At 40.7% G+C, this 71,422-nt stretch overlaps 5 protein-coding genes and 2 long non-coding RNA genes across 9 annotated transcripts in view; 2 read left to right on the top strand and 5 right to left on the bottom strand.

Moving 5' to 3' along the window:
* Window positions 1–26,007: 26,007 nt before the first annotated feature.
* rdh14a (retinol dehydrogenase 14a) lies at window positions 26,008–30,024 on the top strand. The gene is made up of 2 exons (XM_035609564.2): window positions 26,008–26,366; window positions 29,141–30,024. The coding sequence occupies exons 1-2, from the start codon at window positions 26,124–26,126 to the stop codon at window positions 29,756–29,758; spliced, it is 861 nt and encodes a 286-aa protein (XP_035465457.1). The 5' UTR covers window positions 26,008–26,123; the 3' UTR covers window positions 29,759–30,024.
* Window positions 30,025–38,320: 8,296 nt separating this feature from the next.
* Window positions 38,321–40,359, bottom strand: LOC118285775. Its single transcript, XR_004785254.1, has 2 exons — window positions 40,170–40,359; window positions 38,321–38,784 (listed from the first exon to the last, which is right to left on the bottom strand). It is a non-coding gene; the product is annotated as an uncharacterized LOC118285775 (long non-coding RNA).
* A 518-nt stretch (window positions 40,360–40,877) lies between these two features.
* Window positions 40,878–45,919, bottom strand: zgc:123321 (Protein YIPF5-like). The gene is made up of 6 exons (XM_035609567.2): window positions 45,796–45,919; window positions 44,007–44,129; window positions 42,658–42,803; window positions 42,129–42,274; window positions 41,812–41,993; window positions 40,878–41,390 (listed from the first exon to the last, which is right to left on the bottom strand). The coding sequence occupies exons 2-6, from the start codon at window positions 44,126–44,128 to the stop codon at window positions 41,228–41,230; spliced, it is 759 nt and encodes a 252-aa protein (XP_035465460.1). The 5' UTR covers window position 44,129; window positions 45,796–45,919; the 3' UTR covers window positions 40,878–41,227.
* A 728-nt stretch (window positions 45,920–46,647) lies between these two features.
* lamtor3 (late endosomal/lysosomal adaptor, MAPK and MTOR activator 3) lies at window positions 46,648–53,868 on the top strand. Its single transcript, XM_035609577.2, has 7 exons — window positions 46,648–46,774; window positions 47,023–47,059; window positions 48,884–48,918; window positions 49,003–49,061; window positions 49,445–49,578; window positions 49,942–50,005; window positions 53,482–53,868. The coding sequence occupies exons 2-7, from the start codon at window positions 47,051–47,053 to the stop codon at window positions 53,553–53,555; spliced, it is 375 nt and encodes a 124-aa protein (XP_035465470.1). The 5' UTR covers window positions 46,648–46,774; window positions 47,023–47,050; the 3' UTR covers window positions 53,556–53,868.
* LOC118285774 lies at window positions 46,986–49,557 on the bottom strand. The gene is made up of 3 exons (XR_004785253.1): window positions 49,203–49,557; window positions 47,284–47,393; window positions 46,986–47,118 (listed from the first exon to the last, which is right to left on the bottom strand). It is a non-coding gene; the product is annotated as an uncharacterized LOC118285774 (long non-coding RNA).
* A 487-nt stretch (window positions 53,869–54,355) lies between the features above and the next one.
* Window positions 54,356–66,307, bottom strand: dapp1 (dual adaptor of phosphotyrosine and 3-phosphoinositides). The gene is made up of 9 exons (XM_035609568.2): window positions 66,152–66,307; window positions 64,235–64,357; window positions 63,985–64,118; window positions 61,796–61,926; window positions 60,430–60,477; window positions 59,221–59,283; window positions 59,005–59,090; window positions 57,210–57,297; window positions 54,356–55,525 (listed from the first exon to the last, which is right to left on the bottom strand). The coding sequence occupies exons 1-9, from the start codon at window positions 66,199–66,201 to the stop codon at window positions 55,502–55,504; spliced, it is 747 nt and encodes a 248-aa protein (XP_035465461.1). The 5' UTR covers window positions 66,202–66,307; the 3' UTR covers window positions 54,356–55,501.
* Window positions 66,308–69,445: 3,138 nt separating this feature from the next.
* atp10d (ATPase phospholipid transporting 10D) overlaps window positions 69,446–71,422 on the bottom strand; it is a 39,045-nt gene continuing 37,068 nt past the window's right edge. For all 3 annotated transcript variants that reach the window (XM_047337526.1, XM_035609557.2, XM_047337527.1), the window contains 2 exons: window positions 70,954–71,141; window positions 69,446–70,729 (listed from right to left, as the gene is read on the bottom strand). In XM_047337526.1, coding sequence (XP_047193482.1) covers window positions 70,522–70,729; window positions 70,954–71,141 — 396 coding nt within the window. In that variant the 3' untranslated portion in view covers window positions 69,446–70,521. The remainder of the gene's footprint in view (window positions 70,730–70,953; window positions 71,142–71,422) is intronic.

The following is a 71,422-nucleotide window of genomic DNA, read 5'->3' as shown; positions in this document are numbered from 1 at the left end:
ACAGAAGTCAAGCTGTCATAGTTTGTCATCGACTTGTCTGCTTCTCAAATCTATAGTTTTTTCTTTATAGTTTGATACAGTTTTCTGCCCCTTTGTCTGGTTTACGAAATTCCATGCATAAATGCAAACGTTTTCCTTATTTGGACTTTTTTAAGCACACTGTTGTCACAGTAAGTGCTTGATGACTTAAATTGATATTCACTAAAGTTGTCAGTCTCTCAAAATGCTAACAGTCTTCACAGACATTATCTCCTACACATTATCTCCTGCCCCCCAGCAATACACAACAACCATGCATTCTGGCTTTGCACACCAGTTTGGTGGTTTTAGTCGGAGGTCATGGGAAAGCCGTCGGAGATCCTCAATCTCTCCTCACTTATAAGCCCACAATCTCCAAACTTTCACCTCAATAGCACTGACTGGCCAAGAAAACAATATTACTCAACTGGGAAGAAATAAATGATCAATGCATCACTGGCTCAAACTGTTATCAGACCATGGAAACCTAGAAAAGTGCACATCGACCCTAGAGGACAATCTGACCCTTTTCCATAACACCTGGTCTTGATTCCGACCCCAAACTGACCACACAAAATAACCCATTATATTCTTGCTCTTTTATTTTTCTCTGGTTTGGTTATGTACAAATGTGTTTCTCTTGATGATTTGTTAAAACTGTACTTGTCATCTTTACTGTAGACTGTTCAAACTTGATAAAAGTTAGATAACTACAGTATAACAGCTGCCGACATGTGATACAGGCCTATTTTTCAAACCACACCAGAGTATATACACACATGCGCTTATAAAACAGTTTAAATGTAAATACCCTGGCCATTCCAAACGTATGTTACTTACTTGTTATCTTTACAATCAAACAGCTTTTATATGGTATGTGACAGCATCACATTTATGATATAGTGTTTCTAGTTAGAACACTTCATGGTACTTAATGATGTTTGCACAAAGTGAAGCCATGTTCCCATTGAAAGGAAATATTGTGTAATTTAACAAGAATTTAGCGTGGCACATTTGGTATCTTCCCAAAGACTCACAAAATAATTTTGTATGGATGGAACCCAAGCGTAATTATGAATTTTATAGATAAAACCGGCATTCAGAATAATTTCAGGACATTGTTTTTGTAGGATTTTCAAACAGTCTTTGGGTTTCAAGTTGTTATATGACCAGTTATACATTACCCTATACCCTATATATAAATATAGTTAAACTCTTGTTGGGGTGCTTCTTGTCACCAATCCTGTTTGTGATATTCATGGAGAGGTTCACAAGGCACAGCAGTGGTGGTGGGGCAGGGGGGAGTTTGGAGCTACACAAGTCATCCCTGCTATCTGCAGACTACATGAGTCTGCTGTTGGGGATTTTTCGGGTATATTTTTGTCCATTTTGCCTTTCGTAGATAGCAACAGAGAGAGAGACGGAGAACAGGGTGAGAGTGTAGGAGAATGACATGCAGTAAAATGGTGAGGTCAGCCGCGAATCGAATCAGGGACCCACTGCTCAAAGTGAGTACATCCTGTGGTATGTGCCCTAACCATTTGGCTATCAAATTGCCTTACTGTTATGACTCTGTTGGCTTCATCAGATTGTGAACTTTGGTGAGGTTTTTAGTTTACAGGATTCGAGTCAGCACCTCAAAATCAGAGGCCATGGTTTTCTGCTTCAAAATGTTGGATTGCTCCCTGAAGGAGTTTTAAGTATCTCAGGGTCATTGTTCAAGAGTGAGGGGAGGGTGAAGCAGGAGATAAACCAGCAGGTTGATGGGAAGGCAGCAGTAATCCAGGTATTGTAAAAATCCATTGTGATGAAGAGGGGGTTGAGCAGGAAGGCAAAGAATCAAATATGGTCTTGAGCTTGGGTAGTGACAGAAAGAATGAGATACCGGAGGAGGAGGCCGTTGAGGGGGAGGATTTCTCCAGAGCACCTTTCATTAGATGTTTTACTGAAACTCATTTGCCACCAAATAAAGCAATATAGACAACAAAGAATACAGACAGTGTATTTATAGTACAAAACAAATTAACCCACACACAAATAAATAACACCATAAAAGCCATTTGAGATAGGATTAAAAGATGAAGGATGCTATGGATCCATTGCACATCTAAAAATGTTCACAAAAAAAACCAAAAGTGTAAATAGGGTGTCTGTTCCAACAGTCACACCCATGTCGTAGTGTGGAGGTGTTGAAGTAAAAGGACAGAAAACTACTTCTGTGATTTTGTGTCCATATGATATAAATAATTCAAGTCATATGTGATCCCATCCCATATGTGATCCCCCTGACGCTATATGGTGTCTTAAAATTTGGCCGTTTAGAATAGGTATATAATGCCATTAGATTTGTAAGGATGACATACTGTGGATCATTTGAGACATACTAAACTCTTTACAATTTATCAGAAGTGTTTTCTGACAGTACAGTATGTGACATTTACAAGAGCACAGGCCTCAAGGATGAGGACTTACTGTTGGTTTGGCAAATGCACTTCTCTTTAACATCACCACCTCTAATGAAGAGCAGCATCTGTGGTGTAGCATGTCTCACGCTCTTTGGTAGAGATCATTGGTCCCAAACAAGGCTTGGTTTGACCATGGCGTCTAGGAAGGTAGGAACTGTCTCAGAGCTACTTTAATTCAAAATTTAACCCAACCCAGCATGTAGTACCTATCAGATAGTAGCCACTCTCTCATCTCAGTGACCCATCTGATGTTGACACAGTGCTGCTGAGCTACCTTGTTTTTACAGTCACCTGCTGTTCAATCCATAGTAAATATACCCTATGGACCTTAGACCAATCCAGATTCTTAAAATAAAGTCCATTTCCCGCAGCTCTAGCAGCAACTCAAATAACTGCTGCACATCAGCTTCCCTGACAGCTCACAATGAAGACAGCAAATTAAACTCTCTGGACTCTTGTATTGCTATCATGCCCTGGAATGCTGTGAACAATATTTGTGAATTTGGTAAGCTTTTTGTCATGTTTCAAATTTGCTCTGCTCCTGCTCAAATCTGTGTTTTCCGTCAGGTAACTGTTGTTGCACAGATGTTTTGTGCTTCAGTTTGCAATCAAACTGCAAAACTTTGTTGTTGTTCAAAAAAATCCACAACCAGCAGAATTCCAGGAATGACATTGACCAACGAAATCCTCACTTCCTTTACTCAGTATAGCTTCCTTTATGGGTGGTAATTGTTAACTATAGGTTCAGTGGATCCCTCGCCAACATGGTTTTCCTCAACTCAAGGACCTCAACTCAAGGACCATTCAAATGAGTATTTCATTTGAATGGTGCTTTTAATTTTCACCAAGTGAACTGGAAGCGAAGATAATCGAGGATGGAATTAGGGCGGATCATGTAATGTGCCCTGTTTAAAAATATGTCCAAGCATCACCCATCAACCAGGTTTTGTGTGAAAGTAGACATTAGATGTACATTTCATATTACCAAAAAAAAAAAATTTGCGAAATGTACTAATATGTGGTGAGGTCAACATACAGTCTTAACATATAAATGACATGAAGCAATTTGTTCACATATCACATTTTTCCTTCTACACTGTGTTACAAACCCAGAGGAATTATGAGCAGCTAAATGTGTATGATCTCCAGTTATCTCACTGTAGTATTAATTTGTATTGAAATTTAACTGGAATAATATTTGTGACGAAAAGGATGTCCTTAGCTTTATTAGTAATAGACTCCTTCTGTGCATATTCAATTCAATTCAATTCAATTTTATTTGTATAGCGCCATATCACAACATACATTGTCTCAAGGCACTTAACATAGTGAGGTCAATATTACAATAATACAGGGAAAACCCAACAAATCCCACAATGAGCAAAGCACTTGGCGAGGGTGGAGAGAAAAAACTCCCTTTTAACAGGAAGAAATCTCTGACAGAACCAGACTCAGTTGTGGGCAATCATCTGTCTCGACCGGTTGGGGTGAGGAGAGAGAGGAGGAAGAGAGGAGAAGTGGGCAGAAAGAGGGTGGGAGGAGAGACAGTAGGAGAGAAGAGAGAGAGAGAGAGGACAATTGTACAACCGCCGCTTTAATCTCTACCAGACTGATACTTAACTTGTTGTTATTTTTAGTGATGATATTAATATTAATATTAATAATAACAATAATAATGACGGGTTTGGGTCCTGCAGCTCTGGGGTCAGAGATACACTAGGAGAGATAGAAAACACAAACAGGGTTAGTGACATGTACTGTAAACATATCGGGGGATAGGGGGGCTGTATAACAGTTGCTTTAATTTCTACCAGACTGATACTTATAATAAGTGAAAACTGATACTTATAAATACAATGATGTTATTAATAATAATAATAATAGTAGTAATAATAATAATGACGGGTTTGGATCCTGCAGCTCTGGGGTCAGATCTACTAGGGGAGAGAGAAAACCGAGTTAGTGACATGTAATGTAGATACATGGGGGCAGAGAGAGAGAGAGAGAGATTGAAAAAGGTGGGAGAAGGAGAGAGATATAAAGAGAGAGAAAGAGGGAGAAGGAGAGAACGGGAGAGGGAGAAAGATGCTCATGATATAAGTTCCCCCAGCAGTCTAGGGCCTATAACCGCATAATAAAGAAATGGTTAATAACCACCTGAGCAGTTCTAACTATAATCTTTATCAAAAAGGAAGGTTTTAAGTTTAACTTTAAATGTAGACAGGGTATCTGCCTCCCTGACACAAACTGGGAGCTGGTTCCAGAGGAGAGGAGCCTGGTGGCTGAAGGCTTTGCCTCCCATTCTACTTTTACAGACTCTGGGAACCATAAGTAGTCCTGCATTTACAGAGCGAAGTGATCTATTGGGATAATATGAAACTATGAGCTCTGTAAGATATGATGGAGCTTGATTATTAAGGGCTTTGTAGGCTAGGATCAGTATTTTGAATTCTATTCTAAATTTTACAGGAAGCCAATGCAGAGATTCTAACACTGGAAAAATATGATCTCTTTTTCTAGTTCCTGTCAGAACTCGAGCTGCGGCATTTTGGAGTAACTGGAGGCTTTTCACAGACTTATTGGGGCATCCTCGCAGCAATTAATTACAGTAGTCCAGTCTACATCCCATTCCAAACTCTGAAATGCGGATAACATATAGCTATGTCTCAATTCAGCGGTCGCATCCTCCTGAGGGCTCAGCTTTGTAGACCTGGTCGACGGTCAGACTCAAATGCAAACTTCAAAGTATGTGGCAACTGTGTTTGCATAATTAAGTGTAACTGGATGCAGTGCCTGTTCTAAACATCCCCGTTCGGAAAGGGCCATTTGCTCTGCTTTGTTGTTGCACAAAGAGCTGTTTGGCTTTTTATTCAAAGTTATGGTGAAGCTCATCTCTGTCCACAGAACCCTGAACTGGGGAATCAGTATGTTTACTTCAGTGCTACATTTATAACTTAAACTGGATTTATCTCCTAACTGGAGTATGCCATCAATATAATGTGTGGCATGTAGGCTATTTTGCATCGGTGTGGGACAAAGAAAACTACTAGAACCTTTTACACACTGCAACAACATTTAAAGCCATTTTCTTGGCATACATGGCTGAAAAATATGAAATGACTGAATAGGTGATGCATGGTTTAACATTACAATAACAGCAGCAGCGCAGAAACACTTGTTGGGAAGATGAAGACATTTTTAGAAAATCAGATTTAAGTGTCTACTAGTAACAGAAGCCCCGTGTAGATAATAGAAGATCATTTATTTTTGATCATGTAAGATGTTTCAAATTTGTATAATTTTACTGAGACAAAGTCTGTCATGACAAACTGCTCTGGTGCTTTCGCTACAAGTGCTCGTGCAAAGCAATTGTACTGCTGTGATAAGACATTTCCAGTGCACAGAGTAGACAGCACCATTTGGTGGGTCTCTGTCTAAAATACTCCCACAGTTGTCGTTATCGATCATGTCTCTTACATCGATGAGACCCAGCCTCTGCTGCAACAGAGCGCTGTTCGACTTCAAAATGTATTAATATTGAACATGTTGCATGTCCAAATTGCACCAAATTCATCACTGCACTTCCTTAGGCCCCCAGCAACACACCTGCCAAGGTTGAAGCAAAGTGGATGAATGGTTCTCAAGATAGGTGAATTAAAAACATACATACAGACAAGACTGGAATCAAAGTAAAATAAACACCGCAAAGACAAGCATCTTATCATAGCTGTATTAATATAAAATACGATCCATGCTGGCGAGTGGTTGGCATTAAACAAACTACAGTTAAAAAGGTACTGTAATCTCCTTTAATGCATGTTGTTTGAAGTAAAACCAGCACATCCACAATGAGCAAGTGAGCGATTTCTTTGGTCATACCTGGCATACTATTGGATGGGGGAATTTTGACAGGGTCATTTTACAAACACCCAAGAGTGAGAGCAGAAATCTGAAAGCAGAAGTTTGGCGAGCGCACCCAAGCAGCCTGCGTGTGAGGAGGAGTCAAACTGAAGCACAGAACATTTGTGCAGCAACAGTTTACTGAGTGCAGACATACAGTTTTGAGCAGGAGCAGGGCAGATTTGCCGAGGGAGAGTGAGTGCAGGGTTTTCAGGGAAAGCATTTGCAAAGTCAAAATGAAAGTTCACGCCCTTAAAATAAAGATAGGAGAGAAACTCCAAGAATTTGGGATGCTCTCACAGCATTAGACCAGAAACAGAATATCAGTCTGAAACTGAGTACATATTTAATTTATTAAGTTATCCACCTGCCACTGGACGTCAGACAGATCGATTTGCCAAAAGTAGCATTTTTCAGTGAAGAAGACATTGAGAAAGGACTGAATGCAGACCCACAATTTTTTTGGACAGGAAAGTGTTTTTCTGCATCAGTGTCCAATAACAAAGTCAAACACTGCACAGATCTTCCTACATGTGAAAAATATTCGACCATCAAAATGTTGAATTGTTACCATGGCATTTGTATGTGAGACAAAATAATGTCAACTTAGGCGGCTGTGGCTCAGGAGGTAGAGAGGGTCATCCACTAAACAGATGGTGCCGGAAGTCTTTGTGCCAAAGTGTCCTTGGGCAAGACACTTAACCTTAAATTGCCCCTGATGGCTGACGGCTGTGCTGGCAGTGTATCTATGATGTGTAATAGTAAAAGTGTTGTATATTGCAGCGCTGTGTGCATGAATGGGTGAATGTGACTTGAATGTACTGTGAAGCACTTTGGGTGGTTCATAAGACAAGAAAATCATTATATCGATACAGTCTGTTGAACATTTACAGGCGTTTTAATATTTCCGATGCTACGACGGATAAACAACGCTTAGAATTTCTCATCCATTATAAGCGGGGGTCGGAAAATTGTTGCCTTCATTTTTGCCCTGACCAGAAATATCATACAAAAATTTCTGTACCACTTTGGAGATAGTGGATTCTCTAATGCGTGAACTGCGGGAACAGCAGTCAGATAAACATGTGTTCTCTCCTCTCAAAGTCTGATGTGAAATAACAATAGTGTTCCGTTGATGTGCATCACTCCAGTCTGTCTGGCTTGTTCGTTTACCTACGAGACAGCTAGTTGACTGGGGCAGTGCAGCTCTAGGTCTGTCTGTGTTTTGCTTGCCACGCTTTGTGACTGTCAAAAGTTCGAGTGAAATACAATCATTTATTATGTTTGATGAAAACCGTTGGCCGTTGATTCTGGCCTCAGCTACAGGAGAGCGAGGCGGTGTGGAGCTTGTGGGCTGATTGGCTGATTGGCTCACTTGTGGTGAGTTGGCTCATCGGGAGCAGAAACATTTAGTTCTTGGGTGGATTTTGATTGTTCCTCCTATCAACGGGACGTAGCATTGTGTGTGTGTGTGTGTGTGTGTGTGTGTGGAGCAGGCGTAGTGAGAATGCCCGGTGTGCGTGGCTAGAGGCTTGTAGTAGCAGTTGATGTGCATGTTGCAGTCTGTGTGCAATAATAAATGCCACAACGAGGGGCAGGTCCCGGAGCAATGCAGAGTTCGGCCCTAGAAAAACTGTCTCCCTGCTCCCAGACTATGGTCCGGACGACGGGCAGGAAATTAAATGAAAAGTACTGTTCAATGTAAGGTAATATGAACATGTCACTAATTTGACCTCCTTTGTCTTATACCAGGTACAGCAAGTTGTACATGAAGAAGTCCAGGACCTGGAGGTTGTCTGCCACGGACCAGAGCACTGAGAGCAGACGATCCCGTCAACAGCTAGAGAAGCAGGTCAGCAGAGGACCAGGTGAGTCGGCTTAGGATAATGTAGGTTGAGCATGAAGTGGCAACATACTTGTGTACAAAAGCTACTTTAAAATCCATATGCCAGTGTTGTAAAAAAATTCCAAAGTGTAAACATTTATGCCAGGTGGGTTGTTTAAGTATTTTTTTTTACAGATTCTGAACCTCAGAACTACTATTAGATCCATAATCACTATTATGATCTTCAATATTTATCTAAACAAAGTCATAACACAAATATATATGAAAGAGTGGCTGGTCCACCAACAACTCACTAAATCAATTATACTTGGCTCCCACAAAAGGTGACACAGAAAACTGTTTGTCACTGCAGATAATGCTGGTGTAATGTTGTCAGCCTTTTATAGTAATGTTGATCTATTATTGTGATATTCTTTCTACAGGACCACTTCCTAAAGAGTCAACGACAGCACAGCCTGACCCATCAGCCGACAGACCTGCTTTGACACTAGAGCTAGGAAACCCTGTGCAGACAGTTTCTTCATTGTTGTACATATGTTGTTTATGCTTATATTATAATATATATTTGGTATAATGTATGATGTTCCAAAAAAACAGGTGTCATGACACATTGTGTTCTAATTATTTGTGCAGCTTGTAAAGAGGTAAATGTAATGGTTGGATTGTTTATGCTGAGATTATAAGGAGTTGCCCACAGCACTTTCTTTCCACGTCTGAGGGCAGTTCTGGCAGACACAAGTAGGTTGACCTGCAACGGGACGGCCCGGTGGAGCAGCATCTGCTGATGTGAGGTGTAGTAAGTGAAGCAGCAGGCTCGTGTCACGTCAAGCTCAGTCCTCGAGTTCTGGCCTGTAGAGTAACACATGATTAGATTAGATACATGATAAATGAGTAGATGTATGATTAGATACATTGAACAGAGTCTGGAGTAAACTCAGTCTGAGCTAACAACACTCATCGTGGAAGCTCTGACGTGCTAAACAACATGAGATGAGTCCTGTACAACGTCCACCTTCATTGTGTCACAGATAGTAACAGAAAAAAAGGTCAGAAAGCTCTGAAGGTGCTGCAGCTGTTTCATCGTCACAATATGGCTGAAATGTGGTGAAGTTTAAAAATATAAACTCAAAACAAACGTTGTCTGTGTAGAACTGCTAACCGTGTTTATGTTTTAGCTTAGCCTGTGGCAGCCTGTTGCTAACTAGCCAGCAACAAGTTACTGCATCAGAACTCCATTTTCAATGAGATTTCCCAACACTAACATGTGCCCACCGACAATAGCCAATAGTTTACGTTTATATTATGATAATGTCCGGTGTTTTCTTACTTGTGAATGAGCCAAGAGCAGTCAGTTAGCATGTTGTGCTAACTGACTGCTCGGTCTGATTCCTCCTCCGATACAGTCAGAATCAGACTGAGGCAGCGGTGCACTTTCATGTGTTGAGGGGGAGGGGCTTTGGACAGAGGTCTGAAGGAAGCGAGTCGGATTTTGCGGCAATTTTCGAAATCACCGACTCAACCTTTAAGCTGCATCCATCTTCGAAATATTTACCCTGGTTTTACTATGTCTTGTTTGAATACCTGGCGACCCATGTTGTGGAAATTGAAAGGGGGGTATGCAAATGTTTCTTCAATCTCTGAAGTCATATGGCCATCTTATGATTATGACAATAAAACTTATTATATGTATTAAGCTGGGTCCTACTTCTTTATCAAATAATGGAGCCCAGTCCTAAAATGTGTGTGGAATTCTTGTTTTAAGACATTCCTTTTAGTAATTATTTTAATTAGTCTGATACTAAAACAGATCACTGCAACAAATTGGAAAGCCTTTGTTTAAAATGCTTTTATATGTATGTCAAAACTTGTGACCTCTAGGAGAGCTATTACTGAATGTCCACCTCTACAGTCATAAATAACACTGTCATTTTTTTATCATATGCATACACAAAACTCCCGGGAAAGACACTGCATTACAAAATACCTCTCTTACTTAATGGGGAAGTGTTATCTCAGTAATGTATTGGCTTTGGTTGGTTACATTCAAATCCATCTCATCCTGTTCTCTTACCTTCAACTCCTCCTTCTTCACATCTACACAGCATTCGACTACACAGGAAGACAGCCAAGGCCAACAACCTGACAGAACCAAGCAGGAAAATGAAGCAAAACACACTTTAAAATTCAACAAGGGAGCCCGGCAGGGTCATATTTTACTTTAGTTTCTCATGAGGCACTCCAACCGGTGAAAAGTTACTGTATGTAAAATGCAGAGGCACAATTTGAAATTGTAACCTTGGGGTCTGTGGAGCAGTGTAAGTCGTCCCCCCCCCATACATCACTGACTGTATTTTGTGAGGTCTCCACACTCCACATCACTCTGCCATTTTGTCACCCTCTACTTATTATTACATCAGATATGTAAGTGCAAACGCCTGGCAGGGTAACGTGGGAAACAACAGTGAGGAAATGGTGCGTTCCAGCTCTATTAGACTGAAAGAGACCTCCATCTTAGAATCAGATAGAACTTATCTTTTAGAAATGACTTAAGTGGCTCCTTATAATGCCGTTTTTCTCTACGAATGCTTCTCTGCAAATCAGACACTGTCGACCTCTGAAGGTATTTGGCAAACTAAGTCAAAGTGTCAAAATTTGAGTCACAAGGAGTCAGCACTTCATACGAACCATCTAATACCTTGATAGTGTATCTCCCCAGGTCAAAGTCAAGGATCAACTGTTGGGAAAAGTACAGCAGCAACCTGAATGACAACCAGAAACACACAACAACAGCTACCAGTGAAACACCTAACCAAAAACCATTCACAGCGTCACCTTGGTGTCACTAGGAGTCTGGGGATTGTGGAGAAAAATCAAGGAGGTCATTGACATCTGACACCAGAGAGAGAGGATACCACCTCCCCATCATGCGACAGCATTCTACACTGAGGTCACCTGATCGGTTATGTGGGCAACATTGTAATTTGATTGATGACTTGTTTATATTTCATTCAATTATGTATTCAATTGCTCAAATAACTACTTCTTCCTGTTTGGCTGCCAACAAAATTACAAACCATTTTTGCAAACCAGCATGTGATGTCATGTTTGTTCTGCTCACAGAGCCAACCAGAAAGTAAATATGGTTTACTTATTTCCACACTCATGCTTACTTTGCTCAGTGCTTTATGAAAGTAAATAAAGTAACTCTTCTTCCAGCACCCCCACAAACACTGCACTATGCAGGTGCAGCTTTAAACAAGAGTACTTTATTCTGAACACCTGTAAACTAGCTTTTTGGTGCAATTATCCAGTGGCAACAGTACAATACATGAAGGGTGATAATAAACAATGTATTTGTATATAAATACATGTAAACTTATTACACATTTATAACCTGCTTTGTCAACAGCAATTTTTTTCTAGGAGGCTGACCTTAACCTGCCTTGATCCATTGACCTGCCGGTTATGGGTTAGACCCACGCATCACTATTAAGAACTGGTGGTGAAGCACTATAAAGACATCCTGGAGATCAACGCAGTCATCGGGGAAGAGGCATATTGCACAACTGTAGGTCTGAAAGACAGATGCTGTGAAGTCCAAAGAATAGCACTGATTACATGACGAATGACCACTGGTCAATAATGACATGAATGAATTTCACCTATAGAGGTTTTTGTTACTGAACTTCATTACAGTAGGACTGATGGACTAAACTGTGAATGAACTATGAATTTGGATTATTTGATCACTGATCGTCACAACAACAGATTCAATCCTCTTTGTCCCGCTGTTCCTCTGATCCTGACGGCAGCGGCAATTACTTTTTCTCAAAGAGGTGAGGCTTCCAGTGAACTCACATGGTTAGCTTATCAACACTGAAAGCAAGGTGCTTGTCTTAGTGGCAGCACTCCACTCAACAAACAATGTTATCTCGTGTTGCCCATTGATTGTGCAACACAGTGAATGACTGACTGCCTGTCCTTCTGCCATTACCTCCCCTGCTATGCTGTGTTCATTTAAAACCCATGTGACAAGCGGAGGAGAGCAGGTGTGTGCACGCCCGTGCAAAGTGAACCGGGCGACTCCACCGGTACATCGCGTATCAAATGAAGTCAAGCTGCAAAAACACAAGATGTTGAACTTAGGAGGAAGGGCAACAGTAAAATTGCGGCTGTATAGCATGATGTCATGGTGATGCATTGAAGGCGGCAGAGTACGATATGCGGAGGTGTTATTTTAACGGTAGGCTCATATAATGTGCACAGTCTGCTAAATTAACTTTAAATTGTCACATCAATATAGCTAGCTATTGGCTGTATGCCTTTCCCACAGCTAGTTGTCAGGTTTGCTGTTATGATACCATTGAATTGCTACTAATTCTTTTTTAAAGATACAGTTAATAAGGTTTTTATTGGCCCACAGCTCTAAATGAGCATTATATATCTGCTGAGGTTGATGGGGCTGTTAATCAATGGCGATGACTCATCTATTACTTGGCCGGTTGCTGACACTCCCCACCCACTGGAATTTCAACACACTTTCAATTCCCCAAGTTCCTCCTGGTATTTTCTAGCTGCTGCAGCCATGGAGGACAGCGGAATGAGCGAGGCAGCTGCGTTGCAACACTTCTCGTGCTAAAAAAAGCCTTGTTCTCCAGCCAAGAGAGCAAAACAGAACAGCAGGATAAATCCACTGCTGCCTGGAAGCATGCATGTATAGTTCCTAGGTTGCTGATAGACTATTGATTGATAAAAGTCAAATTTTATTCAAATCACATCTTAGAATAATGAGGGTATATACTTTGGGTATCCATGTCTCCAGTGAAAATCAGACCTTTGACCCAACACTTTCTGCGCCATGTCTTTGCATGTAGAGTGGTGATGTTAAAAAACAAGCCATGAAATGACTCCTCTGAGAAAAATAAATCAGTTCAACTGAACACTGTTTTGATTTGGTTTCACTCCAAATTTAATAAGATATGCTTATAAAATACTCTGGGCGTCCAATTTTGGAGGAATATATCTCTAAAGCTACTGAAGCCATCAGACGTGATATAAACGACATATCGCTAAAAATATTTCACAGCTCATTGTAATCCAAACATTACTGTTAAAGCCTCACATTCAATCTGTTTCCAAAACCTTTGTAAAAGACGGAAAAATGCATCAAAATATTTGTTATTGCTGGACATTATATATAAGAGCAGAACACCCACAACCCACTTTTGTCTGACCATTGTTTATGCACAATCATCTTTACATTAATGCTTTACACAGCATTCCTTTACAGTTGGTGTCTTACTGATAATGCTGTAACCAACTTTCACCATCTGTCAATAAAATGAATGGCAGCTATCTCAACCTCATGCCCTCACAGGTTGATGCCAAAACGTCCAATCATTCATCATTGATAGATGAAAATCACGGATGTTTGTTGACATCCAGGCTTGAACATTTGCGCATGGATTTGAGAATATGTCATGATCTTCATAGTTTTAGTCAATAGTTACTTAGTTTTACAATTTGCTTTCAGTATTGGCTGGCTTCAGAGTGTTTGACCAATCGGAAGAAAATGGGCTTTGAATAATAACAATTATACTATTACTAATGCTGATAGTAACATTGCCTTCATCAGTCAGAGGCTCAATAAAGGGGCTTGTGAAAAAAAATGACTTTTAATGAACTTTGAATCCTGCAAAGCTGCCTTTGTGAGGCCCCAGAATAAAACATTTAGAGCTGGAAATGAGCTTGACAGATCGCCGTTAACAAGAATGCTGTCATTGCCGAACTGATGGATGAAGATCTGATACACAGAAAGAAAAAATCCTACTCTCTTGTCGGGTCAAAGTGACATTTATTTGTGTTCAGTCCTGTAATAAGTGGTGGTATGTGATAGCAACCTGATGGGTATCATTTAGGTTGCAGGTGGAGAATGTCAAAGTTTGACGGCAGCACTAGTGAATGAGGGAGAGAGAGAGAGTTCAAAAAGTAGTGTGTGAGCTCCGGAGAGAAAATATAGGAAATTATAATTCATTGCTTAAACCACTGGCTGTGCCAAAACAACCAAGCTTAGAGGGGCTATAAACAGAGCTGGGCATAGCAGCGCCGAGGGAGTCGACACAGAGTTCAGGGGAGCCAGCCAGCATCCCAATATTTTACCAATCACTCTTTCATCCAACCACAGAGCTGTGAATCACGATGAAATCTACTCGCTAAGTGAATGTGTAAACTTCCATGAACTACCACAGAGTCTGCACTTTCCTGGAGCTCTCTCCCTCCTTTCCCCATTTCTCTCCCTGGCCTATTTACCTGATTAACATCAGAACCAACAGTGAGCATGGGGGTCAGAGTGTTAATGCAGAAAATGCCTACCACACTTTCCAGTGCATTGCACTTACCTCACACTGAGTTGAATGAGAAGAAGGGAGGGCGGGGGATCGCAGAGTCCATTGGGGGTGGGTTCAAGCGGACCATGGCCCCCGTGCATTGCATGGAAAAACAGTCAAGCACAATCAGTCATCCCACACAGTACAGGAACATGCCCGCCGTTAAGTTGTTTACATATCCCCGAAATGACTCTGGAGTGGGTAATAAGTGCAAATCAATGAGTAGAGAGGGAGAGATCTGGGTGAATGCTGCAGCCCCTGATGTAGCCCAGGCTGACAGTACATACCCACATGATGGATTAGTGCAGCTGGGAAATTACATCTCTCTAATTGTGCAATGCAAAGTGCATTTCAATGTATCACTCTTGCTTTAATCTCAGGCAAACACAGCGGTGATGTTTGATGGAGGAAAACAAAAGGTGGACACATCACAGGGCGTCAGAATCAATTCCTTATTCAATTAAAGTTAAGTGTAAAGTACAGTTAGACAGACTGTAATCAGAGATATTTCCAGCTCGTCACAACTCGCCTTGTATTTTTGTCATCATGACATTGTATTTACCAGCTCAAACTTATATGGATGAGAAGACAAAGGCAAACAGTCAAATTATTACCGAAACTGTCCTTCACTGTAGATCCACTTCCTGCTTCAACTTTAAACACACTCACAGTTTAGTATTCCTAAAACAACGTACATTGTGCAAAGTGTGCCAATGAAATGTGGGGGATAAGGGTACACTCTTTAATACAGCGTCTTATTCATGGTGCTACACTTGGGCAGGCACAAAAAACAAAGTAGGCAAAGTAGAAGAAAAGTTTTTTTGATGCTCAAAAAAGCACTAATTTGAAGACATAAAGAAACTTGTATTAAATCTGTTATATATAATTATTGTATAAAATATATTATTATGTCTCTACTGATTGAAATATAACTTGATCAGCTTGTGTTTCTTATACTGTCTGACTTGCTTGTAGCTATCTTATCAACTACTTTTATATAAACCACTTTAAGTATAAAACAAATAAAGAGTGCATATTTTCTCTAATAGATATATAAAAAAAATAAATATGAATCAAGTCGTGAACCACAATTTTTCCTTAAGGTGAGGCTTTTGCTGATTGGCAACTACATTCAGCCACAAGTGACATTTATGTTTCGGGGATGCTACTTTCCGAAGAGGTGACTTAGATCATTTATTTCAAGAAGACTTTGGGGTGCCTCCTTGACAAAACATAAGCCATGGACAATGCTTAAGGAAGATGGTGGGCAGCAGGTGGTCCATCAGGCAGGTCAGCTGTTGGCTCGAAGCTTGGCAGTCCATCAGAGCTGTAGTAGGCCTCACACAGGAGAGTGGTTCAGCACTCAGGCTGGTGAAACGCTCAGGACGCAGGTTGTCGAAGAAACATGGACGATCGGACACAGGTCTGAGGGTGTAGTAAGTTTAGTTTGGTTGCCCATGGAACCACAGAATGTGGAGGGGTGAGCTGAAGTCAGGCTCACACAAGATGGAGAGAGACTCTGGGTCTTTGCTGTTATTTACAGTTCAGTGTCAAGCAGAACCTTGGGACCAACAGAGCGCAGGTTTAAGAAGTGACAGCGAGTCTTTGCTGTTTCACTCCTCCATCTCCACTCACTCTGTTCAAATGGAGACAAGACGAGAGAGAAAAGCATATGAGCATGGCTTTACCACTATAGTTTGGGAGTAAAAGGACAATGACCAGGGATGTGTGAACTTAACACAACCTTATTAACATATACAGTACATATCCTGTGGTAACCGGTAAATTTGAGAGTAGGTTTAAGTGGCAATAAATACGTTTTCTGCTTTAACCTATCATTGTGAAAGTGAAAGTGAAAGTTAACTGATTCATGTAAAATTGAGAAAACATCTGCATTTATATCGGTTCCCTAAGTCTTGCGTTCACTTTGGACTATGTCTGCCACCAGGGACAAGTGTAAAAATTAGAGCCTGTCCTCCAACTCATACGACGATCTATGAAGCAGCATATTATGACGTATGTGGTCGTTTTAAAGACAGCAGACTGCTAGCGTTTCTTATGTATACGGCCAGTAGCTGTCAGCAGTGGACCTGGTAGATCTGTCAAGTTGCAAAGTAATCATGCTAATTCTCTGCCACGTCACCCTAACCATCACCCTTACATTTACAAGCTCATAAACCACGCATTTGTAAAGTCCACGATGCTCTGAAGTGAAAAAAGTATTTGTGGCATATATACCTTCTGTCATCGGTAGAGGCGCTATTTTAGGAAACGGTCTTTATGTTTGTTGGCTCAATTTACAGCACAAAGGAAGTGAGCTGCCTCTGTGCAACCAAACAGATGTAGAAGATACTGTTTTACTGCTACCTCTATCAGCCATAAACAAATATCTATTGATTGATTTATTGTTTCATGATTTAAACATTTCCGGTGGTGGCATGTCTTTCCAATGAGCCGTGGTGACAACATGTTGGTCTGTTATGATCAGTGAGTTGATAAGACGGAAAGGAACTATTAAAATTGCCATTTTAATTGACACCAAATTTAACAGGTCTAGATCATTGCAAATGGTATCCTAACATTATAACTACTGATATTATCAATAGGCAAAATAATAACAATACACAAAAAATGTTTGCCGATCTTGGATTTGAGACTATATAGCAGTTGGTTGATGACTGAAGGCATCATCCATAAAAAAATGTGTGTAATGTTGTTGTCCTCCTCTTCACTCATACAGTCTAGTTTTAAGGTGAGCAGGGAGAAACAGCCTGTGTACACTGCGTCAGGGGGGCGTTAATAGCTTCTCCTCCATTCGTAGTTCCACTTTCCATTTTTAAGAAGAGGAATGTATCATAAATTCTTCAACTTTATAAAGTCGCTCTTCGACAACTAAAGAGTTCAAAATGTAAATAAAACAGAAGACAGGGAAGATTCTGATGCATCATGTTTGATAAGAATCACTTAGTGAACTCTCAGATTTACTTTTTACAATAATCCACATAAAAGTCAACGCCTCCGAAAAACAATCCAAAACCACAACATCCAGGGTGCTCTCAGGTTCCTTGGGCCTCTTCCTACCACATGGTAATCACAGGCGGGGTCAGTCCAGGTCAGGCCTGTCAGTGTGGCTCCCAGGAGAAGCTCTGAAGGGCCAAAAATCCAAACTATTTTTGCATTCTACTGGGGACTGAGCCTGAGACCAATTTGAGAATGACTGTAGCACAGGAAACTAATCAGCTAAATGCATGTAGGTGGAATTTCTGCTCTTTCAGAGTTTGGTATAAGTACTTCACATCAAGAGGTTTATGAACAGCGTAGCTCTCTGTTGTCTGATGTGAACAAGTGAACACAAACACAGTGTATGTGTTATGGTGTTGGAAGGGTGGTACTGCCTGTGGATGGACTACGCATGTAAACAATTATGTATGTGGGGGAAAGAAGTTTTGGTTTGACTATAACGTCTCATAAGCTATGGTACATGCTGACACATTAGTCCAAGTAATTTACTATATCATTATGTCTCTAAAGCTATTGCAGTTTTTTTACTTAATTAGATTGTCTTGTGGGAACATTTAACTGTAAATAAAAAATATAAAAATGTAAATAAAATATACAATTCTATTTTATTGATAAGATGTTAATTAAATATTATATTATTGTATTATTTCATTTATGGAATCTAAATATTCTATTTAGTTTAGATCAAGATGAAAAAACAACAAAGAAAACTGATAACAAAGGGGTGTGGCATTTTTATGTTGTTATGGGTTTTCCTGTGGCAGTGACAAAACCCAGACCAATGTCGTTTGTGGTTCACTAATGAAACAGTGATTCTGAAATATAAGACAAGTAATGTTACATACATGATTTTTTATTAATCCCTCTTTTCTCTTCCCTTTTTCAGGATTAATCAAAGGGTCCGGTGTCAAGAATTTGGGGAAATCTAAAGGCAGATAATAACAATCACCAGTAGATAATACCAAAGAAAAAGGCTAACTCTACAATGTGATCCTAATTTTGGTCCTGGCAGATGTGACAGCACCTGTGGGAAGTAAAAATTCATGAAATATTTCACTCAATTAAAGCTACTGTTTATTTAAAGAGCATCCAGTCAACTAAAAGAGCAAAATGCGAAACTTAAAATTACAAAATGAGAGACCTACCCCTCCATGAAACATCATACGTTTAGCTGGGGCCCAAGCCCGTCACCTGGAAAGCATGGTGGGTCACAGTGTTCAGGGCTGTGTGCAGACAGGAGCACCCTGAGAGTGCTCAGCTGTAAGTGTTGAGCTCCACAGTTAAGACAGACCTACCCCTAGTTTTTCACCTCCACATCAAGCACCGACCTTCATTTATCAAAGCCAAGTCCTGGCCTGGACTTTTGACACACTGGGACTGCACTTGTCATCGAGACCATATATTATGTCAGTTAAAGCTGTTTTTTATTAGCTGGATGACAGATAGTTCTTTAATTGTTTTGTTATTTTTTTTCTCCTTATGTGAGAAAACATGAGCTTGAACATGGGAATGTGTGGACTTCGCTGTTGCTATGTTTGGATAGAAAAATGGGAAAGTCTTGCAGAGCATGTGTGAGGATTGCTAATGTGGCAATATATAGAAAGCTGACAGCACAATGACGTGTATCCAGTGTGTATCCAGTTCTTGGGACATGGTTTTAGTTAAACATATAACAGAGGAGGTTTCATGATAAATAAACAACTTAATCAGTGTGTGATTTTGAATCTCTTGGGACCGAGTGCCATCTCTGATTTTAGGTGAGAAGACCTCAGTTAATTACCAGTTTATTTCAAAACATATTAATCTAATACAGCAGCAGCTAATCTTTTTTTCTTTTGACCACTTATAATGAATTAATGTCTACGTGTGACCTGACATCCTCCTTGAGGTATGATCAGATTAACTAAAGTGCAGGAATGAAATTATTTGATTATGAAACCAATTATTTTTCAAGAAAAACTGCTGTTACCAGCAGATGTTTAGCAAAGTGTGAAGATGTGAACAAAAGTGTGAAGATTCGGTCCTTTAGTCTATTTTATTTTAATGTGTCTTGAAAGAACACTATAGGTTAATAAAGATAGCTTTGTTCATTTCAAGTTTCTGAGTAAGCCATGACTGTGTGACAGTGAGTGAGCATCTGAAGCAGCTAAATGGAATTCAGACGTCATCCCCGTGTTATTTCCTCCTGTGCATTTCCCATGTCAGTTCATGAGAAGACATTCTCACAATATGGACTTACTAAGGAATAGTTAAATAATCATTCAAGTTTAATAGAACTTTTCTGCTGGTTCATTCTTAATCTAAAATATGAGCAATCCACACTGTGCTTCTTCAATTTTTCAACTATCGATCTGAATGAGCTCTGCATTTCTATGTTTTTTATTTTAAAATCCAAGGGAATTCAAATATGTCTCCACTTTTCTTTGCTTATGTGGGGTGAGGTTGAAGTGCCAGCAGGCTAAACAGGGTATTCCAGATGTCCCTCCCCATAGCAATGTTTTCCAGCTTCTTCTGGGAGATCCCGAGGTGTTCCCTGGCCAGATGGAATATGTAATCCCTCCAGCGAGTTCTGGATCTGCCCTGGGGTCTCCTCCCAGTTGGAGATGCCCAGAAAAGCTCCAAAGGAAGGCAGCCCATGAGGCATTCTAATTCGATGCCCAAACCACCTCAACTGGCTCCTTTCAATGCAAAGTAGCATGTACTCAAATCTGTGAGATCAGATAAAACCTATGGAGGTAACTGATTTTGGCAGCAATCCAATTCTTTCCTTCATGACCACATTTGAGGGTTGGAATGTAAATCAACTAGTAAAGCAAAAGCTTTGCCTTCCAGCTCAGCTGCCCCTTCTTTATAACGAACGCGCACTTTCCTGCTGACCATGAACATCCTCCTGTCATACTCATCAGCTCCTACTTTGGTTATATAAGGACCATGTTTGCAGTGACCCTGGTACCCCATACTCCCATTGTACCTTGCCTGTAGAGGTTGCAACCCAAGAATACACTGGTGGATATGATCAGTGATGGAAGCAATCAATGTATAGAAGGAGGCCATTTGTGTTGGCTCTGGAGCCTCTTGAAGCAGTAGACAGGTAGAAGGAAGCCAGAAGGGTTGTCACCTAGAGCATGGGAGGAGTCCAGAGAGGCTTTCCTCCAGGGAGTCCTGGTAAATGATATGATGACTCTGGGAGGGAACGAAGGGTTTGGCTCCGGCTGTATTCAGTCGGGGAGTTGCTGATTCAGACTGGGGTTATTGTAGAGTGGTTGAAAGAGCATTTTGAGGAGCTCATGAACTCGAACAACATGTCCTCTGTGGAGGAGGCTGAATCTGAAGACTAGGGGGAATCTTCACAAAAATCCCTGACATCGGTTGCTGAGGTAGTCAAGATGCTCCTCTGCAGCAAGGTGCATGGTATGAATGAGATTCACCCTGAGATGATGAAGGCTCTGGGACATTGGTGGTCTGTCTTACTGGACACGCCGCTGCAATGTCACGTGGATGACAAGGACAGTACCTGTGGAGTGGCAGACCTGGGTTTTGGTTCCCCTTTACAAAAAGTTGGACCAGAGGATTGTGCTCAGCCTATCCGGAAAAAATAAAAGTTGAGAGTTAAAAAGTTTAAAATTTTGTTGATGCTTAATACAGTCAAATGGGATAGATTTTGACTTTATGAGGACAACAGGTGTCATTATGTGCTACCATGTTTTTGCACTATCATGAAATGAATTATGAGGCTTAGAATACCTTTCATCAAAGCTATGTGTCTAACAGTCGTCACAGGTCAGTTTTGAGGTGTCTCCTAAGTGTTAGAAGGCGGAACATTCCAGAGAATTGACAAATTAATAAAAAAAATACATCAGAGATTGGCTGGAGATGTATAAATAAGCATTTCATTTTAAAACAGTTCCTTGACTAAACATTCACTCTGGGATAATCGATCAGCATGTGTTCCTCTGACCTTAACTTAAGTCAAATAACTTTGGAAATGAGGTCTAATGATCATACATTCCAAAAAGAGGTGTAAGATTGATGGTAATGAGTTGGAATGAAGTTGGCAAAATGCAGAATTGACACTTTATACTTCATGCTTTAAAAAAACCAGACCAGGACAAAAGTCACATGGCTGTACCAGTTTAACGTGTTTCTACCGCGCTAACACCCTATCCCTCATCCAAGTTTTAATGCAAATCTGTTCAGTACTCCTTGCATAGTCCTGCTGAAATATAAACAAACAAATAATAATGACCTTCTTCTCAGCATTAAAAAATGCAGTAACATGAGTAATTCTACAGTCTCGCGTTACTCACAATCTCATTGATTCATCACAATTCATATCATTCTATATTTGTATTCACATTTTTTTCCTCCTGTCTTTGTGCTACGTAATGCCATATCCTAGATCTGACATGTCAAGGACATGCAGCATTGACCCTCTCACCTAACTGGCTTTGATGAACATCTGTATTTTGGGAGTGCTCCTATAAGCTCCCATTAGCTGCTTTTTTCAGGTCTTAATTCAGTTTCCTTTCCTTTTCTCTGTGCAGCCATAAACATGTTCGTTTTCCCATCATAGTTTGTTTAAGGGTATATAAATGTTTTTATTTTTTTTATTTTTCTCTGTAGGCAGTGCTGCAACAGCTTCTGGTGTGATGGGGAGCTGCAGAGTGGATCAGGGACACTGCAGCTGCCGCAGAACTGAAGCAGAGACCGGACCCGGGCTTATTTGTCGTTTACAAGCTCAGCTTTAACTCTGATGATTTCCAGATGTTACAGATGTTATTACCACATTATTGCTGCTGGTAGAGCCCCAACTGTGAAACCAACCACAACAGGCCCAGCCTCAGTACTAGCGGTGGAAGTAGAAAAGTTTGACTCTGTGTTGTTTCTTTTGGCTACAGGCCACTGGGGCCTCTAAAGGCTTTAACTGATGTATTTAGGAAATTTGAGGCTCCAGCAAAGAAATCATGAGGTTTTCAGTAGAATGTTCAAGGTGCAGAGACTCAGATACATAATAATGTATATACACCCAGTTTTCAGTTTATTCAGGAACACAAAGCTATAACCAATGTGGTCTAATGCAAAAGGTCTGTTTTGACGTCAAATGGTTTCAAAAGACGTTCCGATTCAACTGTATGATCAGTTTTTGAGGCTGTAGTCTTCCGTTCTGATGAACTGCACTTCATTATGTTCCTGTTATATTGTCTATTGCAATTAAATCAGTGACACTTAGTATAATGTTACACAGTTAAACAACAAAAAATTCTCATCACAAGTTCCACAATCTTCTTATTTCTGAGACTTTCAGCCACATGTCATGGCTTTTATGGCAAGTTATTGCTGACATGCTTTTGTTGATATGTGTGTTTTGGTCACGCAACAACAGGTGATCCACATGGCTATCTGGGAACACCAGAATTAAACCAAACCAGCTGCCACTGGGAAAAGGTCAACAGTTATTGACCAGAGGTTCAGAGGATGACATTTAGAGACTAGGGTAATTACTTCCTTCTATAGAACTTAGTGTTATCGTGTAACTGAAAATATGTATTTTGGTCACATGATGACAACTTAACAGCATCCTGTATGATGCAGTGAGATGCTCGTTAAAAAGCAAAGAAGTGGACCTTGAAAAAGTAACTACAATATTGTTTTGTCACACCACTATTCATTAGTGTCAAGAATAGACATTCACTGACATCGTAAAATAAAAATCAATCGTTGTTTCTGCTCAGTCAAATGTGAAACACTTTGTGTACGGAGAAGAGCAGTTAATGGTAGATAACAATATTGAAAATTTCTATCATTAGAAAATGTTCCATTCATGAAACTGTTAGTCCCCGACCAAGCTATTATACAACCAGAAATATGCAAAGAAACAAATGAAGATTGTTTCTCTCAACTTTCATGTACTCTCCTCCACTCTTGCGTTTGCTGAACTCAAATTTGTTATTAGCAGGATTTGACATTTGTGTTGTATCAAGAACACAGTCATTCCATCCTTATCATATCATCACACAACTGAAAGGTTTTGCTACGTTCTATAAAATAATATCTACCATTAAAATCTTACAATTGATGGTACACAGTCCTTTAATTTGTACAAATTCAGTTATAATTTATTTAATCTAATAAAATAGTAACATGTGCAGCTGCATAGTCTCTACAGGTGAACAGGAAAAGGCAAAAGAATAACTAATAGATATCACCATGAAACTTCCCAATTTGATTACTAATACTAAGATAATTATGTCCTCTATCACAAGTTCTCTAAAAACTTTGCATTAAGATATGTAAATGATTTATTATCTAATTCCACAAGGGTCAAAATAGATTTACTCATTCATCAATTTTCGCTAACTAATCAGAGCCAAAAGTTTTTTACAGAGGGGATATCTGTATTTATTGCACCATAAATCAGAAAACAGTCAACAACCATAAAAAGAAGGTTTTTAGGAATAAAATGTTCTATAAATCCGGCTTTGAATGAAAGCCGAGTGAAAACCCTAATTTTCATTTTCATTTTTTCTTTATTTCGAACAAAAAAAGCAAGTGTGACAATGCATACAAACAAAAAACAAACAAACAACATGTTTATAAAGTGTCATAAACAATATTTACAAATAAATAAATCGTATATGTCCAAAAAGGAGCAGGAGGAAGCCAAAGCGTATTAATTCCCATCCCTTATTCAATGGCTCATAATTAACAGTACACATTTCGGAAGCTATAAACACCTATTTCCAACAAATTACACCAAATAAGTTAAATTGAAACCCTAATCAAATATTTATGAAGCCATACAAAAAGAAAGAGAGAGAGAGAGGGAGAAACAACAATGCAGAAAAAACCCTCATACTATACAGTATCTCTTAGTTATATATATAACCTATCACCCTATACTACTTCAGAAGGAAAATAGTATAAAAATGTTAAGAAAGTTAATTAATATGTTTAGCCACATATCACATGAAAAAAATGTGTTTATCTGTTATACAATCTAACCTTGAATAAAAGTAGCAGAAGTCAGTGGTTGGATTTTGATTTCAAAGGTGGGGGGGACACAGTTACAGTACTAGGGCTTTAGTTTGTCAGATACCCCTACCCGAAAATGGATGGTTATAACAAAAGTATTTTCTCCCCCCAAAACAATAAAAAAGTGATGATCTTTGGCTTATTCAATTCAATTCAATTCAATTTTATTTTATTTGTATAGTGCCATATCACAACATACATTGTCTCAAGGCACTTTACATAGTGAGGTCAATATTACAATATTACAGGGAAAACCCAACAAATCCCACAATGAGCAAAGCACTTGGCGACGGTGGAGAGAAAAAACTCCCTTTTAACAGGAAGAAATCTCTGACAGAACCAGACTCAGTTGTGGGCGGAGCTTCTGTCTCGACCGGTTGGGGTGAGGAGAGAGAGGAGGAAGAGAGGAGAGGTGGGCAGAAAGAGGGTGGGAGGAGAGACAGTAGGAGAGAAGAGAGAGAGAGGACAGTTGTACAACCGCCGCATTAATCTCTACCAGATTGATACTTATAATTTAAAAAAAATACAATTATGTTGTTGTTATTATTAGTAATGATATTAATATTAATAATAATAATAACAATAATAATGACGGGTTTGGGTCCTGCAGCTCTGTGGTCAGAGATACACTAGGAGAGATAGAAAACACAAACAGGGTTAATGACATGTACTGTAAACATATCGCAGGAAAGGGGGGTTGTGTAACAGTTACTTTAATTTCTACCAGACTGATACTTATAATTAGTGAAAACTGACACTTATAAATACAATGATGTTATTAATAATAATAATAGCAATAATAATAATAAATGTTTTTGTAGGCCTTGGTGATCAGGGGGGGAAATCATTGTAGCCTAAAACCCCCCCAAAATGGTATTAGTTGTCGTTAAAATTGTCTAAAAAATTGCTGGACCTTCGTTACACATTTTGCTGGATTGTGTATTTAGATTATTGCCAAATGTTTCCAACGTACAAAAATCAGAGGAATCTCTCATTTTGTTCCAGCTTACAGTCCATTACCTTTCACAAAGCTTTCACAAAGGATGTTGAGACACTATAGTAGGTAGGATTGTAAAAAGTGGGGGGGTCCAATACTGCTTTCTGAAAAAGTGCGGAGGGGGGGGGGCATGTCCCCTGTGTCCCCCTGCAAATTACGCCCTTGGCAGAAATGCATATTAGAATATCTAAATGTAATGAATCATCTAATAAATAAACACGATGACGTGATCGTTATTCATTGGCGGCACAGAGGATAATAACAAAACATCTTCATGCACAATTACGTTGTTACACGACTGACCAAAGTCCTTTGGAGGGTCGAGTGCTCGTTTTTTCGAGCTTCCGCAAAGGGACCCGCCGCCCGCTGTGAACTCTGGGTAATGGCGTTTCTGCTGTTGTTGATGCTTGAAACGCAACACAGCGGCAGCTGTGCGGCAGAAGGCGAACGTGACAAAAATGATGGATGGAAAGACCGTGATAGTGACCGGCGCCAACAGCGGGATAGGCAAGGCCACGGCAGCGGGCGTCGCGAAGCTGCGGGGCCGCGTGGTCATGGCCTGCCGGGACCTGAGCAGGGCCGAGGAGGCAGCCCGGGAGATCCGACAGGAGACCGGTGCGGACAGCACACAGCTGGTCGTCAGACAGCTGGACCTGGCCTCGCTCGCGTCTGTGCGCGCGTTCTGTCGAGACATAATAAAGGTAGCGAGATTATACATTGACGTAACTAGGCAACGTTCGCTATCCAAGACAGCCCGCGTAACTTCCGTGCCCCGCGTAAACAGAAAGTAAAACTAGACGCCCTTCAAAAAATGTGTTTTTTAACATAAGTGGACCCCTTTTATTCCTATAATTTCCACCAACAAATAAGTTTAGTTAGTTTTCTCCCCAACCAAATACCACTCTTTAATTCGGCATACATTCGATGCCACAAATGTCACGTGTTCACTCACATATTCAAATGTATAAGTCTGCCGTTCCTGTCTAATCCCTGTTAACCCTGATAACTGCGACAACATCTGCATCAGGTGCTACTTAGTGGATTATTGAAATGCCGAGTGGAAGAACATCACGCATGGATTTACAACACTACCTTATACTTACATGTATTTGTTTCGTTTGTTTTGTTATTAATATGTCTAATAGGTCTTCCTTTGTCAATTGTAATCTCATAGCTCAGGAGCATTTGTAATGGTAAATAGAATGCCATCCCGGTGATATAATATATATGCCTTTGTTTATGACCAAGATATGTGTTCTAAAATGAAGCCCTTTAATGTTTGTGGGCGTGCAGCCAGGAAGAGAAAGGCAGATATGTGTGTTGTTATCACTCTCATTATCATTAGTAGTAGTATTTGTATTATTACTAATATTATTAGCAGCTTTCAGTACTTAAATGATAGTGCCTTTTAACCTGAATCTCTGCCGTCAGGTTTTTTTTTCCAATTTACAGATTTTAGCACGGGCTGCACGGTGGTGTAGTGGTTAGCACTTTAGCCTCAGAGCAAGAAGGTTCCAACCAGGGCCTTTCTGTGTGGAGTTTGCATGTTCTCCCCGTGTGTGCGTGGGTTCTCTCCGGGTTCTCCAGCTTCCTCCCACAGTCCAAACACATGCAGAATGGGGTCTTGTTCATTGGAGACTCTAAATTGACCGTAGGTGTGAATGTGAGAGTGAATGGTTGTTTGTCTTGACCCTTAAATGGATAAAGCGGTAGACGATGGATAGAGATTTTAGCACCACTTTTTCAGACCCCTCCAAAGGAAACTAATTGACCTCTTTGCTCATCAGAATTTTATTTCAGGACATTGCTCCACTTCCCCTTTGCCAAAAAACATCCTCGTTATTGAAATCGGAGCCATGACCAGCCTAGATGTCAGCTGATTCATCCCCTCCTGGAGCCCTGTTGGCTCATGGCCTGCTCCAATTTAACATCTCTAGCTTCTGACAGCGTTGATTCATTAGAGGGCACTAATATGCCGTGCTTCCAGCTTCAGCAGGTCTGTGAGACTTATGGCTATACACTGAACAGCTTATAGCCTGTAGTCAAACGTCCTGTCACTTTGATTTAACAGTGGGTCTGACTGCAAACATATTGGAGCTGTTCATGCTGGAGTGTGGACTGCTACTGCCAACCGATTATTTCCTTCGTCTTGCTCCTTCACATGCAAGCTCTTATTGTGAAGCAGCCAACAGAAATACAATCAATTTTGCCTGGGACAGTTTGTACAGGTATTGATAAGTATTGATATTCTTGATATTTTGGACAGTTTTAATAGGCGTACTAGTTTGGATGATGACAGGGACAAATGTTAGAAGAGGAAACGCTGCGAGGCTGTTTCATGGAAAACTAATTCTGCTGCGTGTGCAGCAGGAGATATGATCTCACTCAGCTCAGGTGTCCGAGGAAAAACCTTGCATGCTAGAATCAATCCTTCACTAATAGATCCATTCCTGAAACAGTTATAGCTATTTTCAATAGAACGTATTTCTGCCAATAGTGACTTTGCCTTCCGGAATCGCACCTGTTGCAAGCATGTCACGTCTCCTGACGTTTTAAGCAAGAATGTGGAATGAAAGCTGTCCAAAGGTAGAACCGTTTTCCCATCGCCTAAGGGTTATTGAAGAAACCCTGTCCTCCTTCAGCGACATTAGGCATCCTCCATTTATAACTGGCATTAAGATGTGTTAAGGGGAGATCCGATCACAATCAGATGGAGCTTGACTGCATGAAAGTACAGGTGTAAATGCACCAAGAGACGCGTAGAGGACGGATTGTCAGAGGCCGTCAGGGACACATCACACACAGGTGTAAATGCAACTGTGTTGACAACGTAAAATTCATCATTGTGTGCGACTTTCCGTCACCAGTGAGGCGGCAGCAGCAGATACAATCTGGACACAAAACGCATTTTAATACCTGGTGTAAATGGAGTCTAAACGCCCTTGAAATCAGTTTCTGTCAGAATAAAATAAGAATTGTGACCTGAGCAGCATAATGTGTGTTATCAGTTGTCAGCGGCTCAGTCAGTACAACCAGTTGAGTGAGAGAAACAGGAGAAGAAACAAATGAGCAATGAGTGTGGGGTGGAAGGTGTGGTGGCTCCCTGACTGTTGTCAATCTAAATTTACTGAAGTATAAATTATTGAATGCTTTTTTTAATCAGCCTACTTAAACCTATTTTGATATCAGGTGCAGTTTGATGGATGTCAAAGTCTGCCTCCTATCGCTTTAGCTTAACTGCCATTATTAAAGCGGACGCTTTATTAATGAAGCTGATGCTTTTTGCTTTGGACAAAATCCCTCATCTAAAAGACTGAAAAAAAAGACATGTTTACCATACAGTATAGCTTTTGAATATTACATAGAACTGACACTATTGCATGTCCTCAAATGCAGGTTACAGCTTGTATAGTCAAAGTAAAAGCCCACATCTTATCTATAGAAATCTCATGACCTCTTCTGTGCTGCTGAACAGGAGGAGCCTCGGTTAGACGTGCTGGTCAACAATGCTGGGGTCTACCAGTGTCCGTACACCAGAACAGAGGACGGCTTTGAGATGCAGTTTGGGGTCAACCACCTGGGCCACTTCCTGCTCACCCACCTGCTCCTGGATCTCCTGAAACGATCGGCCCCCAGCCGCATCGTGGTGGTCTCCTCCAAACTCTACAAGCACGGCCACATTAACTTCGAGGACCTGAACAGTGAGCACGGCTACAACAAGGCCTTCGCCTACAGTCGAAGCAAACTAGCCAACCTCCTGTTTACCTGTGAGCTGGCCCATCGACTGGAGGGCAGCAGAGTGACGGTGAACGCTCTGACTCCAGGCATAGTGAGGACTAATCTGGGGAGGCACGTTCATGTCCCAGTGTTGGCTAAACCCGTATTTAACCTCCTCTCGTGGGGCTTGTTTAAGAGCCCCGAAGAAGGAGCTGGGACTCCTGTGCATTTGGCCTGCAGCCCAGATGTGGATGGTGTGCAAGGAAAGTGCTTTGCAGATTGTCGTCCTCAGGTTTTGCTGGACAAGGCCACTGACCGGGAAGTAGCCACTAAACTGTGGGACATTAGTGAAGTCATGGTGGGCATAACCACATGAGTGCTGAAATAAATTTACATTACAGAGAGAAGTGAATTATCTGAAATCATTGAAGCAGATCAAAAATATGTGTTTTGCTCTAAATGGAACTGAGTAGCAGTTCAATATCAATATCAATATCTTTTTTTTTACTGCTTTGCTTTGAAGAGTACCAACGTTTTTCCACAAAGCCTTGTTTTTATTTGAGAGAATAGATGCTCTTGAGAATTAGATACATTTGTGAATGAATACCAAAATTGATTTGAATAAAAAAGAAATATATAACATCTACTGTATATGTTCATCATATCACTATCATGACTTGCCAATTACTGACACATTTCTAGATATTTTAGATTGCAGGTCTTTTATAGTACCGTCTGACAGTGACAGACAAGTCAATGGTTTTGTATGTGTGAATGAGAGAGAGAGAGAGAGAAAAAGCACTGCATACAGCTCTACAATGAAGCAAATTGTGCAAAGCACTGAAGTTAGAGATACTTTATGTCATGTGAAAAAAAATGTAATCATTAAAATGTGGCGGGTCAAATATAGTGTAATTAGTGTACTGTATATATAGTAGCCTATAAACAACAGCTGCTCACAGGGTATTAACCCACCCCCCTTTCACTGTCATTAAAATTTAAATAATTTCAAACTAAGCAAACTGAATTTCTATGTTGCCATGACTGAGACATTTTGGAATCAGCAGTGGAGGAGTAGGAAAGATGCAGTGGTGCTGTGAAAGAACCAACATCGTGATTTCGGTGCTCACCTGAATCCTGAGATTGCATACAAAGTTAATGCAACAACGAAAAGACGCGTAATTTGCGTCATTCATTAAACAAAATTCCTGTGGCTAAACTCTTATCCCTACAATTGCTGATCTATTTATTTCCCCTTCTATAGTAAAGATTCAGCGTTAACACTACATTTGATTGTACATGTCCGAACTGGAGAATAAGAACACACTTTGCACTATAAATCCTCAATTCAATTCAATTTTATTTGAAAAGGGCCAAATCATCTCAACGCATGTTACAAATTACAATAGTACAGAGAAACCCAACAGTTCCCACAAAGAGCAAGCCACAATTCCGTTATATATTAATCATTTCTAAGTAATTGTAAGAGTCAATTAAATTGCTTCCATAAAAAGAGCGATCACAACAACTTAAAACATTAGTATATATTTTGGTTTTGAAAGCAAACATGCAGCTGTTTATCCACATTGAAACAATAGATAACATTACATGTTACATCCAATAGTAACTGTAGTTTTTAGTCCCAGGAACTTTTTTTCGAGAAACTAATAGGTTCTTTCAGACTGCTGTTCGCCTGCATTTCCACCAGGGATTTCATACCAGTTGGTGGTAGGAGACTCTGACGATGATGCTATGAATCCAGCAACACTGCATGTAAACATGGAAGAGATTCAAATGGTGCTGCTATTGATCAGAAAAGAGACGCGCACCAGGATCAAAGTGTATTTAAACCACCTGAAATGCTTGACATAAATGTTCAGCACTGCCAGTCCCACCCGAAAGGTTCCTGAACTTTTGCCAAAAAGGCTACTACCCTCTGAGCAGGGACTTTTTTGCGGGGTAAAAAAGTTCCCCTGAAACTGAACTTAAACCCTTGGCCCCTGCGGTTGGAAATGTACAGGGTTCCTGCAAAGGTTCCTAGTTGCCCGGGAAAATTCCCGCGGCGTAGACTCCGCTTTAGTTGCGAGTTTCTACTCAGATGTTACTGAGACAGGATCCAGAATCCTTACTCTCGTGGAATTGTGTCTATCCTCCCCTGAGAAACTGTTAAGACGAGTCTTCTCAGGCACCAAGCAAGGTCACCCTGTCTGTGGCAAGCCACAACAATCATCGAGCAGCTGAAGTCTCTCTCGAGGTGTCATAGTCGCAGGGAGATGACAACATTACCCTAAACTAAATACACCACAGAGACCGGGAACATGCAGATTGTCTTGGGGTGCCATACACTGACCACCTTGTTGATCTGTGTAAACGAACCAGATATCTCCTCGATATATATTGAGCTCTCACAATAAATACTTCTGCTTAAGACATCCACGGTTTCCGTCTCCTTTAATCAGCATCCACTCCTTCAATTATTCCTTTTCACTTACATGTATTGTAACTCCTCGACAAGGTCCTCTTTTGAAGCTCTTCCTTGGATAGACCTTCCTATGATAAGTAGGCACTTACAGTAAAATGATCACTGCACACATCATCCAGAAAACAGTTGGATTACAACCAGCCACTGAGCCCCTGAATTAAATTAAGTTTCTTCATGGGTTAGTTAAGCTTCAATCAGCCATGCTGGTTGCTCTGAGAGTGGTCATTAGCTGGCTGTATTTTCTCTCCTTGTCACCCACAAATAAAAGCACTTCTCCCTACATGGAGTGGTAGTGAAACCCCCAGGATACATAATGATTTTCCCACCTGCATTCTTCATTAGGACATTTTCTGGATCATTTATAGAGTGCTGGAAAACAAGGTGGAAACACAGAGGCAGCCACTTTATCATATCCATCTAGCACAAAATGCTCCCGGGGCATTTTAATGGCAGCTCCATACTATTTATTTTACAAATAACTCCCAATTAGCGCAATTACAGAATTTAATGTTCTTAATCGGTGCAGTAATATTGATAGGTACTCCGGCGCTAATATAGATGTGAGGCCCTCGCTCAAGCTGCTTATGCTTCAAGGTCCAACACATGATGGTTCAATTAAAAGTGCATTAAGTCTGTCTTTTCCTCGGCTTCTGTTGGACTTTGCTCACTGTGTTCAGGCCTCCAGCATAATCACCTCATACATCAAAACCAGCAGCAAATGTATTACTACTCCTCCTTATCAGGCAAGAGAGAGTGTATTACAGATACATTCATGCTCCCCATAGGATCAGTTGACTTGATCTTAATTTGCCAAACACTTTTTGGTGAACGACCAAATGCCTGGACAAATCCAGGAGATTACAGATTTGCTAATGCCTGAGTTCTGTGAATCTGTGTACTTTACGTGTCAGATCGTCATCAACCACGGGTGTGACCTGAATTTTTTTTCTTAAAATTATTTTATTGTTTATACTTTCACTTGAATATGGAACTTAATGCACACGTAGCATGCGGCAGCCATAAAGGAGAGCATCTGGCTCCTATCAGTAGGATTTGGCTTCACTTTTCTGAGTTACCATGTCCTCCAGTTTTATATACTGTCTGTGGTACCAATCTACTGCCCGGATCCCTCTTGGGACATCCCTATTTTTTAGATATTTCTGCATTAGAAAAAAAAATCTATCTTAAGAAGTTGTCTTGAACAGCCAAATGCCGTTTGACCTTCCGACCAGCAGTTCTTATGGTGTATCCAGGCAGTTTAACATGTGATTTTGAGAATATTCGGCTGATAATTGTGACATACATACTGATTGATAACCTGTATCAGCCTTGGAAATTATTATACATATGCATTAGCATGCACATGTACACAGCATAATGGATATTGTGAGTTTCAGATTAACAAAACACAGGCATTCAAAATCCGCGATGAGTGTTCATTGGTTTGCGGTAAATCCTTTCTGTAGTTTGGGGTGAAGTTACCCTGCAAAGCCTTCACTGTGGAAATAACATGCACCCAGAGACCCCAGCTCATGAGGCTGCTGCAAAGCATTCTTCTCCCCAATGACACAAGCTGGGATAACCTTACACCACACTTGACGTTAGACATGATGGTGCAACCGAGGCCACAACAGTCCACGGCAACACAATTAGGGAGGGTGATGAAAATCTTGAAAGAACATGTGGAAAGATTATAGTTTTACACTTTGGGGGTTAATAGTTTCATGCTAAAAGCCCCATGTGTCCCTCAGATAGAGCCGCAGCACTGCAGAAGTACAGACCGCAAGAGAGCAGCTGTGATTAAGATGTAAGGAGCTGCAGTTGAACAGCGTGACAGGAAATAAATGTTCATAGTTTAAATGTAGCCTCAGGAACACAGAATATCTACAGGAGATATGCATATGTATGTCAGATACAGACTTTCAAAATCAGTTTTGAGCAGGTCTTAAATTACTATAACAGATTCTACCATGTAGAAAAAAGCACATTTGCTGTTACTCAGGAGAGAGAGCGGGTTGTCCACTTACCAGAAGGCCGATTGTTCGATCCTCCAGTTGGTATGACCAACTGGCAACCCACCGTGACGTCACCCTTTGGTTTGTGAACTGCCGTTTTTTAATCCATTTCGGCCAGCGCAGTCTTGGTTTTTTGAAAACAGAAGTTACCATATTTAGAGGAGCGGGGCGTGGGACTGACTTAGAGCCCATTCATTGAACGTCTACCTACACCTGCAACCATGCACCTATTGGACGGTACTAGCAGTCAATCACGCTGTATCCACGCGCCAATGCATATCCTGCTTTCTTGTCTACTCTACTTTGAATGGGACCATAATTTACAAAATGAACATTACTCTGTATTGAAAAAGACTTGAAACTAGCAATTGATAGCATAAACTCCACAGGAAATGTTTACTGAGGTAATCTATTTTCTCATAGACTTCTATAGAAACAGACTTTTTTTGGAACCAGTGAGTCTTCATCTACTGGTGATTCCAGAGAATTCAGGCTTCAGGCACTTCCGCGTTTGCTTCACATTCTGTACCAGGTGACAATGTCCATTTTTATATACAGTCTATGAGCAAGACACTGTGCCGACAGTGTATCGATGATGTGTGAAAGACAAAGCACTCTGTTGTGCTCTATGAATGTGCGTATGAATAGGTGAATGTCAATTTTACTGTAAAGCACTTTGGGTGGTCAATAAAACCAGAAAAGCACCACGCATATTTACCCATCACACCCCAGTACAATGAAAACGAAATATAAAATTAATTTGAAACTTTGAAACATTAAGCACAGTCATCCTCGTGTCTTTTTTGCTTGTTTACAGTCAACAACATACATCACTATGGATACAGAGCATATCTGTAAAATGCACTGTTACTAGGTTGATTTAAACTTAGAAAATATACGTAATGGTAAGCCATGGTTTCAATTATTATTTAAATTTCCGATAACACGCAGCAGCCCTGGTGTGACCTGTTAAATCACTGAGTAGTAATAACCATGTTGTTTGTGCTGAATATCATTTTTACTATAAATTTAGTCTAGCCATATACACTATTTTGCTGGGTTTTGGCTTAACCGTGGTAAGGAAAAATGAATCATATCGGTAATAAAACAATCGATTATGCAAATGTTAAATTGTCAAGTCCCACTGAGAGCAAGTCTGACATGTCAGTAAAATATGAAGTGTGATGTATAAATATCAAAATACTGGAAAGAGCTGTGTTACGCTAACTAAAGCGCAGCTCTGGTAAACATCACGGGACTGGCGGTGAAAGTGAGTGACGGGCTGCTGGCAGCTGGATGATGTTTCTGTCTTTAGCAGCCTGTCTTTTTTTTTTTTATGGCTCTACATGTGGTCTTAAATCTCAGGTGCAATTTGGACAGAAGATTCAAGACTCAATTCTTTATTGCCATTTCAGTGTAGCTGTCAGGAATTTGGTTTGGTAAGCTCCACGCCGCTCGTACACTACTCGTAGTGTAAAAGCGTTTTGAGTGCTCGTAAAGACTAGAAAAGCACTACACTTAAATCCAGTCCAGTTGCCATAATACAAAACAGAAACCTCAGGGTAACACATCAACACACCGCGTACACACAACAAGTGGGAAAAACACAGAATGACCATAGTCAAACAATAAAAACTGAAAAGCATAATGAAATAAAATAAATACATAAAAACAGCAATAGCACAGGAATGCTATCAGCATCATAAACTAATAATTATGCACAGGAAACCATTACTGTTTCCTGTGGACAAGTATAATAACAACCACTCTTGTGTGAAGGAGTTGGGGAGGTTGGGTGGTGGTGACCTACAGGTAAGAAGCAGGGTTGTGACTGAGAGATTACTCACTCCCTGGAGCAGGGCCATTCATAATGAATTTCATAAAATAAGGCTGGGTTTTGCTCTCCATCTCTAACACTGTGGATCACTTAATGAGGCATGATTACAGCGACCGGTAACTCCCTCAACCTTCTCATGACGCAATGCAAAAACAGGAATAAATCCAAACCCATCATGAAAATGATCAGGTCATTCAGTTGCTACGCTGTGGGTGTGAGTTTTTGGAGTGCGGCCTCCTATCGTTTCTACTTTCACCAGGAATTCTTTATCTATGTCTTTTACCTTCTTTCTCAAAACCGGCCGGAGCAGCACCAAGCCTGCGCCAGGCTGAATGAAAACAGCCTGAATATTTGGTTTGGCCCAAGTCTCTGCACACCCTAATGTGTTCTGTGCTGCTGTGGCCTGAGACCACCAAGCTGAACTTTTCAACTCTCCCTGTAACACACTACTGTAATCTGTCCTGCCTTGTTTTTTCTATTGCATATTTATTACAAAGTTGACATTCTGAGGCATTTGAAGTGATTGGTGAGTGGTAATGTAGCCCATGGATTTACACAAAGAGACATGATTTTGGTTTACTGACGGTGCACTTACGCAGAAGATGTTAATCAGTCTACATCCTCTTTATTAGTCAGGCTTCCACACTTCACATGCAGTCATGAGATCAATGACTATCTAAAGAGTGTACCTCAAAACTGAAGCCACACCATCTGTATAATATAATAAATTAAATCAAATAAATGTAGAATATTTTTTTTCCACCGATGTCTTCTGCCATTTTGGGTAGTTCTTATAACACTTTGTTTGTTTTTCAGCGGGATCACACAAAAACTACTGGATGGATTTCCATGAAACTTCGGCACAGATCCAGACAAAGGGGAGGATTTCTGTATTCTTTTTTCACCTTCTTTAACATTGCGTTTTGTCATATTTTCAGAGGGAATAATACATGGATCTTGTAAAACAAATCAAGTATATTTAGGGGACTGATATCAAAAAAAAATCACGATCTTCGGGATTTAAATGTGGTTTCAGTAAACCCATCGGATTCATCTCAGCATTGAAACAGCAGGAATTCAACTTCTTCCGAGTACTACAACTAAATAAATGCTTCCTCCTTGGGAAAGCAACATGAAGAATTTATCAAACTGCTGTAGGGAACATACAGTTTAAAGCAGATCAAGCAGGTCGAACGTGCAGCCCATTGTGGTGGTTGTCATGTGGAGTGCACTGGTTAATGGCGAGCCTCAGTGCGCTGAGCGGAGAGCCCCCGTCAGCCCGCGCTCTGGTGAGTGAAAGGTGAGCGGCCGCGAGTCTCCGAGAGGAGAGAGAGCCCATAAATCATCTGGAAGAGTTTAGTGTAAAGTAGCAGGAGAGTTCCGCGGGGCCCAGGGAGCGCTTGTCTTCAGCCTACTGCTTGGCCAGAGGGATTTGTTTGCTTTAACCAATCCAGTCAGGAGAAGAGAGACATGGGCCTGCTCTTCTCAGGCCCACCGTGGGACTGTCCCTCCCTTTCCCTCCTCTTTCTGTCAAACACATACATACACACATACATACACACATGTTCTCTCACATGGTTTCTCTCTGCAGGAGGGTGTACATTCACTAATACACAGTAATATAAAATATGTAAAAAGGGGGGTGTACTGGAGCAATTGTGGCATGTGCAAGTTAACTCTGACTACGCCAGGCTACTTTGAAGCCACATGCCAAAAATAACTATTTAATATCTATCTCTGGACTGTGGATAGAATCATGCATGTTTCCTCTGTTACGAGGCCTTAAGCAAGGTTAACCAATGGATGTGTGTGCTGTGGTTTGCTTATGGTTGGCCATCGATTCCAATGGTCAGTCTTTTATCTTTGGTTCTTCGGTGATGAACGGTCCTGTGATGGACCCACAGGTCTTTCTGCATGTGGGACATGTACTGTTCATGTGTTGGTAGTGGTCTCAGCAGCTGTGGGTGTGTTGTGTTCCTCCTCTAGCATATGGGTCCCACCCAGGCAAAGCTGCCTCCAGGTGCCACAGTCACAGCAGCAGCATCGTCCACGTCATCAGGTCTGATTTTGCACTTCCCAAACATATGGTCCTTGGAGCACTTCCTCTGCCGTCCAGCAGAGTGTCCTCCCCTCAGCCGACTTGGGGGCGTCCTCCTCACCACATGCCCCAGTCATGCTACCTTTTTGCTGTTTATGCCCCAGGCTCACCATTGTATGTATCACTTATATTTCAGAAACTGAGCACTTCATATTAAGTGTTGAGGGGCGGCTTTGTGTTACTTTGTATCTGCTGAATGTTGTTCCTTGCCATTCTGTACTGTATGTCATCCAATGAAACTTCCTTTTCCTCCTTTTGCAGTCTTTATTCTACTATCTTCCTGCTCAGTGATTTAAATGTCCGAGTTCTGCAGAAATTTGGTATGACTAAAAAATAATAGCTAATTTGCATATTGATACTGACTTCAATATTTCCTAACTGGTGTGTGACCAATTCCTTCTTCATGTCTTTGTTTATTTACTTACAGTCTTTGTTTCTTTAACAAAGAAGATTTAAAACCATATATATATATATATATATATATATATATATTAAGATAAGAAAAGAAAAGATAAGCCTTTATTGTCATTGCACAGAGACCAATACAATGAAATTGTGAGTGACCACAACTGACGGTGCATTAGAGATAAGAACAAGGAACATAAGAACAAGGATACAGGATAAGTAGATAAAAACAAGAATAAATTAAATAATTATACACTTTGGACAGGACAGGTAAAATATTGCACATGATGAATGTTATTGTAACATGTTGCAGATGTTGTGTGATAATGAAGGCAAGGTAACGGTTCGTGTGTGTTGAGTGTTCAGATTTTTTAAGTCTGTTCCTCTTTCCAGAGGGAAGCAGGCTGAGCAGGTGGGGACCCTCTCCACACAGTCACCATTGATACGAAGAGGGGCATGGTCAGCCTTGTCTCTTCTGAAATCCATGACCACCTCCTTGTTTGTTTTGGTGTTGAGAGTCAGGTGGTTTCTAGCATACCACTCTGCCAGTCGCTGTACCTCGTCCCTGTAGGTCATAATTGTCTGTAAGTTGTACAGGATTTCATCTCAGCTCTGCTCTTCAATGTGTGGTCCGTTTATGTTACTCTTCTATTAATCTTTGATTTAAAAAAAGTTATAATAAACAAAAAGTTTGACTTAAAACAATAGTTATATGATATACTTTTACATGCGAGGCAAATTTAAAAATGGACAGCTTGAACACAAGCAAATACAAATGGCAAAAGTTAACGTAGTTGCTGGGTTAACAACATGAACAGCAGACTTTCACTCACCTGCCTTTGTGATACACACATGTACACAATTTACCTACACCATGTCTGCTTACCTGCCAGCACACACACACACACACACACACACACACACACACACACCATTACATTGTTGTTGACCAATAGACTGTATATAAAACACAGTCTATGGTCCTTTACTTTCTGAAGCAGTGCTCTCTAAACTGAAGTGGCTTAGGAGGTAGAGAGGGACCTCACATAACCAGAGGGTCGATGGTTCAATCGAGCAGTTTGCATGTCCAGAGGTCCTTGGGCAAGACGCTTAACCCTAAAATTGCCTCCAACAGTTGTGCAGACAGATAGAAGGAGAGATGTGTGAATGAGACTTGTAATTTCAAGTGCTTTGGGGGATCGATAAGCTCTTGATGATACAATAACTATTGGTAAATAAGAAATTCTACAAAACAGAAAAGTGACAAAGTAAACAATACAGAAATGATCTCACAGAATTTCACCGTCCTCACAGACAGAGGCGGCACACCATTTCGTGTGAGGGTCGAACCGAAAGCCGTCTGCACTACTGCAGGAAGAAGAGTGGGTCGCAGTGGAAGCAGGAAGTGGCTCTGTAAACTCTGATGAACATTTACAGCACACATCATTTTAACTTGCACCTTTGTTTGAACACTCGTTTCCAACCTGTCTGATTAATGGTCTGTGGCCAACACACCGATCAGCTAGAGATGGTGAGTTCTTGGTTTCTCTTAGGGGAAATGATATGAAAAAAACAAAAAACTGTAACCATCCTTCATCGCAGCGTCCTTAGTAAATGAGCAGTGCTCTGGGTTTTCCGTCAGAGCTGTTGCCGTCATCTCTCACGCAGAGCAGCGAGAGATCGTGGCCTTGGTATTTGTTCCCCTCACAAGTCGACCCCTGTCAACTCGGGCAGCACCTGGGGGACTGGATCCACCCAACTGATTGGACCAGCACCCTTAGAAGTTAGCCGTTGTTAGTATCACAGCAGACTTAGTTGACACCCCCCACCCCCACCTTGCTCACCCTCCCCTCTCAAAACAAGTTGTCTGCAGAACATCATCGACTCTGCAGTTGTCAGAGTCCGCTCAGACTCCCATACATCATGAAAGCTGTGTGAAAAAAGGAGTACCTTGTATTTATTCGCTCAGTGTTCCACAGCTCTGTGCTTGACGTCCTCTCTTCAGTTGGTTCCCCTCTCAATACTTTTTGAATCTCACAATGAAGATCCGGCAACAAGCAAAATGAAAAAGCAGTGTTTTGAAAGGGAACATGCAAGACGAGAGCTGCCACCACACAACAAATGTACCGTACATGCATTCTCTCAGTTCATGTTGTTACTAAACATGTGGGTTGTGTGCAGTCAATCAGCCAATGAGAATAGTTTCACATTCCAAGCTGTGATGTTGTGGCTCCCTCTACTGTCACAAGAGGGAATGGCTACTAGGATACCAATGTCATATCAACTCTGAGTGAACTTCTCATAATTATGACACTGACAAAAGAGAATAAAAAATAGGGTCAATAGGGACATCACTCTGCCATCCACAGCATATCTGTATGGTGCCATCGGTGTGTCATTTAATCATCCTTCTGAATTGTAAGGATCATAATCTGGCCAATTTTGGTGAGCCTTGTGATTCAGTATAAAAAACTTGCTGGTGAACAACATGGCTCTGTGTACAGTGACCACAGCAGGTCGCGAGTTAGTCACTTACTAATGGAAAGAAAATCAAAAAATCAAAATTCTTGTTGGACTGATAGGCCGATAAAGGAAGCATTGTGTGAATATGATCAAATTGTGGCACATTTTCAATTTGTGCTTAAAAAAAGGATTGGGAACTTTGGATATTCTTTATTCATCACAATCCTTGCAGACAGAATACATAACATACAGTCACCACCATGTATACATGTAGCATCATGAATCAATAAAACAAACATCTAAATAGAGAAAAGAGGAAATCAAACTATACAGAACATGAAGATAAAGGATAAACTTTTCTGCTCCATAAAAACACAGAGGTAAGTTTGGAGCTGAGGCTCTGTAACATGCAGTCATCCACCAAATGTATTGTTTGCTTTATACCCCCTGCTGTTTTTCTAAACGGACAAATAGCAGCCTCCCTTTAACCTTTTTGGTAATATAATACTATTAATCATACTCCTCTGGAGTGTAACTGGTGACAGTTAAAATACAGCGAGCAGTACAAAGATTCCGTAGAGCAGGGCACATGGGTAGGCCACCAGCAGCTGCTGGCCCTCCATAGCGTGGGTAGAGATGAAGATCTTTGAGGCGGAGAAACTAGACCAACAGATCACTAGCAAGGCCAGAAGGGTACCCAATATGCCTCTGTGGAAAAAAAAAAGAGGGATCAGAAGCATGATAACTGTGATAGTCAACCTGCATTGGTCTGTTTTCTTTAGTCAGTCTAAACTACAACTGACCTTTAAAATGCATCAGTGTCAAGAGCAGGTGTGCGAAAGGTTTAGCTAACATAATTGCGTTTGTGTGTGTGTGTGTGTGTGTGGGTGTGTGTGTGTGTATGTGTGTATGAGATGATTGCTGGATTTGGGCTTATTTTGTTGGACGATGATGACGTGATTGATGAGGATGTCAGATGTAGATCGTCAAGGACACTCTGACATTATTTTGTGTAACTTTTACTCTCAACGTCACAAATGAGCTTTCATGCTCAACTTTTGAGGGTTTAACATCCAACAAGTCAAAAAATAGGAACAGAAATGACGCACAACTACTGAGCGTGACTTACTGCAAAGAGTAGAAGACAGCAAATGCAGAGAGGGCCACGATTGGCAGGAGGCAGTAGCCCAGGACACTGGCCACGCAGCCATAAGACACTGTCACGGTACTCATCAGACCCAGCAGAATGTACATCCCAATACAGGCTGTAGCACTGATCCCATATATATAACCAAAGTGGGCTTTACCTGCCTGAATTTATACAAGAATGAAGAAATACACACACATTGTAAATATTACATATGTTTCCCTCTTATGCATAAATGGGTGGTGAATAGGGTTATAAGTACTGGATGGGCTAAAGGCAGTACCATGCCAGTGACTCACCATCATTAAAGAGACCCCCAGTGTGAAGCAGAAGACGATAGGCCCTGTCACATCGGTCTCGTTCATGATGCTGCCATCTGCAGGCTTGAAGGGGTTCAACACTGTCAGCGTCTTCTGCCAGATGTGATCGAAACTGATGCCAAGTTCTGGACGATGAACAGAAAGCATTGTGGGGGGGGGGGGGGTTGCTCAGATGACAGAAAACAAATATTTAAAAATCCGATCTTTGTACTGTGTTTGCATGCAATGCAACAAAGGGGTCCTCTTGATCATCCAGTAACTCTTTGTGATTGTTACGTTCCACTTCCATGTGGCTTTTATTTGGAGTTTGAATAGAGGAATGTTGGTTTTCACTGATGAGTTAGCTCTCCAGCTGTTTCCAGTGGTAAACACATCCGACCTCTGTATGAACTGATCATTGCTAGCTAGACGTCAGCCGGTCCACATGGGTAGTTATGATGACCCACCCAAAAATTAGTTTTTCAAGCATATAGGTCATGTGGAAACAAATAGAGCCTCTTTTGTTTACCCTCGAGAAGGGGCGGCTCCTCTTCAGGAGAATCTGTTCCTGTGCTTCCCACAGCACCAGGGGACATTGCAGGTTGGTAGAACTGTCCAGTGTACTGCGGTTCCGTGGAAGGATCCAGAGCTTCTGGCATGAAAGCCTGTTCTCCACTGAAAACAACAAGTGGAATAAAAAATGATTCATACAAAGCATGTTTTGTACATGAGAACATGCCTTTCCAAAGCCTGTCACATTTTACAGCAACTTTTGCAACACACCTCCCCTGTCACAGAAAAGGCACAACAACACCCCTATACTTCCTGAGGAAAACTGAGGCGAGTCAACAACTTTTACTGATGCACAGTGGAGGAGCGTCCTGAAGTTCTGCATCACAGTGTGGTATGTCCACTGCACATGGAAGGAGCAGAAAGCTCAGCAGAGGGTCACCGACAACGGCCCAAACGCATCACTGGTACACAGCCGTCAGCAGTGAAAACTATCCGTCAGGGCCTCAAACATCATTCTCACCCTGCCAGTCCTTCCTCTCCAAACCTCTCTCCTCAGGTAGGAGATACAGGACAACACATGCACACACCACAGTGTGCTATAAAACTGTTAAAATCTCCCTTGCCCCACCAACCCGCCCCCACTAACTCACACCATGACACACACAAACGCACAAATACCATCTGCCCCCTCCCTCCACTGACAGAACTCTCCATCGCACAATCATGCAATCACTTAACTAGGCTGCTACTGTAGTATTAATATGCTGCTGATTATTTATTGTACATTGCAACACTGCATGTCCACTCAATTAGGCTTTATGTCATGTATGTACAGTATACGTTTCATTTTAAAATTTGACATCTCTATACTTTCTATGTTTTAACATTTGTATATATTTTTATAGTGATGTCTTCATTTTATTTTTATTTTTTTTGCGAGGCATCGCAATTTCATTGTGTTGTCGTCTGCAGCAGTGCAATTAAAAATAAAGAATTTGAATCTTGAATTTTGAATCTTTCTAAAACCAACAATCCGACAATTGTGTCCACATTACATTTGCTCATTTTCATCTTCACACAACTGCTTCAGTCACTTTTCATTACTACAACAACTGAGTGCAGCACACTTGGCAAAAAGACTGAAAGATTTTTGTACGAGTCTGTACAGTCTTCACATATACGGAAGACACTGGTGTTTCCTCACTGTGTGTAACCACCACCTGTCAAACAGCTGCATAGTTTGAAAACAACAAAAACAGGGACACAGTGAATATATTGCTCTATAGGGAAGCTTTGTGAATGAAAGGAGATACTAATACATGAAAGGCACAATGGATGGCTATCCTCAAAAGTCTGAATACTTACTCGTCATTATAATCAGGGCTTGTGGAATCGTATATATCGTAATAGGCCACAGCCTGGCCCTGGTCGTCTGTGTAATATCTTGTCTGGTAGAAGTCCTGCTCAAACTGCTGGAAGTCCCCCATGCTAATCAGAGTCAAGACAAAACATAACATGATACAACTGTTCAGCAGACACAGATCATGAAGTAAAGACTGTTTGTTTTGAGAGGAAAACACAGAGACCTTCGTCAGTTGATCAGCTCAGTGACCGTGTCATTTAATGTTAACTATCCAAGCCATGGCTTAGTTGTGTCTGCCTTTGAATAACCAGTGCAATGAAGGGGGAACTGTATGTTTTAATTTTCGCACATGGTTGCTATTAGATTCTTTTGTGCAAATGTTCGTCAAACTTTCCCAAACTGTCACAGTTTCGGACACACAAGAGACATGGTGCCCCTGCTGTACATTAGAGAAAATACCAGATACATTTTAGTGTTGCGTCCATCAGGTCGGGTGACTCTTTGCCACATATAACTTGTCAGGTATTATCCCTGAAAGTAACCTATGAGGCTGCCACTGAGATGCTATTTATATATTTCATTTTACTGGTTACAAAAATAAGTCCACGCTCAACTACAGTTTATACTGACGCATTCATTTAGTAAAGGTAAACAAACACATCACAGACGTGACCGGTTACTAGAAATGAATTAAAACTTGCCAAACTATCAGATCGACAATGCTCACCGGCCCGTGGTATAATGACAGTGAACATGAAAACACAATAGGCTTCTTCATATTTTAGTTTTCACAGATGAGCATCAGCAGTTTTTCTTTTGTTCCGTCACACATCTGTCCATCACGTACCAATCCTTTGGGCTGTGGTGATATGCTTATTACCCAATTCAATACTATCACAATACTTAGGCACCGATTCAATATGTACTGTATTGCAATTCGATATTAGGATTATTGTAATTTTTGTTTATTTTTTGACACTAGATAATTGGTGGAAAGAATTATACACTTCTAGAGATTCTGTGTACCACGAGTCATTTCCAAAAACAATGCACATCACGTGTTAGTCTGTCATTCTGAGTTTTGTTCCAACAGCGTCAGTGCTGTAGACACCTTGGCTCTGTCTCGAAGGCCATAATGATAAAAATAATATGTCATCAGGGTAAACACTAAAGAGGTCAAAGGTGAAACGAGGCCTACAACTACATAACTGCCACTGTGACCTTTGTATTTTATGTAAGCGTCTTTCAGTCTTTTGTTTTCTATATTTATGAGTTATTTGTTTGTTTTGTTTTTTGTTTTGTTGTCTTGTAAAGCGTCTTTGAGTATCGCTTAACGCGCTATATAAAACATATATTATTATTATTATTATTATTATTGTTGTGCTCCTTTACCGTCTTCATGTGACAAATGAATAAATAAAAAAGAAGTGGAGCACAGTGAAGCTTGACACAGTGAGCCAACATCAGTGCGCATCTGCTGCACAAAGCCACAGGGTGGTCAGAGAAATGCAGTACAACATATATTTCGTTCGCACATTTTGAGTAATGAGTTCCCACATTTTGATTAATCTGTGTGCACAAGATAAGTGTATGTCCAGCACTGTGGTACAGCAGCTGCCCCTAGATTTGGAATATTCTGGCCTTCATGGTAACGTCTTTTTTCTTCCTAGCAAATTTCATTACACAAAATGTTTATAAATTTGATATGAAGTCTTTCTGAATGATTGACACAGTTTTCTTAAATATAGCAGCATAGGCCTACTGGCCACACATCAAACTCCATGAACTCACCTGCTTGAGTCTACAGGACACAGCCACACTGTGTAGACGGTTTCCTTCAAGCCACGTCAACAGAGTTGTTTGGTGTCAGGGCAAAGAACATGTGAAGCCCAGTCTGTGAGGATATTCTATTAATAGTTGGTTATATTTAGACGTGGTCTCAGGAATATGACAACTGCCCAGACGCTCTTTATTCTGTTCATGCAAACTGAAACTGCAAGATAGCTGTCTGAAAGTTGTTTCTTTATAATTCAAGATAATGTACAAACAGTATGGTCTAATATAACTCTCTAACACAATTCAGTTACAAAGATATTTTTTTCTATTATTTGTGAAGAAAAGCATCCCTATAGTCCACAATTTCACAATCAAAGTTTCTACAGCCGGAAATGACCAAAAAAGGAAGTAGATACATCAAGAACTATCAAGTAAAGAATATGGAAACTGTATTTCTATCGTTCACTGTCCACTCTCTGTAACTACAAGTTAGAGCGCTTGGTGTGAGATTAATGAACAAACAAATAAGGACAAATAAACTGCAGAAAAATGTACTGCATATAATCCTTTCTTAATAAAAGGATCACAGACTTTAGCCGTGTTTCAACCTGATACAATGACATGAGTCCCACCAACTAAAAGGTTCCCACTAATCATGTTGAATAAGTAGTTCAAGACACTTCATTTGATTGAAATTTTACTGAATAGGCAAATGAACAAATGGCATGAACCACTTTTTTTCTTAGTTTTCTAAGAGAAATAAGCCCTGTGTTCCATATTGAATATTTTTTGTATAAATAAAAACGAATTCTGAGCTGTCAGTAGTGTATGCGTCATGTCGCGCAGCACTGACGTTCCCCAACATTTTTTTTTCCCCCTCAAGAGCCGGAAACAAAACAAAGTATGTCATGTGACTCCGGCTCGTACGACGTTTCGTCTTCCGAGTATGTAGCTGTTGTTGGTGAAGTCAGTTTTAAAACAGGACTCAAATAAGGTATGTGGAAATATATACGACTTTGTATTTGTTTTGTTATTTCATTTTTAGCTGTATGTATTTCACGTCGAGGTGAACTCAAGCAGCCAGCGGTTGAATTATAACCGGAAGTAGCTAAGTGTCACCGGCTGCTATTTAGCACGTTACTTAACACGTTAGCATGCTTTAACTCTCTTCCGATTAACGGACAGTCTGCGTTACATTCCGCTGACGAGAACGTGTCATGTTGGCTGTTTCCTCTCCTACAGTTGCTGACACGAGAAAACACGGGCCGCCATGGCTGATGTGAGTACGGACTCTCCGTCCTTCTTCCTGTTTGCTGTTTCCACAGTCTCTGCCCTTCTCTGACACGGAGGGGAAAGAGACACAAACATCACATGCTGCTCTTTACAAAAGTGACATCACCCTGGCTCGTATGTGAGCCACTTTATTCTGCCATGAGTAGGCCCGTCATGATAATTGCGTTATCGACACATATGGGAATATGAAATTAAAAAATTGTTGTTTACCTCAATAACAGCCATTGTGTGACTTAATGTCATCAGCAGTCCAGCAAAGTCTCGCTGCATCTGTCCTCCCATCTGTTCACGTCGTACGATTAATAAATCACTGGTTTGGTCTATAAAATGTCAGAAAATATGGATTTTTAAAAATATTTTCCTTAAGGCACCACGTCTTCAAATTGCCCGATTTGTCTGGGCCTAAACAATAGTCTAAACTTTGGATAACATTTCTCTGACCAATAGGCCTATACTGCAAGCTCACATGATTCTTAAAAATCACAATAATATTGTTCATCGCAATAACTTGTGGGACAATATATCATGCAACTAAAAGTAGTTATCGTGAACGTCCTAGTCATGAGGCGTCAATGAGAGCCCAAAATAATCAAGATGGAATTAAACCGGCAGATTTTCAGTTGAGGTTTGGACAGGTGTTTGGTCCACACGACGGGACGTCAACTTTTACCTTGATAAGCCACCTCACTGAAACCTACTCACTTGCGCCCCTGACCATGTTCAGACCTGTTATTAACGTCTGGTCTGAGTGATCTGAAAACAAGGGGACAGCTCTTCAGTTACGCTGTGAGCGAGCAGACCCACGAAGATCCGATTCAGTCAGACACATTTCGAGGTGGTCTGGGGAAGGGTGTGGCCACATTCTTTTAGCAGTGTGAACGCAACTGTGTCCCGGGCCCACATATTAAGGACCGCCTATTCAGCTGACATCATCTGATGTAACAACATTGATTTGCTCAGCCCCTCCTGGCTCTGTTTTCTCCATCTCTTCTTCCCACCCTGATACACACAGGTACAATGACAACAGACACATTTATACAGTCAGACTGGTTAAAAACTACTTAAATTGTGTTATTGTGAACACAAATGACATAAATCTTCTCACACATTTACACAAACAAAAGGATCCATCTTTTCCTCTATTCTCTAAATGAAAAATACTTACTATCTGTAACAAACATTCTGCAAATAAGTATTCATTATTTTATCTACAAGGTCAAATATCAGGGCCACACCCTACCAGATCATTTCCAACAATATTTCCATGTCAACTAGAACATTGGTTCCCAACCTTTTTCTTGAGGGACCCATATTTTTACTATAGTATACATTGTTCTTTTTTCTTCTTTATTTAAATTTCCTCCCTTTGTTTGAACGTCCTGATTTCTCATTTTTTTATAATTATCTATTTATTTTTCATTAAATGGAGTTATAATTGAGTTTTAGTGACCTGGTGAAATTTTACTATAGCCAACCCGGGTTTCTGACCTCTCCAGCACGCACTCTTTTCTCTTTCCACGTAAAAGATATATTTAATGTGTTTTATGGTGTATTGTTTTGTATTTGAATGAATGTGCAAATCAATAAATCATCAAATAAAATCATGGAGTGTGGAAATGAGATCTAATCACAAGTGGTCACAGGGGAAAGGGCGCATTCTAATGTCAGGTATGAACTGATAGAGCTGTCAACTTGTGTTCTGATCCGTCAGGACCAATGTTGACACCAGGTCTGAACATGGCCTCTGTCAGTGACACTCTTGCCTAACTTGGTCATTTTATTCCTCTATTGTATTTTTTTTTCTTTACAGGATTTGAAGAGATACCTGTACAAACAGCTGCAGAGGTGAGTCTAGTTTAAGTCACACAAGGTTACAGGTATATCACTGTTGTCAGTGTGTAGTGTAAAAATCTGCTGTCTCTCCCTCAGCGTTGACGGTCTTCATGCTATTGTAGTGACAGACAGGGATGGTGTCCCAGTTATCAAAGGTAAGAAACCATTTTTTTACTCATTTTGCTTCATCTGTCTGTTGAAGTCATAGAGTTCTTTCTTGGAACGGGTCCAATCCTTCCATTGGTCAGTAGTTTTTTTTTTCGTGTAATTCTGCTGACAAACAAACAAACACTCACCAGACTCACCACTGGAAAGCCATACAAACCCGTGTCTGCCCAGGTACAATGACTGAATATGAATCCAGAACATAGGTTTATAATTTGCCTTAAAGGGAAGTAAAAGAAAACATCATGCATACAGTATATAATGCATATTTTATAACACAATATGTGACTCGTATGGTGTGGGCAGAACAAAGGCAGAGCAGCCAATCACTGTGCAGAGAGTATTTGTTAACATTTTTGCTGTGTCCCTGCAGTTGCCAATGACAACGCCCCAGTCCACGCTCTGAGGCCGGCCTTCCTGTCCACTTTTGCCTTGGCCACAGACCAGGGAAGCAAGCTGGGCCTCTCCAAGAACAAGAGCATCATCTGCTACTACAACACCTACCAGGTCAGACGGCAGCTCCGCACGATGATTCAATGTGTCAAAGATAAAGATTTGTCGGGTTAATTAATGGACCTTTCAGGTTCAAGTCAGGTTTCAAAATTCACATCATGTATTATTTTGTAACTTTTACAAATTGATTTACACCTGGAAAATACTCTGAACATTGTTTATGAGGCCTTTCACTCAGAATGAGTTCTGTCATTTACATACACTGACACACGACAACAATAATCAACTGTTTGATGTTGTCAGGTGGTTATAATACAATCATTTCCTGTTTTGTGAGAAAACAAACAAACAAAAAAAAGGAGATCCTCTTTTGCCAGTTTTGTACCTTAACATGTTTGCTGTGTCTCTGTCGAACAGATTGTGCAGTTCAACCGGTTACCACTGGTCATCAGCTTCATTGCCAGCAGCAGCGCCAACACAGGTAAACTCTCTTTCATAAGTCACCCTACATTGTTTCACTTCAGTCCACTGCAACAGTGGACGCTTTCGAACGTCTTCCCAAACCAATATGTACTTAGGACAGTGAAGCACAGACCCCCATTAGGAATACATGGGGTCAGTTCCATTGGATCCTTGGATTTGATTCTGACTCAGTGAAATGCCTGCATTCATTATTCTCTGGGCCCAACGAATCCATTATCAAGTCTTTTACTCACAATTCCCCGTAGGATCATCTCCTGTGCATCTGTCTGACACTATTCAATTCAATTCAATTTATTTGTTTAGTGGCCAATCACAACATGCATTGTCTCAAGGCACTTTAGATAGTAAGGTCAATATTACCATATTACAGAGAAAACCCAACAGTTCCAACTTAAATCGGCCTGCAACGCAATTATCCACATTTTCGGCCAGTTTAACTGTATTACTGATAAATCCTTTGGTAATGAATAGACAACTTACATTTGCTGTTCTATTTTAAGTTGACAATGTCACAATTACATTGAATTGATGAGGAAAAAGGGTCCATGGTCAGTTTAGCCATTATCAAGTGAGACGTTGGCAGGGATTAAAGCAAAATTTGAATCTGTTTTAGGGCCCCTTTTTCTCCGGTTCTCTCAGTTTTCATGTAAATATATTGGATAGTGTGTACGCACCTTTGACCCTCAATGCCTGCTTAATTAGTAAATCATAGCGACTGAGAACTTTTATTCCTGCGTAGACGCAAAGAGGCACCGACGAGTGTAGTTGTCTGATCACTCCCGGACTCTTCCCCCTCTCTCACACATTGGCCTACACTGGCGGCCTCGCTCTCTCATTTAAAAAAATGAATACAAATCTGCACATTTGCAGGTCGCACGTGGTGATGCCATGTGGAGGCAGAGTCTGCTCAGTCTTGATCATGGAGTAGAGCTGTGGAATCAAGCTCCTGCCATTACACCAGCCTGACCAATGGCCAGTCAATGTATTTGATTTATATTTTATGAATAATGAAGTAGCATTAATATTGTTATACCTCTGCAGCTGTAGCACAGCCCACCAGTGAGGAGCAAATGCCGTTTCCCCTCAAGGCAAAAGGGAAAAAAAGTCAAGGCTGACTTAATGAATGTAACAGAGAGGTGACAAAATATTTAGTTCGAAGCTCCAAACTCTCGCATCACAGTCCGACCAAGTCTCTGTGGTTTCAGTATGAGTCTCAGTTAAGCAAAAACAATTCAGATGATTATTTCAACCAAACAATGTCTTCATCCACCACAAAACACATGACCCCGAGGGATTTAGTAAGGGAATCGCAAGGATTTAGATTCGATAAATGGATTGAGATTTGCTAAAATGGTGTCACAGCCCCATCCTTAGAAATGAACCAACATTAGGGCTGGATGGTGTGTCCGTATTTACTAAAATTACTGAAGTTGACACACGCGTCTCTGGTTTGACAGCCTCACATTGGCAGAACAGTAAGTAGCCAGACAGCGCCAATGAGGCTAAAAAAGGTGATTTCATTAAAAAGAAAGCTCTGTGTCCCTTTGTCAATCAAAGTTCATCTGTCTCTCATTTAATCGGCTTATGATGCGGAAATATGTCCACTGTCGTGTCTTAAGCTGGGCATACACTATGGGATTTTAGAAAAATGCTGTTGTTAAACTCAAACTCACACTGTCCGAGTAAATTGTCTGCATTTTGAAGCCAAAGCTCAGGAATGATATGCTCATGCTGTACAGTCCGACCGTCAGCCGCCAGTTGAGTGCTCACACTGTGAGTGTGAAATACCCGTCGGCTCCTGCGGAAAGCTCCTCTGAGGCAGAGAAGTTTGTGTTTACCATAGAATAAGAATGCTGACAAGACAGAAACATGCGTAATCCGTGTGCTGAAAGCTCAAAAAGCGGGGTGCCGGACTCAGGCACGCTCTACATGCCCAATAAGCCTTATAATTTATGATATTAAAAACGATAACAGCACCAGACCCAACTATAAGTTCTATTCTAACTCAGTGCATAAAATAGGACGTCTCTGCACGCAATGTTTTTCATGTCAGCAGCAAATCTGTAGAATTATTCATTTATTTATTTATGGGCTGTATTGAAAAGCGGAGGCGATGTGCAGGTGGGGAACACTATCAGAAACTATTGAAACATTTAAAAGATAAAAACTGAAAAGTTTTTTTCAAAACGTTCCTAAAGTAACTCATCATAATCTTGTCATTAGTTTAATGTGAATTTATTTTAGTTGGAAAATAATCTCACCACAAGTACCCCAAGAAAATGTTATGGACCTTTCAGTGGAATCATGTGATTTTGATGATTGATGAAGTTTGTTTATTGGACTGCAGAATTAACAACAGTACACAGTATTTTCTAAGACAGATCAACAGGATCATAAACTGCTGTCGGAATTAAATCCCCAAAATACTTCCCTTAAAAGGTGAACAAACTATAGCACATGCTCATGTTCTGTTCATGACAGTCCAGAACAGTCCCAGTGGCTCCGCCAGATGTTTTTCACAGGGGTGGCACACCTAAACCAAAAGCCACAATTGAATTTTAGGAAATTCTATTATGCCGTCGTAGTATATTTTGGAGTTTTGGATTTGAGTTTTTGTAGAGTTGGATTTTGTTTAGATTACTTTAGTTATTAAATGCTTACCTTCAATTGAGTCCTGATCCTTCAAACCTGTGACACTTAGACCAAACTATACTATTCAACTATTATAAAACATATACTTTATTGGTTTAAATGCATAGTACCTAATGTAAAATATCAGATAAAAGCAGAATTGACCATAATTCTGCTGCTCTTGTATATATCAAATACAATAATTCAGGGCACCTACAGCTTCTGGGCAGGCTGTATTTGTGGTTTATTATTGTACTTTGACCTAACTATACTATTTAACTTCCATAAAAAATATTCCTTATTGATTTATTTAGAATATCTTATTCACAGCAATTAAATATATTGTCCATAACTGTGTTCAAAATGTATAATCACCTTCAACAAAGAACCGATGTGTAAGTTGCCATGTTTGCTACGTCGTGTTGAATATGGTTGTTGCACAAAACGGAGAAATACGTCGCATTCGCGTTTAATCTTCAGTGCTGTCGGAAACTGGAAATGGAACAAAAGGTGCGCCCCCAAAAAGTGTCCCCTTTCGGTTGCTCAGTTGGTTGCGGTTTGCAACTTTACCGCCAGGGGGGGCCACTGTACAGTCTACTAGTCCTGTTGTATCTACTCAACTGTGTCAGTTATATTTTTATGTACAGTATTACAGTCGCTGAGAGTCTGGCCACGAGATGGCTTGTGTGCAGAGCTGGCATGTAGTGCTGCTGGTGTCATCAGAGGAGGGGTCAGGGGTCGTCGCAACACGCCGGGCTGTTTCTCCAACTTGTCCTCCTGTTGTCTGTCGAGCCTCCTGTTGACCGGTGAGATAACAGCAGTCCACTCTGTGTGTGTCCTCAGGCATCATCATGAGCGTGGAGAAGGAGCTGGCTCCACTAATAGAGGAACTGAGGCAGGTGGTGGAAGTGACATAAACTCCCACAGAACGGACGACCCTGAACGAGGTCACCTGCCCGCATCCCATCCTGCTCACTGGATCTCCCCCATCTCTAATGGTGCATTCATGTCCTGTGGGAAAAACCTGTCTGAAGGTTGTTGGTTTTTTTTTTTACAGATCAAAGAAATGGCTTTTGAATTGTTGACATCTTCAGACCTGACTGTACCATGTTTACTTTACTTCCTGCTGTTTTCTGTAGAGTTTATCCTCATCAGCATCTTTACTGCTATGAGAGTTTGTGTCGAATCAAGTCAAGTCAAGAATAAATGTTTAAGTTTGTAGCACCTAAACTGGTTTCCCCACCCTTTTTCCCTCGTGACAGTTTTGATGTCAAATACATATTACTCATATCCTCCATATTTCATTCACAAATGCAGTTTAGTCATTATTTGTCCGAGGGTTTGCCTGTAGCCGTGATCAACATGATGCCTCTCATGGTAGCAGACAGATGTAAGTTTAATTAGATACTTATCTATGTTATATAGTTGAGGCATGAGTTTTTTAATAACTTGATGTAGTTACATGTATGTAAATTGCAGTTTCAAAAGGAGTTACTGCAACCTGAACGATTTGATTGCAATCCCACAGTTGTTTTTGTTATTTTCTATACTATATTCATCAATCTAAAGCAAGTTCTGATTCAGTACTCCCCACTCAGCTGTGACAGCATCGTGTATTTGCTACAGGTAAACACACACAACTCCAGCTGACTTGGTGTTGCATTCAAAGACGGTCGGTAGTGAAAGTGGCAAGGATGGAGCGGCATGGAGGCGTTGATTTTCCAGGTAAAAAATTATTTATTCAGACAGGACACAAAAACTATTTCATTAAGTTCATCACTTAGGCAGGTTATAGGGAGATAAAGTCCCCACACAGAAAACCCCCGTGTGATCAGGATGAGTGGACAAGTTTCTCTAACACAATAAACTCATAAATGTTGATCAGATGACAGGAGGAATATGCACCTTCCTCTGAGCACACAGGCGACAGATTGGGAATGGAGGAAGTTGGCTCCACGACACTAGGTCTTTTGTTTATAGTTTCTACTGGTAACATATTGCAATTACCTGTTTTATTTTATTTTGTAATGTAATAAATTGTAATTTTTACATGAATTACAACACATCTAAATACTGCAGTACTATTACTAAACTGTCTTTTCTTGGTCAGGAGTGAACCAAGAATCAAAGCTGGAAATATTCAAAAAATGTTTCCTCAAAAAACAATGTGCAGATCTATAGCAATGATAAATCACCCACCATCCTGTTGCAAGAAATAAACTCTAAAGTGCCAGATGTGGATTAATCTGCGACTGAAAATAAGACCCAACAGATGCACAGATTTCTACAAAGCTAAATCCTAAAAATGCAGAGCCTTTAGGGGAAAAAATTTAACTGCATGCAGTATTAGTGAAGATTGTTTTCTCTTCAATAAGAACCGGTGGTGTCGGGGCCTTGCAACAGACTGGACGGGGTATTCAGGAGGTGTTGAGAGACAAACTGACCCCAAACAACAAACCCTACATTGTTAGTTTTAGTCTTATAGAAGAATCCTACACAATAATCCAGTTCTTAAAATATCTGATAATGTTAATGTTCATGTTCAACATACAGCAGTAGGAACAGCCATACTCTGGAGAATTTTTTTAAAAAGCAGCCAAGTAAAACCACTAACGAAGACGCATGAGAAACGAAGCATCTCCGTGCGCAAAATAAATACGTCTTAAAGCAAAATGGAATCGCGTCGATCCAAGTTGTTAGCCTCCGGTCAGCACACTTCGGGAAATGCATCCAAGTGTTGATTTTTGGTCAGGTGTCCTCCTCAGTCCTGAACAGGTGTTCTTCACTGGTCACCCAACTGATGTGACATCCTTTCATGAAGGTGGGACTTCCATCCATCTCCTGTGTCTCCACTCATGGCAGGTCATCTGCCTTTTCTTAACTGGGACTGCAGATAAGAAAGAGAGTGTCACAAAAAAATCAAGTCAGCCTTGCACTTTTTTGGTTAATTAAGATTTAGTCCAGGCAAAATTGCTGCCTCCTTCTAAACAAATGTTGAGTTGAACAAAAATTCCCACTGAGGGTTCACTAAACACATCAAATTACTTTATTCAAGTCTTCAATAATCAGTTCAATAATAAACTTCCCAGCGTGCACATTAGGCTGATTCTCATGATGAATTGATGTCTGCCTTTTAAGGCATAGACCTTACATGAGTCCTTTCTCTGAAAAAAATATCTATCTTCTTACTGTTTATTCTACAATGCAGAACTATAATAGAGTGAGTCTTTTTCATTGGGACATGATTGGGGAGCATGGATTACTAAATGAGTCTCATTCACGCTGTGCAGATGAAATATTGCCTTGCTCCATTGCAGGCACAGGACCGGCATCTATTATTACATGGAACTTATGACTTATTTTGGTTTCCATGTCTTGGGTGTTGTACCATAACAGTAGCAAAAAGCCAAAAGTGGAGACAACTGCGGATTCAAAATTATTCATCAGACAATTATTACCACAAACACTGAGACAATGACTATTAGGGGCTTGATATCGTCCAAACTGTAGCAGTGAGACTTGCCCAATGCGACAGGCAGTAGGAAAGTGTGCATATAGACTAAAATGCGTCTGACAGAGTCAAGTAAACGGGGGTTGCAGTCAACTGCTGGCCCATCTCAAGAGAGAGCACATCCGGTCTTGTACGACACAACTCAACGGGCAGAAGAGGGTGAGTGGCTGTGGCTATGACCCAGTTCTCAAAAGAGAATCAGTAGAAAAAACAATGCTTGCCCGTATTGTTTTTTTTTTTGCAGTAGCATTTTTCTGTGACTGAGCACCTGCCAAATGAACTTGACAAAGTCCACTGAACTGTGCTGTTCCCTGTAGCTATGAGCAAAGTATAAAAAATGAATGCAGCGTTAGGTTCAACATTTAGCTCTGAAATAGTTGTATCATTCTATTTTTTTCATGCTCACAAAGATTCAAGTTCCTCTCCTGACATAGATTAAATCCATTTAAACAAATATGTGTTCCTCAAATTTGCTTATCTATACGTCTTTATCCCTTGTGTGTGTGTGTGTGGGGGGGGGGGGGGGGGGGGCACATACAGAGACAAACAACCATTCACTCCCACATTCACACCTATGGTCAATTTAGAGTCTCCAATGAACCTATATGTGCCTACTAGTTATTAGTACTATTAGCGTACTATTACTATTAACCTATCAGTTCTCTTTTATACGGCACAATAGTGTGTTTTTTAAACAGCAGAGGACCAGTTGTTTAAGAAACATGGTATTTTTCAATAATAAGGAAGTGGTTAAACATATTACACAAGCCGATTGCTAAAATTCAATTTGTTTGTATTGCTTAAATCAAAAGTCCACTGCACTATAGTGAGTAATAGGGTGTTGTAATTAGCCGCTCCCCCTCAACCTGCCTCGTCTTCTACTGCACCTCAATCGGGGGTTTCCTTGTTGCCATAATGCCTTCCAAAAATGAAAATTAGAAACTTGCACATTAGCAATATCTGTTTAAGCCTTTTTTTTGTCCTCTATCATACGATGATATGGAGTGGAGAGGGGAGCCCCTGCAGCTGTTTGAGTTACTGGTAAAAACATCCAACTCACCAATTTCCACTGTAGAATCTTGATCCACTCGTCTGCCTCCACAGCCGTCTTTGCACAGAGATAGAATGTCCTCTCAGGAAACACCAGGCTGCAGACACACAAAAGGGAAAGGAAGAGGGATTACAATATTAAGCACTTTTTACACACAAAAGTTATGTGCAAACAATAGGTTCACGATTTTCAAGCTCTGTTTTAAAACAATACCTAATAATTTCTTGTTCATTCTGCCCATTAAGTGATGCCATTCAGCTGAGAAGATGCACTCTTATAAAAATGGATCTATATCCATGTATGGGTTCAGGTTGTCACACCCTGCATGGGATTTTTTCGTGGTTAATTTAAGCGACCTTGAGTTAGGATTATTTTCCTTTACTACCTCACAACACAAATTGAGCACAACCACTGTGGAATTTGAATAGATACAATGCTCAGAATTAGCAAGGGTGGATTATGAAGTGGCCAGCGTGGGAAAAGCAAAGGCTTGCATTATTACACTATCCTGTGGCACCATAATTTGGTGCTATTCAAATAAAATAAAATTGAATTGTCGCTTTACTTTTATAATTAAATTTGTGTCATGTATTCCTAAAACAGGTCAATCTGGCTGTATCCGCTGCTCCCCACAAAACCAAAATGTTTCGTCAGGCACAATGTCAATAGCATATTAAGTGTATAGTTTATTTCATTCAAAATAAAGCCAGATAGTTCTCCATAATGGTAAAAAATGCTTTCACTCCTTAAATGCATAGCTATGAGGAAAAAGTCCATCAGAGCCAAATAATGGATCCATCATAAAATATTCAAGGCACTTTGCTGCCGCAATCATTGCCGAGTTGGCAAATCTTAGCTTCACCCTTTGCTCATGGCACGTGACACCGAACACATGAGAAAAGAACGGCGATTATAAAGCAGTAAGCTTGTTGAAGTGAAAATAAGAAAAAGAGAAGAACAAAATCAAAACCAAAATCATTTGGCAGTTTTTTGACATTGTATACAGTGGGGTCAGTGGCTGTAGGCTTTGTAAAGCCACTGCTCCCTTTCAGCTCATGTGCACTTCTCCTTCCCTCCCCCTGTTTCCTTCTGTTATTTGACGGTTCATACTTCCCCTTTTTTGAACAAATGTCAGATTTTGCTGCCATGGGGAAGTACAGCCCAGAAAAAAAGTAAGCCCCTGTGGCCCCAGAGTGGAGGGCAGCTGCTCATCTCAAATACATGCTGTGTTTTGTTTTCGTTCTGGTGCCCATGTTCCATCCAGATTATGCCATCTCTCTGTTATCTCCATTTCATCATTTACACAAATTCCCTTTTTGTTCGGTTGTGGAAATTGTGTTGTTAGAATTATACATTTTTTTAAAGATATGGGAATTCCGTCTATTATCAATTGGTCTGTAAATTTACGTTTTTGATCAATAGATTATTTTCTAAAGCCTATATACTGACTGACCAGCTGTCCAAATCCACAAAACGATTCATGTTACAATCCGGGAAGACTGAAGAATCAGCAAATATTTCATATGTTCAATTATTCAGTGCAATTTGAATCTCTAGCTTAGTCTTTTGGATATAAAAGGGTGTAACATGAGCATCTCTCAGAACTGTCCTTTAAATACATTCTTTATTAGGAGTAATCAATGCCATGGTGTGTGGGCCTAAGCCATTACTTTGCCTCTACAAGTTTAGCTAAAGAAAGTAATTAAAGGCACATGTTAATCCATTTTAAATGGCTCCTGTTGAATGATGAAACACCCACGTGTGGTCGAGTTTGGCACGTGTTCTCAGACTGACCATCACTTACCAGAAGCAGTTGACTCTGTCCTGAGAGTAGTCAAACTGTACTGCAGAGCAGGCTCTCAGATCCAGGGTGCGAATGGGCTCCTCACACTGCAGCGGAGACAGAGTAGTAGCAACTGAAACCTGGTACAGTAGCTTTAGCCACTTACTGTGATCACAAATCCAAAACTGCAATCGTTAACAAGCACATTGAGAAGACAATGTCCCCAAAGAGACTCACCATTTTGTCTTTGAAGTATTTCAATTTGTATCTGTTGAGCGTGAACCACCTCTGTTTCCAGTTCTGCAAAAACATTTAAAAGTCCCCCCCCACGAGTCAGTGGACTGTGTTCAAACACAGTTTTGGCAGCAAGAAAAAGTAAGTGAACCTTTTGGAAATATCTGTAATGATGTTTAAATTAGTCTTCGAATAGGGTCAGATCTTCATCTAAGTTACAATAATGAATAGACACAATCAATTTGAACTAATAATACCCAAACATTGCATTGTTATGCATCCTTCATGCTCTGTCCTAATGGCATCAACAAAAGCTATGGTTGTATTGAGCAAAGACAGTGTGTGCCTGAAGGCTCTTGGGAAATTGTTTTGCGTACTGATGAAACCAAGTTTGACTTGTTTGAGAGATGGTGCAAAAAAGGGCACTGCAAAATGAAATCATCATCCCAGTGGTGAAGGAATGTGAAGGGAGCGTCATGATTTGGGTTAGGGTCATGGCCTGACCTGAAACAGTTTGCCAATTAACAAGGTGAAGATGAATTCCTAAGTTTATCAAGGTATTTTACTTTAAATTGTCAGGGTGGCTGTCTGCCATCTGAAGTTCGGTACAAGTTGAGTGATGCAGCAGGACAATGAGCCCAAACAATGACCTAAGTCCGCTGCAGAATGACTAAAGACAAAATGGCCGAGTTGGAGTCCAAACCTCAGCCCAATAGATATTCTGTGGAAAGACCTCACAGCAGATGTTCACACTAGACATCCTGTAGTATCTGGCTGAACGGAAGCTGTCCTGTGAGGAAGAATTGTCCAAAGTTCCCCTGAACATTGTGCAAGTCCGATCGGCGGCTTCTGATGCCAAAGCCGGTATTACCAGATATTAAATCGAATGGTTCCACCACTGAAAGGAGTATTGAAGCACATTTTTGTTTGTCTATACTTGTGATGTTCAGACCCGGCATTTGAATTCGTCTCCACATGTGTCTTGAGTGACCACGCAAAGATGGATATTAATGACAGGACTGAACAGGGCACATCAGCGCATATTTCATTAACGATTTATGCAGAGAGTAAGTTATTTTCCAATGGGTTCACATACTCTCTATTTCCACTCCAGAACATTTACAAGTCTACAGTCACAGGAAACAGCTGAAAACAGATGATTTGTGTTCAGACACAATGCGGCAAAGTCCTTCACACTTCCACGGGTCTCACCTTCACAAATACTCCTTGTTTGACCAGATATCCTTCCTTTGTGCCCAGCTGAAAAGACATGCAAGTTAAAATGATTACTACTAAAAATGAAGGTTTGACTTTCAAGGATAATTCTGGTTTATCACAACTTGCCACCGTTTTCCAGAAATTGACCAGGTGCTTCAGAAGATTATTATTCTTTGATTAAGAGAAAGTCCTCAAACGACTCATAGACACAACTCACCAGTATTGTCCTTAACGTCAAGGAGGGAAAAGTAAACACTCCATACTTTCAGGAAGAAAAAGCTCTTGTTTCTTGTTTGGGCTAAGTACATGCCAAATCATTTTGCTCCATAGGTGGTCACTGACATTTTATGTAGTTCTTATCAAACTGATGCATGTTCAAGTGTCCATGAGCTGTTTATCAGGCATAACTTATTATTTTGGCTTCATTTTTGTACAACATAAGGAAGTCCATCTTTATCTACAGTCTATTGTTGTGACAGTGGAGAGTTGAGTGACAGTGTCTGCTATGGTCTGCACAAGTCCATTTCCCAAAAAACAAAAGAAGTGAGTAACAAACAAGCGTGTTTACATTTCAGTAATTACTTACTCAACTGCCAAAAGTAGTGTCATTACATTACTCCAAACACTGGTTGGAACACAGCTTCAGTAGTTATTAGACAAGTGAGCCATAACACTCTATTCAGTGGTCAAGACTGAAAGATGTGACCAGATCTTCAGCTTGTACCGATCAGAGGTCACTTGGTTAAGTACCAAGTAACTGCAACAGGCTGATGGACCCTGGTTGTACTGTATTTCATACCTTTCTCTTTTCCCTATAGTTCCACTCTGTGCTGAAAATTGTAATAAAGATTTTTTTTTTAAAAGCTCCAGTGGACTAATTTTGAAATATGAACCCTGTGAATTGTTCTTAAATACAGTTTGTATTGACGGCGGCATGAATGATATAATGCTCGAAGACTAAACTACATATAGCAGGCAAAGGGTTATCACCTTCAACGGTTGTTTATCAATGAGATGGATGTGGAAATGAATGGGCAATATTTTTGGTGAGTTGAGCTAGATTATGTAATTAAATACTGTAATGAAAGAGACATCTCATTGCAAACTTGAAACTAGTCATGTCATGACATGCAAAGTTTGACAAGGCCTTCTGTGGTTAGTTATTGTTGCTAAGCAATGGGTAGGACAACTTCTTATGATGTGGTGTATTGAAACATTTGGTTAGTACACTATTTTCATGAATTAGAAATGTGGCCAAAACTTATTATAGTTATATCTAATTAATAATCATCTTTATTTTTATATTTTTTTGATATCATGTGCTTTCAGGCGTGTTTGTGAAATGGGCATCATAGCTTACCGATGTTGCATTCGCCACAAGGTCATTTTCTGTGCGGCCCGTCTGTATGGCCGTGTGAACTCGCACCGACTCGTAGATGGACGGCTCCTCCACGCGCCACGGGTACGGACATTTCAGCACAATCAGGGTTCCTGGTTGAGAAGCAGAGGGGTGGTTAAAGGCGTGGAAACCTGATGTTAAAACTCAGAGGAAAAGACATCATCCAACAATTTTTTTTTATCTTGTTACATAGGAAATAATTACACACTTCGTACCTCAGGCAAATTGTTTTCAACTTGTGCAAAGTTAGCATTGGACCAAGAAGTGATTAGACCCTAGTTGTTGGAATGTCACTCAATCATCCTTCAGTTTCCCTCAGTCTCTCCCTCTCAGCATGTTTCTGTTGTATTTCCTCTTCTGAATACTCCAGCTCATACAGGTACAGTTCTACGACCTCAGCAATCTCTTCTTGTGTGTCAAATATCATAATCATAACTGCTGCATGACTTTATACCAGACTTCAGTCCAAAGTCAAGAGGTTGTGATATGTAGCACAGGGGGAACTCTATTCCACTGACTGTTAAAGTGATCAGCATTTCTAAATCTTTCATAATGAAGAAACTCGTCACCCATCAATCGTCTAGTTCTGGGGCGACAATATAGCTGTAGGGCACAGACGGGTAAGCTATATCAGGTTTGGACACAGACAGTAAGTACTTGGTGTTGATAGGCTCACCAGGCTCATCATAGCCTTAGCCATACAGTACGTTGGCATGTTGCATCCCTAAAAAGGCCAAGATGTCAGGAACAAGAAGTGGTGTGTACATCTAAAGGTTGGCAGACCCTGAGCCCAGCCATGGCTCTAATCTAAACCCATAGCCACAGAGCAAGAAATGATCTGCAGATGCCAAGTTACTCCCCTTCTCTGTGTACTGAGTAAAGTATTCCTATTCGTCCTGTTTCCAGCTGTGCTGTGGGTGATCACTTTGATTTGAGGAAAAAATGAACACAAGAGTAACTGGCTGCAGACAAAATGGCAGACATCCACAAGAGGCATCTCCGCAGTTGACAGGAAATCATGTGACCTCATCAGTGGAAGTTCTTCTTGACGTTTCTTCCCCCCGTGAAGTAGAACAAAGAGTTTATTCGTTGGGATAATTCCGGCATTTCAGGAATAAACTGAACATTTTTAATGTAATGGCAGTAATTGGCTGGCTCAGTGATCGACCTTACAGCAGATTCACTTGAGGTCACCATAGAGAAGCGAACCAAGGGCCAAACTAAAAACAGTCCTGTATTTTGAAGGCCCCCCATTACATAGTGTTTTTAATGGGCTCAGATGCTCAGTGAGCGACTAGTGATGCCCCGGTGCTCTATTGAACGACTCAGGGGGTCTTTTGTTCCAGCAGCGATCAGATGTGGCCTGGATCCATGGAACCTTTCAGCTGTAAATCTGGTCTCAAATGGCTTTTTATTGTGTTATTTATTTGTGTGTGGGTGAATTTGTTTTGTATTACCAATGCAATGTCTGTATTGTTTGTTGTCTGTATGGCGTGGTTTCGGGATTCATAAAGCTCTCTAATCTAATCAAATGTTTTAAATACATGCACTTAGAGCTATAACGTGTGGTGAGTTTTTAGATCATTTTATAGATTTTACATGTAACTCAAAAGACTTTCTATGGTCGGGGTCCGGTGTGTGTGTGTGTGTGTGAGTGTGTGTGTGTGTGTGTGTGTGTGTGTGTGTGTGTGTTTATCCTGATACGGTTTTATTCTTATATGCTTCTTCTTCTAATCTAATGTATGGGTGGAGTGATTAACACACATGACTTTAGTTGTCTAAACACACCCCTGATTATTTTGACATTTTTACTGTTCACCCTGTTTTACTGTAAAGCAATTTGTTATCACAATAATTTATCAGACATCCCGACTCATTCCTTTACTTTTGACATTTTCAAACTACTGCCTGTTTCTTCTTGAGCTGTATCTTTAGAACAGACTTGTGCTGGAAGAAGTGAGTTCTAGTTCAGCTTTAAATAGACTCAAGGAAACCGTCCCCATTGCTATGAAACCACTGACGCAGAGAATTTGCAAATTCTAAACTATGCAACGGCTGAAGAGAGCCGAAAAAGAGCAACATGCTGTTTTATTTCATAAGCTGGATACACGCAATAAGCTTTGTTCGTGAAGATGTGAAATTCTTCTTACCTGCATCACTGCCCAGCAGAGGTTGGTTGGCAAAGTGGCTGACAAAGTCATGAAGGGTCGCAAACTCATTGAAGCCAAAAGCGTAGCTTTTGTCTTTTCGCGTCACATGAAAATGTTTGACTGAATCCTTCGCCCTGACATAAAAAACAAAAAAACATTTATTGTTGCACTGTCAAAGGTCATATACCTACAAAGCTCTAGTCTGAACCCGTGAATCCATATTGGAAAATCTAGCTAGAAAAGAACTGACCTGACAGACAGGGCAAAGCAGCCTGGTCCCTCGTTGCTGTTCCTCAGGAGGTAACTTCCATCGGTGCCATTGGACAAGAGCAGGGCCTCTGTAGCATGGCGGGACAGGTCATAGTGGTACCACCTTCAACAAAGCAAATGCGAAATAACCTACACCTCAATTCTGTGGTGAGTGGAGGGGCTGTTGTATTGCTTGGGGAAGGAGCTTTTCACCTAAGTTAGTCAGGACAGACTATGGGGAAATATTTCACTGCGTATGACAAATTTAACTTTTTAACAAAGCTCTCCAAATGTAAAAATGAACAAATAAAACAAATAGACTCATTCTTGACTTGGTAGTTTGATATTTCCAGAGTTCATAGTCTTCTTCAGTGAATGGGTTCCACTGCCGAAGATGATGAAACATAGTTGAATAAAAACAGCAACATTTAATTACTGTGAGCTCAGAAATATTAATTTGGACTAAATCATTTTGTATAATGATAATGGCAAATGCTTGTTTTGTGGCAGTCATGTGTGTATTTTCGCCATACATGCAGCACCTGGGTGCTACCTGCACGCACATTGCAGCCTAAAATAATGTGGAAGAATACACGTACAAAAGCCTTTCACAGGAAATGGGGATGATTGCTGTTGTTACATAAACCTCAGACTGTAGGACGGATGCAAAGGAAACCAGTGAAGGGATATGAAATTTTATCATTTGCATTATGAGTTAGTGAGAATGTGTCGAGAAAAACAAACAGAAATGACAAAGGAAGCATCAGTAAAAATGATTGTCTGAATACTTTTAATTTCATATTTTGAAAGCAGCATTAGATCTATCAGGTAGCACACACCACACTCAACGTGAAAACCTGTGGGTCACCTTTGGAATCCAAGTTGGAGTGTTTCTGTGTTAAAAAAAGAAAGAAGATTTTCATAGAACATTGAGGATTATATGGAGAAAAGAACAACTGTGAGGACGTGGTGTGTTTTTTGTGAAGCTGAGGTTTTTATGTTCACCGATCGAATCGATGTTTAAATCAAGCCCATGCTCCTCGTGCAGCATCTGCACATTCGACATCACAGATCACTAGAACACCTCTGCCCCTACAATGACCCAGGCCATAGAGATAGTCATTCAGCGAGGTTGAGGTTAGTGTTTCCTATTGTGCTGTTGAGAGGAAAGTTAAGGGGGATGTTTTGTTGTGTTTTATTTATGTATTTTAATTTAACAAGTCAACATACAGTATTAGTGTTTTGCAGTCTAGACCCACTCTGATCCAATTTAGAGAATCGGTTGCTCAGTAAGTTTCCCTCCATTTCAGTGTAGAATAGACCTAAAATTAGCTTCATACGGGCATTGGTAATTCTTTACCCTGAGCTTATCAGATCAAAACAGCTCCACAATAAACCAGTTTAACCTCCTCTCTGAGAGAACTTTGAATGAACTTTGCCGATAAATGCTGTGTGTCTGAGAGAGAGAACATAAAACACAGACAAAGTTACAAATAATTTATTTATGATATTCTAACGCCAAGGAAGACTGAAGTAGTCTTCTGGTTTACTCTCAAGCTGGTGAATGTTTATGGTAAAACATTGAAATTAGTCATGCATTTCCATTTTTGTGACACTGCCTTTATCTTTAACCTCATACGCTACTGCCTTTTCCATCACCTGTCTGACTGACTATGGTTGTATCGCGTCTACAGTTACATTGGCCAGGGGGGCCCTAAGCAGCCTCTTAGCTGGCTTATGCCTCGGCCCAATGTTCTAAGTGGTATATATATTCGTGGATAAGTGAGAATACCAGACCTGGTACAATATATCAAGTGGAGCTGGTTGACCCGTTTTGCTGCTCGCAGGCAGCTCATCATTTTCCAACAGGAGCGAGGCAGAGAAGACCCCCTCCAAACGAAATCATCAGAGGTCTTACCCCAAAGTCTCCAGCTCGTCGCTCACGTCCTCATCGCTGTAGAAGCTCATCTCTGCAGCAGCAGCGATCGTCCGACTGCAGCAGCCAGGCAGAAGTGAAAGCTGTCAGATAAGAGTCAGACACGCCTAAGAGGAAACACGCTTACCAACCACCTGTTTGTAATAGTGCTGTGCTTTTGTCTTTGTATCCATGCTATTGTGGAGGCCTTGATTTCCACGCCAGTCTAATCATTCCTGCAGTGCAACTCAACTACCTAGAAAAACAAGATCTGTCTGCTATCTTAATCTGCTGCATGGGGCTGGAGGGAGAGTGTCATTTTCAAAAGCAAAAAAAACAACAACTGAATGGAGAATGGAAATGGGGAATGTTTCATGAATGTACCGATATCCATTAATAAAGTGAATGGAGTTCTTGGTTTTGCTCACTGAGAATACTCCTGCAGGCCTTTTGTTTTCCAACATGGTAAAATGCTGTTAAGCCAGTCAGCACAGTGAGTTCATTATAGACCAAATTCTAAAGCAATGATGTGGGATATAATTAACAGTCAACCAGACAATAAAGCTCATATATATTTATATAATAATTAATTTAAAAATGTAGTTTCCAGTTGTGACCATGGTCAGCTGGGCCTGCAGTCATACAGACACTCTCGGGCTCGACGTCTTCCTGTATTTCTTAAGTATGTGGTTTTGTGTGAACGTGCTGGTTCAGGCTGGTTATCGTATTACAACACTTCTCTTTTTATTATCATTATTAAAATGATTGCAATGTCTGTAACAGGTCTGTACAAACAGTCCATGCTGGTTTTTATTTTACATCCAATAAAAAAACCAAATCACAACATAAAAATCCTCATCAGTGACTAGTGGTCAAGGCTTTTGTTCGAAGTACTACATTGTACAAGTCAAGGCTGAGAGAATGTCTCCACTTATCACCTGGTTAAACTAAGACACACGTGTACAGAGGCAGCGAGGTCACTTCATTTGAAACTTTCTCACTCAGGTTTTCATTCACGTGATGCGTTCACACACCTGACACAACCAGCTCTCCTGTCGTTTTCCTTGATTTAGTTTCAGTCCGGTTAAAAAACAAATCAAAGATTCTGTTAGTCAGTTCAAAATCCACAATGAACTTGTCACGTCACAAAGGCCAAACTGTCTGTTGTGAGCAAACATGTTACCAACAGCAGTGCACGGGTAAACACCAGATACAACAACACATACACAGATATAACCTCACCAGTGGATCTGTGCATTCGGTCTAAAGCAGTCTGAAAAAATTTCTCTGTGCTTTGCATTTGTCCTACTACAGTGCAAATTTCCTGTGACACGATACACGGCACAGCGGAGTCATATTTACAAACTGATGTCACTGATGATGTCACAGAACCATCTGTCAGTTGGATGGTTACATAGGGATTACATAGAATATAACATCTAACGAGGAGGTGATGTTTTCGCCCCTGTCCGTCGGTTGGATGGATGTTCATTTGTTTGTCAGCAGGATTCCAAAAAAAAAATACAACACGGATTTCCAGGAAAATTGGAGGAAGGATGGGACATGGGCCAAGAAAGAATTCACTGAAACAATTCTTTTTAACTTTCTTTAAGATTGTGAGAGGTTTTTTTTCTTCTTTCCATTGATTTTCACCAATTTCCCAGGAAATAATTAATGTGAATATTGATAAAAAAAAATCAGGCATATTTAGGAGACTGATATCTTTGAGTGGGTGCAATTTGGTGAGGCTCGGTTGGATTTATGGGGACAGAAGGGCCTTGGCAAAGGTATGCGCTCTACAGATAGATACATACATATTTTTTTTGACTGAATTTTCCATTTCCTTGAGAGGCACTGCCCCTCGAAAACAACTTCACAATGGACACTGCGCTTCCTCATCAGAAACACACCTGTGGCATTTGAGGTTAATTGGATGGGCGATTGTCAAGGAAATGGAAACACAGTCAGAGTTTCCTACATTTAAAGGTAGGATTTGAAGTTCAGCTGGCGGAGAGATTTATTTCAGTGGCGCAGACGATCATGTTGAAAATCGAGCCAGCATTAATTATTTATCCAATCCATGTGCTGGAACTGCATTAACGTGTGAGGACAGGGTAACCTCACGCACACTCGCTCTTCATCATGATCGCCTGCAAATCTCCAATGAGTCTGCTTGACTGTCAATTGACTTTCACACTTAAATGACATGAATGGAAACCAATGACGGCGCAGACTGACGGAAACAAAACCTCCATCCCTTTAGAAGTGTGAACAGCTGTTTAAACTACAGCATAGATGGGAAGAAACCAAACGTCAGTAGTCCTTGGTTTAATCCAGGCGTTAATATATGAACGATATAAAAAGAGCTTAGCTTGAGTCTTTGTTCTGTCATGGTTTGTCAAAATACAAAATGCAGCTTGTTTTGATGAGTTGTTTGGGGTTCAGCATGAAGAATGTTGTTGTTGTTGACGTATGTTCATTGTTTTACAGCAACAAAATATCCAAAAATAAATAAACACACCGGCCCAATATAAGATTAGTGATGACTCACGCATTATTAATTCAGTGCACTCAAACTGCCCTGACTCGGTCAACGCTGCAGAGACACAAAATCATTTTGACATCTCTGGAACTCCTTGGATCTCGTCAGACAGCTGTAAACATTCCAGTGTGTTTGTTCATATTCCGGTTCAATAATTCAGGGCAGACGAGCTCCCTTCACAGAGGACCTTTAACATACACTAAATAATCTATAACCAGGGTTCCCACACATTTTCCATTTCAAAATTCCAGACTTTTTCCAGACTCAAATGTCCTTCTTCTCTGTAGATTTTTCAGACCATAATTGACATCTGAGTCCTAATTGCTAGATTTCTATTAAGTTAATATTATTGTATGAATAAATATCATAACTTAGGGCTGCACGGTGGTGTAGTGGTTAGCACTTTTGCCTCACAGCAAGAAGGTTCTGGGTTCGAATCCCGGTTCAACCAGGTCCTTTCTGTGTGGAGTTTGCATGTTCTCCCCGTGTATGCGTGGGTTCTCTCCGGGTTCTCTGGCTTCCTCCCACAGTCCAAACACATGCAGAATGGGGTCTGGTTCATTGGAGACTCTAAATTGACCGTAGGTGTGAATGTGAGAGTGAATGGTTGTTTGTCTCTGTATGTGGCCCTGCGATAGGCTGGCGACGTGTCCCGGGTGCTATTATGTTGCACTTCATACACAGAACGTTATGGTTTCTCCGGAGAGATGATGGTGAAGTGCATGTGCAGATTGATACTTCCAATTCAGACGTTACCTGTTTTTAAGACATATATTACATATTTCAACTCAGTAATTTTGGGTAAATGTGTATTTTATCATCAACAGGGGACACAGTACAAAGTAACTCGCTATCACCAGGATAATCTAAATAATGCCCGATTGATAGGAACTACTTATGTTACCCTGTTGAGACTTCAGTCTTGAAACACAAAGGAAATTGAAACATACAAATCTTTTCTTTTTTCCATACTTATCCAGACCTGGAAATTACAAAATCAAATTTCATACTTTTCCATACTGCGTAGGAACCCTGTATAACACACTAGTGGAAAGGGAAAAAACTTCAAAAACATAATATGTCGCCATTAATTGATCCATAAGAGGCAGTAACCTGGCGGACTGTACAGTAGTTATCACAAGGACCTGGTGGTCCTGGTTGGCTCTCTCTCCACGTCTCCTTCACACAGACACTGAATGCAGCATCACCGCTGTCTCTGTTCTAGTATCCACAATCTCCATGGTAATTGGGCAACGCCACACTCTGTGGGAGGCCACGTGTTTTGGTTGCAAGCTGCAGTGCGACAGCAGTGTTCCAGCAGACTTCTTCACTCACAGAAAAGGCCAGTGGAGGTAGTTCTCATTCTTTTATGATCCCTGATGAATCACTCAGCTCTTCCCTCCAAATGTTTTTCACGATGGTCGTGTTTCAAAGTTGCTGTTTCCCAAACAGGTTCTGCCTGGTGACATGTCAACCGAGCTTCATCGTTTTAATTCATTCAGTGAGGAGAGTTTTTCTCGCAGTGACAACGTGGGTTTCTTTGTGGCTAATTAATCTCTTCGACAGCTGGCATGTAGCAAAGGGAGTCATCCAGCAGGGTGACGTAAGGCAGCAGAAAGTGAAAGTGTACACACACAGGGACGTTTATTGCACCAAAGAATCTTCTTCAGCCACTGACATGCACCTGAATGCAGCACGTGACCATCAACTGTCTTCTTTGAACTTCCAGCTCTGTCTATTCCTAGACAGCTCATACACTGGTACGAGCCTTCTGACCAAGGGGGGAACGTCTCTTTGTCTGTGTGTATGTGAGTGTGTGTGTAGAGGGAGGTCAGGACACCACAGAGGACGTGCAGGGCTCCAGGCCCGGCTCCAGGCCAGGGTTGTCGGCGCACACTGGCAGCCTGTTGACTCTGGAGTGGCTCAGGTTCCAGTGCTGCATTCTCTTGCGGTACTCTTCCGATGCCACCTTGTCCATCTGAGAGGATTTCAGGGCAGCAGAGCGGTGCAAGGTGTTGTGCAGAGCTCGAAACAACATCCTGCAGAGGTGAACACACAGATGCTACTGTTTTTGCCTCTGTGTATGTGTGTGTGTATGCATGTGTGCGCAAAACTCAAAAACAGATTTTCACTAAACGTAGTGGTATTATTTAGGACGTAATCTCCAGATAATTAACTTTTGGAGCTGCTCCGTCAGAGGTCAAAGGTCAAGGACAACAAACATGTGTATTTACAGTAGTGTGTTTGTATTTGAGTGTGTTACCTGGGTAACAGGGCTGTCACAGTAGTGACTGCACATATGATGTAGAAGAGAGGCTGGGACATCTGGAGTGTTTCCACCCCCACAGGGTTGGTGGGGGGGCTGCAGGTCACACAGGACACACTGAAGAGCAGCACAAAGCCAAAGTAGGAGCCTCCACTGAGCAACAGCACCACAACATGAATCCATGTCTGCAAAACAACACGGAAGATCACAATTTCGCTCAATAAACACTCTGGTCCGTTGGTATCCTAGGATAACATCCACGGCGTTTCGACCAAAATAACTTTTAGTCCCAGGACACTTTTCAAGTAACTAATGGTTACAGCAAATATTTCAGAAAAACTTTTCGTGCTGGCCTTACACCAAGCGACTTTCAAGCAATTTCACTGTCGCAGACAAATTTCCGATGTCGGTAGCGTTTTGCTGGAGTTGAGGCGCGCTCCCATCATCTCCAATGTTTGGTGCAAGG

The sequence above is a fragment of the Scophthalmus maximus genome, chromosome 15 (genome assembly GCF_022379125.1).
Source record: "Scophthalmus maximus strain ysfricsl-2021 chromosome 15, ASM2237912v1, whole genome shotgun sequence".
NCBI lineage: Eukaryota > Metazoa > Chordata > Actinopteri > Pleuronectiformes > Scophthalmidae > Scophthalmus > Scophthalmus maximus.
Note: the sequence above shows the minus strand (reverse complement) of the source record. Positions and strands in the feature narration are given on the sequence as shown.

Excerpts from the sequence above, each read along its gene's own strand:
- rdh14a (XM_035609564.2), top strand. The coding sequence starts at position 26,124 with ATGATGGATGGAAAGACCGTGATAGTGACCGGCGCCAACAGCGGGATA. Across the intron at positions 26,367-29,140 it reads TCTGTCGAGACATAATAAAG|GAGGAGCCTCGGTTAGACGT; the intron begins GTAGCGAGATTA and ends GCTGCTGAACAG.
- zgc:123321 (XM_035609567.2), bottom strand. The coding sequence starts at position 44,128 with ATGGGGGACTTCCAGCAGTTTGAGCAGGACTTCTACCAGACAAGATAT. Across the intron at positions 42,804-44,006 it reads AGCCCTGATTATAATGACGA|TGGAGAACAGGCTTTCATGC; the intron begins GTAAGTATTCAG and ends TGTTGTTTTCAG. Across the intron at positions 41,994-42,128 it reads TGGGGGTCTCTTTAATGATG|GCAGGTAAAGCCCACTTTGG; the intron begins GTGAGTCACTGG and ends GTATAAATTCAG.
- lamtor3 (XM_035609577.2), top strand. Across the intron at positions 48,919-49,002 it reads CTGTACAAACAGCTGCAGAG|CGTTGACGGTCTTCATGCTA; the intron begins GTGAGTCTAGTT and ends TCTCTCCCTCAG. Across the intron at positions 50,006-53,481 it reads CAGCAGCAGCGCCAACACAG|GCATCATCATGAGCGTGGAG; the intron begins GTAAACTCTCTT and ends GTGTGTCCTCAG.
- dapp1 (XM_035609568.2), bottom strand. The coding sequence starts at position 66,201 with ATGAGCTTCTACAGCGATGAGGACGTGAGCGACGAGCTGGAGACTTTG. Across the intron at positions 59,284-60,429 it reads AACAAGGAGTATTTGTGAAG|AACTGGAAACAGAGGTGGTT; the intron begins GTGAGACCCGTG and ends ATGTTTTTGCAG. Across the intron at positions 55,526-57,209 it reads AGATTCTACAGTGGAAATTG|TCCCAGTTAAGAAAAGGCAG; the intron begins GTGAGTTGGATG and ends TCTTATCTGCAG.